The following is a 72,089-nucleotide window of genomic DNA, read 5'->3' as shown; positions in this document are numbered from 1 at the left end:
TTTTCCGTAGGAAACTTCACTATGTGTTTTATTTTGATATGCAACTTTGTGTGCTCAAAATTTTAAAATTACCATGGAACAGAAAGATGGCATTTTTTACCATTGTGAGTCATGAAACATGAAGATATTAATTGCTGGTTTATTCTCAGACACAAAACTGATCTGAGTTTCAGGAATGAGAAAGTTGCAGGCAGGACACTGATAAATTTTTGATATTCCACCTTACAGCAGCAGAGAAAGATAAATTGCTGCATTATCCTGGAGATTTCTAATATAAAAAAAGCATAAACAACAACAGTTTGAAATCCCAGAGCAACTTTACCTTCTTCAGCACATGAGATAGTCTCCATTTCATAAGATTTCCACCATAATTTCTGTAATATTGCTAAATTTTCCCCACTGGGACAGTAAAAGACTGGATTAGCATTTGGGCTTTGGGCTGTGGTCTAGATTACCACATTAGGGATGTTAAAATGGAAAGTATTTCCTGCTACACCAAAACCTTTTTTTTTTTTCCTCTTTGGTTGGCTTGGTTCTAGAAAGGTAACTTGAACACAAACCCAGATGGAATATATTCTCAAATGGAAAAATTTAACTTCACTATAATCCTAGTTAGAGCAGCTCTCAGACTGAGCATCCGATGGGAACAATAAGAAGCTATATGGCAATGCATATTCCTCAGCCTACAGAGGGAAAGAGAAATCAGAAATGTGTACTCTTTAAAGGTAATATCCACAGAGAGAAGTACTAGCATTTACATTATTCTAGTGCCCTTTAGTTGAGATCCAAATTTGTCTTACTAAATTACCATCTTTAGGCAATCTGTTCTCTCTGCAAGCCAGAAAGTGCCATTTTTTATGCCCAATACAATGTTGTTTAGTCATTAATGTTCATGACAATGTCAAGTGATGACATGGTTGTTATTTGACACAATCTTAATTGTCTTGCTCTCAAAGTTGGAGTCACACTGGGAAAATTGGAATGGCACTTAGGTGTTTTACTCAGCTTCCAAATGCCAAATAATAAACTTCATATAATGTCAACTTTACACAATTCAACTCAGCACAACTGGCTTTTGCAAAAATTTATTGAACACATTTTTTATTAACAATCTTCCTTCCAGACAAACATTGCATTAATAATATGTATCAACAATCAGTGTTACGACATACTACTCTAAATGTGGATTAACGTTTCAGTGCTCCAATGACTTTTGATTTGCCACTGAGGTATTGCCCCGACGGTGTGGATCTGGAGCCTTCCCTTTGGACAGGAGTTCCTGTGCTCCCACCCATCCATTACATTCACTCAGCTTTTGGTACAGCATTGCCCAAATGTGCCCACAAATAACTTGTCTGAGTGAATGGTGCCTGCACTTGAAAACTCAGGTAAAATTAGGTTATCCAGTGAAGTTGTAAACTGGAGTCATTAATTTAGTCACCACATTAGATCATGTTTTGCACTCTCTGAAATGAGGTTTCATATTGCTTTCTGCCTCAGAAGTTAGTGCTTATTTTAGCACTCTGGGTGCTCTACCAAGCTGACAATGGCAATGGATCATTCATACTCCATAAGCTTCACCTAAAACTACCTTGTTTCCTCAACTTGGTAGAGTCTAGTTGCTTCATTAAGTGTCTTTCAGTGTTCAAAACTAGATCTCATCATGGACCTAACTTTCCACCCCGTAAACTGGCCTGAGGACAAAGAGCCAATCACTCTTTGTGTATAAGCATTTTGTCTCTGAAATCCTATCCCAAAGAGATTGCCTTCTTATATTGTGTTATTAAAAGCAGCAAGGTGGTCTGGAGGTTGGCTTCCTCCAGCTACAGGGAAATCACCATGTCTAATGTCATAGATACAATTGATGTCTGCAAGAATTGAAGCCCCTGCTACCCACCATGTTGGATGAACAGACCAGCTCTGCTTCCCCGACCCTGGTGTGAAGCAGCCTGGCAAGCAGACACAGTCTCTCAGGTGGAGTTGAGGGGCTGCCTCTCACAGTCACCTTGGATGGCCAAAGGTTCTCTGGAAAGGCAGGCTAGTAACCAGGAAAGAGGTGCTATTGAAAAGTGTGTTTCTTCACAGCAGCAAGTGCTGCCTACTGCAAAGGCCAGTCTTGCTGCTGGCCCTCCTGTTGTATCATCTGAGTCCTATACAGTTTTCCTTTCCTTAGGCTCGGGTAGGTATAGAAGGAAATCAGAAAGGAGACTGCAGTGCAGCAGCATGGGGAAATGACAAGGACTAGCAGTGCATGCAGAGCTGGAGTCCAAGGGTAACAGGGACACAGGGCCTTTCAGTGTGCCTGACAGGTCCCCCATGCAAAAGAATGAAATCTCTCCCTATCTTTCCCCACCCTGAAAATAATAACCTTGCTCAGGAGGAAGCTTGCTGCATGTGCTTGAGAGACAGGAGACACAATATTACAATCACTTTCATTCTTTTATCTCTCCATGACTTGAATACATTTAAATCCCAAGTGATTAGAATGAAGAAGAGAAGGAAGGAAAGGTTGTTTGAGGTGACTTGAAAAAACCCAACAATATCTCCTAAATTCAGATACTGTGAAGAAAATTTTAAAAAAGTTACCCTTTCCACAGCCACAGTTCTCCTCCAGAGCTTGCTCACAGATTCACAGAATTGTAGTGGTTGGAAGGGACCTTTGGAGATCATCTAGCCCAACCCCCCCTGCCAAAGCAGGGTCACCTAGAGCAGGCTGGACAGGAACACATCCACACAGGTTTTGCATATTTCCAGAAAAGAAGACCCCACAACCTCTCTGGACAGCCTGTTCCAGTGCTTTGCCACCCTCAAAGTAAAGAAGTTTTTCCTCATGTTGAGATGGAATTTCCTGTGTTCAAGTTTGTGTCCATTGCCCTTGGTCCTGTCAGCTGTCACTGAGAAGAGTCTGACCCCATCCTCTTGACACCGGCTCTTTAGATATTTATGAGCATTGATAAGATCCCCTCTGTGGATCTTATTAATCATTTTGCTGGGAAAATTCATGTGGTAGCAGGAAGGTAACTACTGATTCATATGATCTTTCCACAGATTCAAAGCAGGAGGTCATAAACTGTTCCACTGATGCCCGTGTTAAATTTTATCCCAGTCTTTATTTCTATTTCATTACTCAGAATAAAAAATAACTGGCCATAACTCACATACCTTTTTATCTGGTTTCCATAACATGTCAATGCTTATTGATATGTTTCTTTCTCCTAGGACTAGAAAGCAGGTGGGATAGAAACAGTAGGTGAGGGATTAAAGTATACCTGAAATGATATGTGCAAGATTCAAAAGCATCTTCTGAATGTCCTTTTTTTTTAAAATTATAGACAAAAGAAGTTTTAAATGGACCTTCTCTCATCCACACCTCTCTCCATCTTATCAATGAAGACTGGAGAAAGGAAGAAGTAGTCTGAGGTCTATGGCCTCAGACCTGTTTTGAATACCTGGCTCTGAATAAGTCTCTTGGGATATGTCCGCAGTCTTTCATCAGAGAATCATTGTGCTCTGCTTTTTCATATTGCATACAAGCTTTTTCACTCCCTGGTTGACAGTTAGACTGAGTCAATTTGTTTCCTTCAGAAGAAGGGTAGGGTGCAACTGGTAGGATCATTTCCTTCACGTCCTTTCCTATTAGAAAGATTGGACATGAGCCAGAACAGGTTTGGTTTCCTTCTCCAGCACCCGCCCTGTAGGTATGTGTGGTCTCACATATGCCCTGCCATACATCAGGATACACAACACACCTTTAGCTTGCTGTGAAGAGAACCTGTTGTTGGATACATCACCTCCTTTTAATCACTTTGGACACAGGACTGAGAGCTTACGTGCATACAAGGCCAACAGAGACAAACAAACAGAGGGAGAATGCAGATCAAGGCTTAGGCAGCATGCACATAACCAGTGTTCTCTAGAGGCTGTGAGCTGCTACTCTTCAACAGCTTGGGCATAAACCAATCTGGTGTTGCTTTAGGGGCTGTGGTTGTCCTTGCCAATGGAGTGGGGGAGAGAGGGTGCAGTTTGGTGAGGGTCCTTTTTCTGTGAAGTTGGTTCAGCTCTCCTGAAGAAAAAAGTCGTGGTTGGTCTGGGAGTGAATTCATAAGCCAAAGCCGTGCAACAGAAGAAAGGCTGGAACAAAGACAGACATGGAATTCAGTCAGTTATAGTCACCCAAAGACTTAAGACAAAAACATCAAAAAGAAAGTCTATAAAACCCCAGGAAAATACAAGCAGTGAGTCAGAAGATGACAATTTAGCAGGACCAAGGATTAGACTGTTCTATAGAACAATGAATAAAGGCAAACACTTCCCTCTTCCCCACTGACTTCTGCCTGCCTAGCAGACTTGTGAGGGCGAGGGAGGGATGTTGCATCTCTCTTAGGCTGCTCAACAATTATCATTCACCTCAAAAAATATTCAGGAGGTTGTATGGTGGTGGCCCATGTCTATATAAGAGAGACTATTAAAACCTGGACTGCTGACATCATCACGTGGGATTATGCACAATCGGTGGTTTTGATACTGTCTTCCATATTTGTTGGAATATGTTTGTCCTCAGTTGTGGAGGGCTTGAACAGCAGGGCTCCTTAATATTCCTTCCCTTGATTTAGCTCAGAAGGTCTTTTCATATCTCATTCACACATTGATTCCCTTTGCATATAGATAGACCGGACTATGAATCACAATTTCCATTCCAAAGGAATTGCTGATATATTTTTTTTTAATAATATTTTGGAAAGTTGACATATTTTGTTTTAACATTTTTGACTGAAATGAATAGTGTTGATGTTCCCAAATTAGACTGTTTGGTTTGCTGAAGTCAGCTGAAACTTTATTTGAAGTCAATTCAAAATGAACATACCTCTGCCAATGGTACTTCAGGTCCCTGGCTTGCCACTTGCTTTGAGATGAAACTGCAGTGACCTAGGGCAAATACAGGGTTGGATAAAGGAGCGAGGCCTGTCATGGAGCATGAGAAATAAGTCACATGAATTCTGACATAATAGGATTCAAAGTGTTCAAGTAGAACATATTGCTGAATAGATGATTTTGCCCTATAGTCATTCTGTCTGGGCAACTGGATCCGCTGGCATGACAGGGGCAAAGGGATGGCATGTTCCCACCCAGAGAGGAACAGCGCTGAATCTCTAACAGTGAAACTTGCTGTTTCACTGTCGGCATAGTTCCAAAAGGCATCCATAGCCAACTTTAAGGAAGAAAAGACAAGTTCATGGTGTGCAAGAAAAAAAGAAAAGAAAAGAAAAACAATGCTACAAATAGCATTGATAGTGGGCCAGCTGTTCAATGTCTGTTATCAGTTCTGAGGGAAAAAAAGACTTACAGACAGTAGGAGAGTAGCTGATTAGCTGGCTGCTTCTCCCAGGTCCTTCTTCTCCAGCTACTGAATGTATTGATTCATTCTACCTATGCATTGAGTAGGATACAGAAGCATAAACTGCCTCTTTCTCTCTCTCCTTCCATCTGATTTGGTTACTATAATCCTATGTAGGAACTGCAAAGATTTATTAGTACATTTATGATGCTGCTGCAAGCATATGAGAGAAAATATTTCAGCTAATAAGGTAGGTTAGCAGCTTATTTTATAATTATTTCCATTAAATTGATCAGTGAGGTCTGTCTTTATTTTCTCTGTACACCAGAATGAAACTGTAGTGCCATTTGCCACATATTAAAAACAGATATGTGCCCAGCATATAAGGAGTGTGTACAGTAGAAGCACACCTTGCATTATGTTTAATTACATTATATAGAGACAGAGCGATGTAGGAAAAAAGGTTGAGGCATGCTGGTTGGCCACCTCTGTTACATAAAAAAAACCTTAAAAAAGCAACCAATCCAACCCTCCACCTAAGCAACTTAAGACTTTTTTTAAGATTTAAATCGACTTTAAGACCTAAGATAGTTTTTTCTCACTCAACGTATTTGAGAGGAGAAGGGGAGGGGGAAAATGCAATAACTTTATGTAAAGTAGAGGGGTTAAGGGATGTAACAGCTTGCTCTTGAGCACTGATACTGTTGCAGGGTTCTGTATTTGCTTTGATGGGGCTACTCAATGTGCATGACCTTGATTAATAACTCATCCAGAGTTGTGTCAAAGATTCACTATCCTATGAAACATTCAGACTATTTTTCTCCCATTCCAAAGGGAAAAATGGTTTCTGAAAGTTCCTATAGGCATGTTCATGGCACTAGCACAATACTTATTTTTTAAATTTTTAAAAGTAAGCTGAGCCAGGGATTTCATGCTGTGAAGTTCCTTCCTTGGCCACAACCCTTAGGGCATCTAAGTTGCCTAGCACCCAGTCCAAAAGTTTATCTATGATGATACATCATAAGTTTTGTTCATGGGGTGGTTCAGAGTATTAAGCCAGAAAGAAACAACTCTAATGGATTCTTCGTAACAGAAACTAAAAGTAATTGCAAATCTATTTATGTTTAAATTAGAGCATACCTCCAAAAAAAATTCCAATCCTGTCAAGCAAACTGTGCATAGATCATTTGTAAAAATATTGGGTGACAGCACCTCCCTGTGCAGATTGTAACTAGTTTGTCAGTAAGCCTGGAGTATGTCAAATGCATTGCCAAAAAAGAAATATAAGGGATAACTGCTGGCATGTTTTGCATCAAAAAAACTCACCCCAAAACCAAAAATCCCAGAAACTAACTCCAAATTTGCTACACATATTTTGATGAGAAAATCCCTTGTCTCTGCGCTTCTCCTTGCGCTCAGCATGGAACTCCAAGTATTCACTTCATTGAACACCAGAGATGGTTTGCCTGCAAGACGAAGTAGCCATCAAGCTAAAGGGTACAGTTCCTAAACTCTGTTCTTCAAGCATCACACAGTGAAGTTCAAGCCTGTGGGAAGCCTGCCTTGTGATGGCATGGATATAGGTCCTCTGAAGGCTGGGAAAGGAAGCAATGGGAGGAGAACAGGAAGTTAGGGGAGAAGGTAGGTTTCTCTAAGACAACTAGCCAGGGTAAATCAACTAATTATGAGCAAAATAAAGTAATGGACTTCTACAAAGTAAGTTAATTTGCTGTATTAGTGTCATACGCAGAAAGCATTAGGATTTTTCGCGTGCACTGTATAGTTATCATAAGAAAAGTGTGCCATCTTGTGGGAAAATGCAGAAAATATCAAACCATGCCTTCGTATATATTTTGCATACATTGTGCAAAATGAAGGGCAGGTGTCTCTATGAACAAATATTTGAGGGAATATTTAGGAGGTCACTATCCAAAGGAAAGTCTCCAGCTTGAACACTGAAGGCCCAAAACCTTCAATAGATAAGTCCGACTTTCTGATTGAAAGACTTACATGGGCTTTGTAGTTCTAAGATTGAGAAAATACACTCAACCAGGAGATTTATTACTGACAATGCCAGACTAGCAAACTTCTTGCAGCCAACTGGGGACTTGACAGCAAGCTAACTCTTACCCAAAATTAATCAGCATAGCCCAGCTAACTCATACCATCCTAATATGAGATCATTTTAAGGAAAGAATATGCAGGTTGATTAGAAGAGATGGAAATGAAAATTAAGGGAAAAGGAGAAAATCAGAACTTGCAGAACAAAACTTGTATCACCAAGGCCTCAGTCTCTGTGATTCTTGGCAAAGACCAAGTCAGCAAGACTTCATATCCAAGAGAATCCAGTTATATTAGGAATACAAAATGAAAACTAGACAATAGCAACAAATGTCTTGGTCAAAGATCAAATGCTTTACAGCTAATCCTTGGCTTATTTATATAGTTTGTGTGTGAACTGATGCAGGCAAGGCACAGGAACAACTGTGAAACCATGGATGAAAGGCCAAGAACAAGTTTAATCTCAATACCTCACAAATCGGAGAGTCTGTGAAGCGACACCTGGGCAGAGGTGTGCAAGCAGGGGATGCAGGCACCGCGCAATGAGTGAGGGTCCTGATTAGTGAGAGTCCTTGTTAGCCAGATTCCATGTTAGCCAGGGTCCCTGTTAGCCAGAGCATGAGAGAGTGAGGGAGAGCAGACTCCCTGCTCTTGCTGGTATTTCAAGGGTTCGAACAGGCATAGTTTTCCCACTGTACTTTGATATTCTTCAACAACAGGGCAGGAATCTCAAGTGGCTAGATAAGGTGTCCCTGAGTCCATCACAGACTTACGTTATCTAAGTGCAGATGTTCTACTCACAAGCACACAAGACTGAACAACAACTTGTGTGATATATGTGTTTCCCAGCACCCCGGGTGTGAGTAACTTGAGCGTATTTACATCCTCCTTGCCAATCTTCTGTTACTTTCCCACAGTTTGGAAGAGCGATGCTTTTCAACCAGGCATTTGGGCATGAGTATTACTGGGCTGCTGTTGCTCAGGTGTCCTGCTGCAATAGGCATCATGAGGCAAAGATGAGAAAAGAGCAACATGCATCTCTGGGAGTCAGGGCATAGAAACAGAGAAGAAAGGTGGGGGAAGTTGTCCTCTACCAAAGAAAAGAATAGGTAGTAGGAGTTTATGGGGGAAAAAAAGGACTGTGCTGCATTCTTTCCCTCCCCAGCAGCTGGAGTGAGTGCGATCTCCTCTGACAGAGCCTGCTCAAAGCCACCTCTTAGCCCCCCTGCTCACAGCTGGTTCAATAACTGTGGGACACTACTTCTAAAGTACGAGGTTAATGAGCTCTTTACAGCCAAAGCTGCTCAAGCTTCACAGCTGGGCTTACCCTTTGACAGGAAGAAGTGTCAGATGTGTCTCATTAGCTGCTCTGCTTTCCCATAGTCATTGAAATAACACAAAATATGGAAGAAAACTGTACTGACTGGAATACAAAAAAAAAAAAGAAAACACAGGTTAGGACAAGATGCCTTGCCATAGAATCATATTTGGGACACACATGTTTTAAATTTAAAAATGACTGAGAGATGCTAGACAGTGGAAGGAAAAAGGATATTAATAAAAAACAAAATGACTGTCGGAAGTCTTAATAAGCAACAAAAAAGGAAGTCCGAAAACTTTTTGGTCTTTTCTGCTTGAAAACCTTCTTTTGTTATAAACAGTTCCTTCAAATATAACAGTGTCCAATGTAGCGGGGTGATAATTTTTAGTCTGGTTTGTTATTTTTACATTAAGAATGTTAGTTACAAAATAAGGAGAAGGTCAAGCATCAAAACAAACAGCAAGTTCATGTGATACATCCAGAGTGTTGGCAGAACATATTTTGAGTGAGCATAGATCCATGGAGTGGGGCAAGATTCACAACACTGAACCAGAAGCTCAGATGCCAAAGTATGGAGCTTGATTGCATTCTGTTTCCTGGAAGTCCATAAAGAGAGAGGGACTGCAGAGAGAGAAGTTAAGGACGTCTGTTCAAAGTCTGAAGTTTGACAGGTTGAATCAGGACTCTGCTGTGGCCATATTCACTTTAGAGGTATTTGGTTCAGGACACCAGACTGTATCTAGTCCAAAGTAAAATTGCATGTAGTATTGTTAGAGTGCCCCCAGCAACATATTCTTTAACCTATTGATCTGCCTTGATTGAGCCAAACTGTTGCTCATGTAAACATTAGCGTGTGTTTGCTGATGCAGCACTCAGCAGAGAAAATTAGCCTGGACAGAGAGCTGAGCAGACATAGTTATGTTGTCCCCAGGCTAACTTATGTAGAGATAGCTCAGAAAGTATTTTTTGCAGAGGTTCCCTCTTTCCCGGGATTGCTAGGAAGAGCAGGGAATGCCAAACATCAGTCACAATGTCCCCTCAACTTAACTAAATCATTTGTCCAACACCCTGCCTTGTGGCATGCAGGCTCACCCACTGGCTGACATGCAGGAAAAGCAGGGCCAGTGCTGGCAACAAGGCAACACACAGCTGCAGCCTTAATATTCAGGGTACTGTGAAGGCTGTTGCTTTTCCTGGCGCAGGAGAATGTCAGCTTCTAGTGGCAAAAAGTCCTTTGCAGCAGAATGTAGCAGGGCTTTGTTAAAGATGATGGAAGGGACAATGAGGCACAAAGGTGGAATCTGGCCTTGATATTAAGAAGAGAGAGAGAGTAGTAGTAAGGAGTCAACATCAGGTTCCTGTAGGCTTTTTTCCATATAAAGATGGATTATGTAAACATATGCTGATTGCATCATTCATTGGTGAGCTTCACTTTGGAAGGCTCAGGCTTTAAATTGTATTAATTGGGGCTTCCTATGATGACAGCACCAAGTCCAGTGAAGGAAAGGGGACTGTATTTGAATAAAGGTCTAATCAGGCCAGTAGCAACTTCATATTCCCACTGCTGAATGGCCTCTTTGTCAATTCAGCGCAGATGTTTGATTGTAACCTGCTCCCTTGGTTTCTTTTTTTATGCACAGCCGAACTGGTGTCATAAAAAAACTTGCAATAACATTCTTGCGTATTTACTCTGAATTTCTCCCAGTTGGTTTTAACCTTTCTAAAAATATAACTTACATATTTGTTTTGACTAAAGAATTATTAATTCCTGTAGTCCCTGACTAGAATAGGACATTGTGATCATTCACTGAACTTAGGGAGCCTGTGACAAGTTCTGGCAGTGCTAGGGAGCAGACAGAAAGCTCTTTGGAGGAAAAAGGATATTTGCAGGGTGGAAACCCATCCTTCCTTCCATTGACAGAAGCTGTCATGGACCAGTTCATGATGTGCACTGGCTACACCACGTACCTTTTGTTCTTCTTTGTTTCTACTGGAAGTAGACATTCTACTGGCCCCTTTCCCATCCAAGCTATTCAACTTGATACAGCTCCAAACCACAAAATTGGTTCCAATTTTAATTTCTCAAAGTTTGGGATAGGGTTTTCATCCCATATCTAGTTAGAAGGTTGTTTCTCATAACAAAATAATTTATTTCAAATATCTAGAATATACAAAATGTTTACAACTCCGCATATGACATTATTTCAATGATTTTTCTTTGTTTTTTTCAGTCTAGCCCAGACTCCCAAGAAGAACTGATGTATAACTCCACTCATACTTGCTTCCTCTGATTTTCAGCTGGATTTATTGCTTGATTTCCTCAGGAGCCGTGGAAACTCCCAGCCATCTGATTTTTAACAGGCTCACTTCTAAGGCAGATCATTTCTCCTCCCTGACCCATCTCTCTAGGAAATCTCTCCTCTACTCTTTCTAGTGACAAGTTCTGCCTGCATATTAGGTTGCTTAAAAAAAGCCGAAAACAACTGCAACTGTTTTACATGGGATGTACTGTATTTTCCTCCTTGCATACCCATGCAATGAGGTGGAAGAGGATGGATATGAAGCCTTCCCCATAGCCTTGCTCACAGTGCAGGGGAGCCAATTAAAGTCCCAGAAAGGGGGTAAAGGTGTGTTACTAATTGCCATGGGCCAGAATGAGCCTAGAGCAGCCACCAGCAGATGAAGGAAAGAAGTTATGGTTTAAAACCAGTCCCTGGAGGTTTTAAGTCAGAAGTCCAAAAACCTGACTGGCAATTTTTTGTCATTTTTATTATTTGCCAGGAAGAAAAAGTAGGTGACCTTATTTCAGCACCTAAAGATTTTAGCAAAGCACAGCACATTGTGTAAGAAAGCTTTTCCTTGCTCTGCACTGGTGACGGCATCTGTTTTCTGAACCTGGATCTAGTTGGTGCTAGGCTGTGTTATGGATGAATTTCACAGGCAGTTTTCTGTCTCTGTCCTTAAAACCACGTAATTTTTAAGAAGTAGCCCACAGTATTTTTTTTGGCTGGAGCTTGCCAGACTGTCTTGAGATTTTAGTTTTGCCAGATATTGCTATCATGATCAGTGAAATTTTTCACTGCGCTTATTTGCCTCTGTGAAGAAAGCAAGATCAGGGTCTGTCCATTTCTAAAGACTGAATGTTATGTAAGATTTGTGCTAAAAAATCTACTCTGGATTTATATGTCATATGGACATATAAAGTGTCATATGGAAACTTTTATGATGCCACATATCCACACTTAAACATTTGTGCTATTTAGTGCTGTTCTGTGCCATTCCCCAGACCTCCTCAGAGACCATAAATTATAGTATTTCCTTTATGTTCTCCTATCAAGAAATATACTCTCTGCTGACCTTTTCCTTATGGGTCCATGTTTCTTCCACATGATGGTTCTTTGAGCCATATCCATCTATAGATGAGCAGAGGAAAGAAAAAAGGCTGTACAGCAGTGCTGCAACTGTTCCCCTACAAGGCCATAAGACAACTAAAGCTAGAGGGAGAGCATTGTCCCCCTTTGTCTCAAGACTCCAGTGAATGTGGATGCTCTCAAGTTTCCTCTTTACATTTCCATAACTCTTGTTAGAGACTGAGGTTTGGCCAGGAGCTGGCATCTCAGGTACGGTTGAACTCTGAGCCTCTTTGAGGGAGCCAGCAAAGATGCTGGAGAGCCAAGAAGCTGCTATTAAAGGCATTGCTCTGAAGCACAAGCTGCGAAGCTCTAGTACATAGGGGCACAAACAGCGAAATCCTGTGACCAGACCTTTAGCAGGGTCACTGATGGACAACTGTTCTTCAAAAGCAGCCCAGTCCCATTATAGCTCCTCCTTCTTCTCCCATGCTTCCTGAGTGTTCAGGTCAGTCTGACTTATAAGAATAAATGCATTCAGCTGTGTCTTTGGTACCACATATTCAGGAAGGAGAGAAGAAGTGTCTTAAAAATCCTCTTGCTAACTAATGACAAGAGTCAGAATGACTGAACCTTAACAGCCTCCAGATCATGAGCTGAGTAAGGGATGAATCTGACAGAAACCTGCAAATAAGCTACTTGTTTAAACTAAAACTGATTTCAGTGGGAATTTGGCCTAAAGAAAAACTTCTGGATTTGGCCCAAGCAATTTAAATAATGCAAGAGAGCTTGGTCAGCTCTTGTATCTGTCACTGCTTTGAGCAGGTTGAACTAACTGATCTCCAAGGATCTCCAACCTTATTTTTTCTGCAATTCTGTGAATCTAGTGTTACAAGAAGACTCCAGCACACCATTAGTCGTTCTTTAAGTATTATTCACAAATTTTAAAAGATGACTACTACACCATTTCAGAGCCTGTTCCAGGCTTCCGTACTTGTGTGACTTCAGGAATTTCTGGAGAATGACCAAGTACATGATATACCTGCTCAAACTTCAGTGGGATGAAAGAATAGGCCAAGTGTATAGGATAGTAAATACTAGTTTCACATAACCGTTTTTAATTTAACTAACATGGTCATATATAAAGCATGTGGTTTAAAGTATATGGTCATATTTAAATGCCTTTTTGAGGCTTGCCTGGCTTCAGCTCTTCTGTGTGCTTTATTAGTTGTGAGAAACAGATGCTAATAATAATAATAATTTCCCTGTTGCTTATTGACTTGACTCACTGTCCCTTTCACCAAAAATGAGACAAGCATTGATAAAAATTATTTTTTTCACACAGATATGACATTATATCTTCTCACCTTAAGACACCCCTAATCAAGTGTCCTGATCTTATAGATGTTTCTTAATGTTTTTGCATGTATAATTCCCCAATTTCAGTTGCAATGCTCATGTGCTGGATGTTCAGTCTGCAGGATCAAAGACTTGTGACAGTCATGAGTTGCATGACAAATCAGAAAGAGTGTCAAAACTGTTTACATGACTTCAGGCTGAACTTACTAAGTTATTTAGATATGTAAACATGCAGAGGAAGACCAAAGATAATTTTTGAAAGACCCTCCATTGGCTAGGAACAAGAAACCAAGTTTTTATAGGTTCAAGCCTGCAAAAAGCTCTTGCCATGTAAAGTGAAATTTAGGTACCTGAGTTCAAAACTTATGACCGGATCATCTTCTACCTGCTTGAAGAAGCTCCAACAGAGTTTCCTGACAAATAGGTGTTAAGGTACCTGCAGCACAGTAGATTTAGTCAGTTCTTTGTGTCAAAGGTGTGATTTTGCTTGGAATAACTGAACTATCTCACGACTAGAGAAAGACAGCAAATATTATTCCCCCATTGAGTTAAAGGGAACAAAGTGAATCCACTGAGGAAAAAATCAGATTTCCTGTCTAAAAGAGTGAATGCTTGAATCCTTTTGGTTACTTTATAAAGGAATAACTAACTCATCAGATTTGCCTTAGGATCAGTGTGAAAATATAAGCATGATGGGCCTTTGCACCCAGGCTCGGGAAAAGTGCCCAGCTCATACGCAAGGGAGCTGACTCTTCCCAGAAACATTACTCTTGGACATGCATGCAATAAAACAGCAGTCCGCATGTTGAGGTTTTATTTATGAAAATGTTAACAAGCATATTTTTATTAAGTTTGCAGTTAATTATTTATTGGTTTTCTGTTTGGTTCCTGAGGGAGGGAAGTTGTTTATTTTCTCACGACTTAGTGTCACTGAGAAATTGCTGTTGTTGAAAACCTTACTAAAAGTCTTTTCATATCTTTCTGTCTTTGTTTATAACAACACTAACTGTAACAGTTAATGAGCCAATACCTAATTAATGTTAAGGGCTGCTTTTTATTGTTGCTTCTTAAGCTACAGCCAGGTTAGCCATCCACATTTAATATCCAGTCTCTGTTGTCCTGATTTCAGTAGGCTGAGAGAGTGAGAAACACCTGCCTTGGAGAACAGATGTCTTTCACCTTATTTACAGCCTTACACAGACTTGGTAATGAGCAGTTGTAACGGTGAGGGGAAATTTGGTGTTTTTTCAGTAATTCTTGTTGAGGTGCTATAAAGAAAGGAGCAAGGGCTTTTTATCAGTGAGCATTCACAACATAGGCTTCTGAGAAATGTGTGTGGGTTGGGAATTTTTTGTTTGTTTTTAAGAGGAAGCGGATGCAAAGTTCAGATATTAATTTCCAGCCTAATCCATGCCTGGCAGAGAGGTTTCAGGCTCCTGGCCTGGCTTATTGCCCTGCTAGATGAAACCTCACTGCTGCTCCTATTCCTGGGAAAAGTAGGGTGGTGCTGCCGTCCTGCATGGCCAACAGCACAGTAACTGGCACCGAATGTGGCAGCTCCAGAACAGGGAACTCTTGGGACAGGGGTCCTTGGAGGTGGCACATTAAATCCTGTTAATGCTGCTTCTTGAGGAGCAGAGCGAGCTAAGCTCTCCTGTCTTGCTGCAGTTTAGATCCACTGCAGGTGGGAGGGATGCTTTTGTAATCACGTGAAAACCCAACAGTAGGAAGGGAAAATGTGACAAAGAATAATCCTCTGCTAAGGAGCTTGCAATTTAAATACAGGCACATTGTTTCAGGATTTAAAAAGATTAGTGCAATGTAACTCGGACACTGGGCTGGCTAACTCTGGCCTTCCCAGCTCACCCTTCCCAGCCACTGCCTCACTTAAATGACCATGGGTGGAGGGATGGCATCACAATTTTCTTTTCCTCTCTGACAGGTCTGTGCATTGCAGTCCTTGCATTATCACCTGCAGTTATCTCAGAAAGTCCAGCACAGGCTGAGCAATGCATTTCTCTTCCCTCCAACAGCACTGAGGGAGATTTTCAGTAGGCAAATGGCTTCCCCAAACCAAAATGTTCAGAAGGAATCCCTTCAAACTAGTCAGTCTATATGCTTAGCTGACACGTGAGGACTTGCACTTTCTTGCTTTTTGGAGAACTCAGCCTTTTCAGGCTACCTCTGGGTCACAACAGACCACTGCAAATCCTGTACCCTCCTCACCCTCTCAGCAAGACTCCTCAGCTTCATGGCCTTTTTGATGACTGATTTCAGTACTGGTAGAGCAGACGTCTCACTGTGGTTTGGTACCTGAAAACGGACTATCATCCTGCCATTATACAAACACTCCCTTCACCAAGTTGCTGGGAGAGAATTTTTCCATAGCATCACATTTTTCCAGCTTATGCCTTTGTCATCCTCCATTAAGGCAGAACGGCATATTCACACAAAAGTCTTTCAGTCTATTATAACTTTATCAACCAAAACTGATGTACAGTATTAAAAATTGTCACACTTGAGTTACTCCATAGTGACTCCATGTCTATCGCAGTAAAAGTAGATATTTTTGCGTTTATAAATAGATCGCATCAGTCTGTTGTCTACAAATATTGTCTTATTTAGGGGGTGGCTCTGCTTAGGTAAGAGCTTCAGCCACTCATACTATTCAAGAAGCTGTTCTTATGTGAAGCATCAAGTACCATTTCTATGTGAAGCATTAAAGTATTCATTTCAGGATGTGAAAATGAGAATATTTATGTTTTTAGTTACTTTTACAACTCTATGGAAAAAATAAAATCTTGCAAGAGTCATTCTGTTCTCCTCTCCCCTCAATGTACATGTACATACTAATATTTTGTATCTTTTTATATGAAGCAGTTACAGCTTATGTTGTCACAGCTGATTGGCTCAGCCAAAATAAATAATGTCTTTCCAGCATTCTTTTCCAGGACCGGGCTTACAGAGTTTGTTTTCTCTGTAACAGGTGGAGTCAGTGCTCTGTAGTTAGTTCCCCTAAAATTAATTAGTTTCGGTTGGAGTGACCACCCAGGAAAATACAGCATTTTTTATTAACAGTGCTTTAATTAAAAGAGCGACTAGGTTCACTACTTGATGAGTTTTTGTAACTTAATTACTAACGTGTATCAGCAGCACTTCAATGTCAGCTCACATCCTCAAGCAGGTGAGCAAGTCCCAGGAATAAGCCCCTCTGAGCTCAGGTCCCCACCTGAGGTTCAGCACAAATTAATATTGCAGCAAAGACAAGTTCTCCATGAGACACCAGTGCAATGAAGCTTGTCCAGCCCTTTAATTTCTGTGTCAGACAAGGCACTGATTATGACCTAATAAAAAAATTACTAAATGACTAAGTGTATATATGTGTAGCACGAACTTTTGCAATACATTAATGACAAATATATAGCAAGGGAGCAATTTATGTAACATCTAATACAGTGAATTACTTCGATATGTATAAAATACATTGCTAAGTATTAAAAGGTAACAACAGAGATTAGGCTTCATTTCTTTCATGGACAGAATGGAGATGTTATATCTAGTTTCATGTAAAAGGCTCACGTTGTGTAAAAGTCCAAAGGTCCAAAAAGCTCCCAGTGTAAAAGTCAAAAGATAATTGCAGAGTAACACTGTATGTATGTTTGTATAATTACTTGAAATCAAGGACCTGGAAAGAACACAGTTATTTCCAGCTTCATACTGCCTTCATTTTCAGTGCTGTTTGAAGAGGAGAGGCACAACATGTAAACATTTTGTTAGCCACTTCAAGATCACAAGAAGAGGTGCCCTATACTATTATTGCAGTGGGGCTTATGGATGCTTGACAGCACATAGCAGATATTATATCTTCTTTCATTTCATTTCATTGCTTCATTTACTCAAACGAGTTTTATGAGAATTTGATATTGTTGTAATTGACCTTTTCTCCTGAAAACATTTATTATCACATTCACTATCACTATGCCTTTCAGTGGCACCTATGTATAAGGAAAAATAAATCTTTTATTTATGCTCTTTATATACCAATCTTTTTTTTTCCTGTTATATTTGGAATTAATAAAAGGTTCTTTAAAATGAGCAGTAAACCATGGTTGTGAAATTTACCATCTGGGAGCAGAAGCAGACCTGGAATGAAGATGAGCCTTAATAGAGTGGAAAAAAAATTGAATATTTTACAAAACAGGCCAAAAAAACCAACCAAACAAAAAAGATATTTTGTTTTGAATCATGTTTTTTCATTCTACCACATCAAATATGAAAACAGCAGGCCTGGGGCAAGGGTAGCTGCCTTCCATTAAATGACAGAAAGGAGGGAAAACTGGAGAATACACTACAATAATGAAAGACATATAGCCACCTTCTTACCACAAGAACAAAATTTTCAGATTATGTGCCATACTGCATCTGTATTTTGTTCTAAATTTGTTGTGGAGTTTGTGTGAGCAAAATTTTCCTACTAAGATAGCTCTTTAAGACAACATTATCTAGGGACTTGAATCACTTCAAGAAGAAATAAGATGTTTTTTAACAAATGGTTTACAGGCTAAAATAAGAGTTTTGGGTATAAAATTACACTTAATGCTAAACCAACCTAATGACTTCCTACCACTGAGATGGGGAGCTCTCCCTTCCCTTCCACTGCTTCCTAAGCTACACCCTCCAATCTCAGCTGCTTACTCTCAACCCCAGGCCACACCAGGGAGGTTTGCATGCCTGATGGCCATGCAGAGGACCAGAGCTGGACCTCATTTGGCTCAGCAAAGGGTCCAGTAGGTGCCAGAAGTGGTGGAAGAAGGGGAGCAAAGTCACTCATTCAGAAGCAGCGGTAGCAGGAGTTGGTCCTCTCCTCATTTCAGCCTGGAGTGAACTGTTGAACTGACACAGTTATTCATACTGTGTAATTTATGCTCGGGGTTATGATGCAGGAAATACTTAACCCTGCTGTGATCCAAGGTTCATATGAAAACAAGCAAACACTCTGGTTCAAGAAGAAATAAATCACTTTAATCCCAGGCTACTAACAGTAGCAGTGATGGGAACATTCTCTTTTTGTTTCTGCATTTATGATGTTTCTTTTACATCACTGTAAAAGAAACATTAGGCTATCAACATGACAGTATGTGATAGGCAACAAAAACAATCTTGGAACATCATAGAATCATCAAATTGCCTAGGTTGGAAGGGACCTTTCAGATCATCTATTTCAACCAAAGCATTGTAGGAAAAAATGGCCCCACTGGCTATTACATACTGGTTTTCTGTCCAATTCTGCGGCATCTGAGACACCCCTTAAGAGCGTCCACACTTAAAGCTTTATCATAACCTAGTCCTATTACATCCTGAAAACTCTGAAAATGCTCTTTGCCCTTATGTGTTCAGCAAATACTGCTATCGCTAAAAGGCAGCCATCCCTGACATGAAACACTGAAGCCACTTTGTGCCACAAAAAAAAGCATCTGCAGAGTGGTTGGAAGGGACAGTAAAGGTTTGCTGTCATGTAATAGTCCTATGCAGTGCAGTTATCCCAGGAATGATTGTAATTAAAAGCTACTGATTTACCCTGTGAAAAATTATTAAAAACTTTTGTGCTTACCATTGGCCTTATAAATGTTGTCGTACACTGTCATGAGGAGAGTGCTCATGAGATTTCCTGGGCATCTCTTCCAGTACTGCACAATCATTGGGAGAAAACCTTTTTCCTCATTTCCTACCAGAACTTCCCTTGCTGCAATTTGTGTCTATGGCCACTTTGTGACCTCTCTCTGAGCATCTCTTATAAGAGGTTGGCTCCATCTTCCCACTAGCCGCCTTCTAGGTGGGGGAAGACCCATTTAGGTTTCTCTAGGTCCCCATTTAGGTTTCTCTTCTGCAGGCTGAACAGTTTTCTCAACCTTTCCTCATATCTTATGTCCTTCAGCCCCCCGGCCCTCCTCTGGATTCTCTGCAGTTTACTGCTTTCTGTTGTACTGGTGTGCCCTGAAATTGGACACACATTAGATGTGGCCCCACTGATACTGAGAAAGAAAGAACCACTTCCTTCTATTTGCTAGCTACTCTTCTGCTAATGCAGACCAATGTATCTCTTGTTTTTCTTTCAAACCATCTGAATTGGAGATTTCTTATTTGTGTTGAAGGCTGGTAATTCAGGCTTCTTTACACTGCCATGAAGGCTGCAGAAATGGTGTGAATTGATTTCATTTTATTTTCACATTAAGGGAAGCTGGATTCTCAGGAGAACATTAGACCCTGGCAGCTGGTGGATTAGGGGAAGGCATTAAACATCTCAGATAAAACTGTAGGAGCTGGCACCAAGAAACATCTGCTGCTGTAGGCCTTGTAAAAGGGAAAAATAAAACGCACCTTGGGAGGAAAGTGAAGTTATATATGTGGTTTGAAAGGTGTCATTCAGCCACTGGGGAGGCCATTTGATCCAAAACAATATTCGCCCCTAGAATGCTGGCCAGACAAGCTGTTCCATGCAGGGGTGAGTATGTCTCTGGATCCTGACATAACCCCCCTTGCTGGGAAACCAAAGAACTCTTCACCCATTCTTTGGCCCCTAAGTGATGTTTCCTTTACTGGGAACTGCATCAAAGTGCCAGTACTCACCAGGAAGAATGAAATAGCAAATGGAAAGTATACTATGAACCTTGGTCTTCAGCCCAGCATAACACAAGCTCTTCTCATCAATACAATGTCCCATTTTCCTAGCTCAGAAGTGAACCATCTCATTTTTTACACAGGCAGGTTTACTGCTGCTTATGAAGTATTTCAGAGCCTCTAAGGCAGTAATAATGCAATTTAGTTTCACAATGACTCTTATGATGCAAATCAGTACTGGAGCATCTGTTCAACTGAGGCACAAAAGGATGAATTCTTGTCCTGCTCTTACCTATGAGTATGTCACCTTTTCCATGCTCTAGCATACCTGCAGATCTTCATGCCAAGGTGGTTTTCCATAGTGGTTGTACCTCTATGCTGTGACTGTATTCATCCTGTCTTGCTGAAGAGTCCCAGGATAATGATGTATTAATGTCAGGGCAATGTTATGTCTATGGTCCCAGCCCAGATCACCATAAAATAACTATTCTTCCCCTAACTTGATAGGTAACCTCAGCACAGTTTATCTGTGTTAAATGTACACTTTCTTCACTGAGAATAGATTGCTACTAAGTTTCCTTAGCAAAATTTTTGACTTTCAGTTAAACTTTTTACTCACTGCAAAACACAACCTAATTGCCACCAAAGTCCTAGTACACCAGAAACACATGGTAAATTCTCTCTGTTTAAATGGCGTTAGTAATTACAATGCAATAAGTAAAAAGAAAATGCAGGCTTTTTTGTGTGTATGCTACCCAATTATAAGAGTCGTTAATCAGCTTCAGAGATTAAACATAAAGCATTTACTAATTAAACAGTGTATGTGGAAAAGGCTAAAAGCACCAAGAGGCTTGCTGCCATTTCTGTACTGAACCATTTCTACTTTTAACTTGCCTGTATTTGGGTCAGCAATCAAAGCAGGCATTAAAACACTCCATAGCCTAAATCATCTAATGAACCAACATGAATTCAACCTTTTGCACATCTATAGGACCTTGTCATTAAGACAAACTCTATAAGAGTTTCTTCCTGGAACAGCCCTGGGAGTCTTCATTTAGACATCCATTTTCTAGGAAACCTTAGTAATCTTGGGTTAAAGATAGTGGACAAAAGTTGAGAATGGTCTTTTTAAAAAAGTATGTCATTTTTTACCATTTTATTCTTTCCTGGGTGGCTTCATATTAAAGCACTTCAATCTTGATAATGAGACACATTTTTATGAGGTGAATTAATCTCAGCTGCACCATCTGAAAGTACAGTAGTTGTGGTTATGGTTTGGTTTGCTTTGCATAGCCATAAAAAGAGTACAAAGCTGGTGTAAGATATTATTAATATGCAGTGGCAGAGCCAAAGACACAGAGTATGAACTCCTGTGAACTCAGCAGGTTTTGTGGTATTGAGCTCATTCATTCACTGTACTACTGTGAAGAGTACCTTACCTGCGCCCATTTGCTCATATGTTCTGTGTCTTGGTGTCTCCGGACTTTCATTTTAAAATTGACACCGATAGGGCTATGTAAGCTCCATTTAAGCAGTGACTTTCCTCATTTTCAGAAAGGTTGAAAGCTTTGAAATGGTGACACCTGTTTGGATTGTACGAGATTCAACATGGCTAGAGATACTCTGGTAGATGATATGTTCCTGTTATCTTTAGAGCTGATTCATTTTGGCAAGAACTTCTAGTTACCTGGAGGATATACAGGGCTGCTGTAACAATGAGGACAGTGAACTTTGGAACAAATTTAGAAAAGACATGGCAAATTCACCATAAATTTGCACAATTTTACCAAGACAGGACAGCTTTCTAAAGGTGTAAGTCAACGTTTGCTCAATGGAGCAAACATGGAAATGACTGGACCCATATTTGTGGGTGATGCTTTGCCATAGCTCAGTTTTCATTACTTTCACAGTCCCTTTTGGTGTTTTCATAGAACGATTAAATTCCAGCATGAAGATGACCATTGTAACACTTTTACTTCTGGTCTCCATCTGAAGCTGTCTTCTCCTGCCATTCAGTAGTTTGTCAGCATCTGTGGGGAGGTACAGCAGTAATGTTGTGTGAATATGTCACAAGTGTTTGCATGCTGACATTTCATACAGCAGGCTATACCTAGAATACCCAATACTTGGTTGCACAGCAGTGTGAAGGGCATCCTAGAATATTTAGCTTTGCAGCAAGGGATATGTTTGATCCAATTGCAAAGTGCCAGAGTCAGCTGGAAACAAAATGCTAGTCAATTAAGAATGGAAACAATTGAGTATTATTTAAAGTTCAGTTTTGTTTGTAATGACTTACTTTTTAGCTAGTTATTAGATGATGTTTATTATTTCCTTTTATTTCAGAACACATTAAAGCTTTAAAAGCCTTAACAAATTTCATTTGTAGCCAAATCTGCACTTCTTTTTTTTTCTGTTTTCATCTGACCACAAGGAATGTAGAGTAATTTTCTGTCTCCTTGAAGTGTTTATAAAAGAAACCATACAAATACGCAAAGTTAGCAGAACAGATTTTTTGTGGTCCAAATGTCCAGAATATGGATCATGTTTCATGACTGAGAAGGTATTTCAGCTTAAGTAATTTAACATTTTAATTACAGTATTTATTAGAAATACTATCTGTAAAGCTTTTTTGTGTTTTCAGAAAGCATGCTTATGGTGGTATCCAAAAGAATAATTCAAATTGCTTTTCTTCTTTGCTCTTTTTTCTTTCACCATGGCTTCAAATCGGTGACTTAAAGCTTACATAAAATTTGAAAGAAGAGAAGCACAACTTGTTCCTCCTATTTCAAGAAAAAGCTAGAAAAAGTCTTGGGGCAAAAACTCAAACAAACTTTAAGGAAGTCCTAAAGTCCGGCACTACCAGAAGGTGGGAAATGCAACACTCAAATGAAACGTTAACCCCAGGCTTACCATCTGTGCTTAAATTCAAAGTCCAGCCTCTTTCTTCAATTTCATCAGGCTTTAAAAATTTCAGAAAAAAAAGTGGACAAAATGTTCATGACTTTTTTCTCCATTTTTGGGTAATTGGAAAGCAGATCTCTTTCTGGCAATGCAGAGATTTCATTGACCAGACTCAGCTGTCCAGTGCTCCGTGGCCCTCAGCCCAGTGCTGGGTTGGTGGAGAAAGGAGCAGCCACAGACTGGTGGCCACCTGGCAGCCCCTAGGGCCAGCTGGTAGGTTTGCCCACCTGTGGGCAAGGTCCAGTCCCATGCCCTGTAACATTGCTTGGATACAGACAGCATAATCTCTAGGAGGGAGAGGAAGATGTTGCAAAGGCTGTGGGTTCCTGTGTGAGATTTCCTCCTCCTCTTGTGTCATGAGATTCAGATATCTACTGACCAAGGTCAGACCTGAAATCTTAGAAGCAGCTACTGAAGGTAGTACTTGGGTAGCAAAACCAGCATTTCACCCATTTTTGGGAGTAGCCATTCTTCCTAGTGAGGTATTCAGGAAATATTTTCCCAGTGCAGTGCCTGCTCACTTGACATACACTATTTTCTTTCAACAAAAAAATTTGGGATTTGCTTTTACAAATTTTTTGCAATGTTCATTAATTTCTTATTTTTTAACCTTTTTCATTGCTTCTCCAAATATTGATCTGTACTCAGCAAATATTTTCTTTTTTCTGATTATAGGTAGCCCTCACATATTTACAGAGACTGTTAGAAGGGCTTTTACCCTGTAGGCAGAATTTCAGTCTTGCAGTCATACGTTGAAATTTTTCTTTCAGAAAACAGAAATTCTTTGCCTGCAATTGTGGGGCAAGACATTTTAAATATGGGAGTAAATATTTATGTAAAAAAACCCCAACAACCGACACCCGGCTTAAAAATAGACCTCTCAAATGTATTACAGAGGTGGTTTCCTTGTCATGTCTTTGAACATGCTTTATAACCATCTACACAGAAATAGCTCCAGGCCCAGGTTAATGGTTATAAGTCTCTAAAGAATATGACATTAATTTTCTCAAGATGATTTAAACCAAGTACAATTCATATCAAACAGCAACATACCTTCCTAGCTAGCACAGACACCAAACATCAATGATCTAATTTTCTCACCACAAACTGCTGATTAAAAAAAAATATAAAATCTATGTAATGCTCCCTCATTAAGAACAAACAGTTCATTTTAAAAGGATTCATAGCTTTCAGGCCAAGTTTGAGATACCGAAAATTTAATTTTGGTGTGGGAGGAAGAGGTTTGCTTTTTTTTCCTTGCCTAAATACAAATTTTCTCAGTTTAAAAAAGGGGCCTCCAAACCACAGTGGAACTTCTTCCTGTGATGTCCCAGATGAGCTACCATGGTGACAGCGGGAACACGTGCCATGTGTCCCCTTTCCAGATACTACTGCAGCTTCAGAGCATCAGTGCAGAGCTAGCTTCTGCAGAGAGCTTCTCTTTCTCCCATACAGACTGTCACATACCTCAGTTGCACCAGCTGAGATGGGCCATGGTGTACCAGGACACAGCAAATGCTGAGCGGTTTGTTTTAACCCCTGGGTGTGCAATTCTGTGTTAGCCTACTGCAGGTGTCAGCACTCCTCAGCAGCGCCCATTGTCCTTATATATAAGAGACTCCGTGTCTCTTATAGGGAGGTGATCTAGACCGCTTTCCCAGCTGATTGCAGGAAAACTATTCTGCCCTTTGTGGGGACGGGAGTGGAAAGTGGACTGCTGGGAAAAGGCTGCAGATGTCCGTCTGCACTCGTATAGGTTGGTCTGCCCCCTCAGAACAAGGAGAAGGGATGCCAGCCCAAGCCCAAGCAGATCCCAGGATATGACCACCAGACATAGAAATCTGTTAATCCAGGTCGAAGGCTGCTCTATATCAGAGCCTGCTTTAACTGTGCAGAGAAGATTCAAGCTAAGACATAGCCACAAGCTAAATAAAACACATTTTTCCTTTCCCTGTCACAATGATGAAAACTAATTTTAAAAGTATGTGCTCATTATGAGCCTGACAAAGAGCCCATTGGGCGTCTTCGTAATTACTTGTGTCACCTTGGGTGGGGTCTTGGACGTTTTGATTACCTTTTTCTGCCAATGGGGTCAGCCACTTCCTCTGTGGTGATGTGTGTGTGCACGTGGGAAACAGATACAGCGTTGGGAAGGCATTGGCAGGTACATCTCTGCCTCTCCTGGAATTCCATTATGCCTCGGCAAACTATTTAGCAAGCCACAGGGAACCACAGAGAGTAGGCAACTGTGGGTGTTATAATTACAAGTGAACTAATAAGAACATTTGGACAAAGAGGGAGGCAGAGTAAACAATCACAGGTAAACTGCTCAAGGCCACAAACTCAGGGCATACAGCACTTGGCTCCCAACTCTCCTCTGCTCCTGCCGTTCCCCCTTCCCCAGGGGCTGCTATCAGGAGGAAGCAAGACACCGGGTCACTGTAAGAGGAGGCTGTGGGACAACGAGGTAGAGGGAGGTAAGAACAACAGGCAGAGGAACCATGGCTGCTGGAGAGAATGTAAATCCTCCCCGCTTTGTGGCTGCTAGTGGGTCAACACACTGAGGGGAGCTGTCTCTGCTTCAGCATCTGATCGTCCTATCTCCTTTCTGGCAGTCAAACACCAAACATAAAGTTCCTCCCCACTCATCTATCCATAATGACCTAACAGCTCTGTTGCAAATATTATTCTGTGATTAAAATGGGACTCCTGGCATATGTACGGGCCCTCGCCTGAGAGGGTGTTTTAGGACCAAGCCCTAGTTTACCAGGAGAAAATTAGAATAACGTCAGAGCTATTATCTCCCTGGGACATATGCTTGAATCCATTTATCTGCTAAGTTTCTTTCTGCTTTCCAACTAAAGACAGCAGGACATGCACATCCCCAGAGGGAGGGGGTGGAGGGAATAAAAGCGGTTGTTGTCACAGAGGCAGTAACCTGCAAAATCTGCAAAGCTGCTTCATCTTTTCCCTTTGCTGTCCAATGTTTCAGAAACTTAGCTCAGCTGCTGGTGATTTCCATTAGGCTTACTGTCAAAATAAAAATAAATAACAGAGATAGTGGCTGAAAGAGACGGGGGGAGGAGAAGAGAAGGGATCAACCATCTTTATTTTATGATTTCAAAAAGGATTATGTTAAATTCCTTTTTTTCCTACTTTCCCAGTTTGGTAACATTTACATTTAATCTCACTTTGATACTAACCGGCATCTGCTTCAGCATAATCTATCTCCTTCCCTTATTCTCCCATTTTGACCAAAATGTGGCATACCCCTTAGATCCAGCTCTTAAAGGTACAGGGTCACATTTTGCTTTTCCCTCAGTTATGCTTGCAATGGCCAGAATTATGTGAGGAGATACAGGGACATTTTAGAAGGGAAATGTACATAATTTTGGAACACTCCATGCATCTGGTCCTGTTGTTTTGGTGTAACGATCGAGAAGTTATACAGGTCACAAAAGGAGGTTACCTAATAATGACTTGAATAGTGATACAGACCCTGCATTCAGAGATTACGGGGACATAGAAGTGGTCTGAAGAGGACTGTGTCTGGATGTTTTTTCCTACTCTTTTCTTCAAGTGCTGTTTGGTCCCTAAACAACCTCATAGCATACCCATAGCATACACTATGCACAACACTGTTGTTATTACTCTAGTTATGCCCACTTGTTTTCAGACAAAATTTATTGCACATGCTTTCTGTATCCAACCAGCCCTGCACTCCCTTGTTAGCACAAGGCATGAGATCTTTTCTGGAGTGGAACCAGCTCCAGGTCAGTGAGGCCAAGCTGTTTCCAGCTGCACCAGCCTGACCAGTGAAATGGCCAGCAGTACAGACCAGTTAGTGCCTGGAGTTGTAAGGAGGCTACAGGATTGCATGAAGCCATGCTAGCTGGAGCAGAGGAGCTTGTCCTCATCCCCTAACATGGAGCACAGGCTTCCCCTGGTGTCTAGGAAGGATAGGGATGCTTGTGGCCCAGTAAACTCCTCAGTAAACCAACTCCTGTAATAATGGAAACATTAGGCTGGGAATGCCCAGTATCCTGAGGCTATAAAGCTCCTGAGTCACGTTGTGACTAAATACTCATAACATTGTAGTAAAAAGGATTTTTCTGTATTTTTTTTTTTCATCTCCAGCCATGCTCTGCAGTTTCACTCAAACCTTCACTTCCGTGCTATGACTGCACATGCATTTGTCAGGATGTTAACTCTTCCACATTTCTCCTTCTGTGCCTTCTTTTTCCTTTTATTGTCTACCCTGCAGCACTGCACCAGTGGGGTTATTCCTTATCTCCCATTACACTTCTGCATGCTCTCCTGACCACCTTATTTCTGCATGAGAGCGCTGTAAGAGCTTTCCAGCCTCTGCTGCATCAGTTCATTCCACCACACCAGTAGTGTTGCATTGCTGTCCTACTGTGGGCTCCTGCATCTGGGGACCTAGTACAAACAGTGGGATGGGTTTGGTATAGTTTTGCCCAGCTCCCATCATACCTTCCTCTGGCTCTGTTGATGGCACCTAGCCTCTTGCAGCCAGTAGGCAAGATGCATTTGTCTTCCCTGCACTCTGGATAGCAACAGTGATGCACCCTCTTGATGCTGAACTCTTCCAGGCAAATCCACATTAGTAGAGACATAAATTCTGCTTGGTGAAACCTAGTATCTGAAGCCTGGTTTTAAAGACAGGATGTCACAGCTGTATGAAAGAGAGATGGACAGATAGGCATCTTTCTTTGTATTGGGCATTTGCATATTTCTCCAAAGAGGATATTCATAAAACCTGTATCTGTAGATAAAACCCTACCACTGCTTTCTGTGGAGGCTGACATAATGATTTGGCTCCAAGAGAAGCCAAACTGGAAGCATTTCTTCAACTGTTTGCATAATCCTTTTGAGCTTTGTGGGTTCAACTAAAAGAAGTACTAAATCCAAACCATTCTTGGTTTGGATTTTAGTACCTAAACCTCACTTAATGAGGCTTATTAAGCCTAGTTCTGCTTATCGTATCTCTTGTTACAGGGCCACAATCAATGCTGAGTGGAAACCGGGCTTCCTGCCCTGCAAAAGTTTTTCCATTGTCAAAAATGTTCTGTCTGCGTTAAGACAAATCCAACACCTTTCAGAGAAAAAGGTTTGACTTCTCCTCTTCTTCTTAAAGTGATTTCACTTTGTGTAAGTAATTACTTGTTAAGAAGAAGAGTGAGGAAGGCTTTAACTGGGGTTATAAAATTCTCATGGGATGTGGAGGAGCCAACTTGCGATGCCTGACTCAGTTAATCTTGGTTTGCTTGAAGGAAATGGAGTGCTTACAATGGAGGAATCTGAAGGACTCTCTCCTCATGTAGTCAATAGACAGATAAGGCTCTTGTCTCAGACATGGGAGTTACAAGGGCTTCAATCCAAGTTTTCCATACCTTGTAGCAATGCACTGTAAGATTTCATTCATCCACTGAGGACTGAGTGCTCTCTCAATTTTGACGAACTGTTCCCTCTGGGGCTGAGAAATCTTTCCTCACAGAATTGGTACAAGCATTTTCCCATACCTCGGAAAATTCCAGTTTCATTTAACTGATGTTTTCCAAGAAGAAACTTAGCCATCATATAGCTCCCTACCACCTCTAGATTACTTGAATCTCATTGATTTTACTGTTTAGAAAAAGGACACAGTCTCTTGTTTTAGCCACAGGTGACATAAAAGAAATGGGGCCTCTGTTACAGTTGTTGCTGCTGTGTACGACACAAACAGTTGGGAACAACAGTGATGAGTGGTTCAAACTCCTCTGACCTAAAGCAACTTAGGAATGGTGAATTGTTCAGCTTACAGATACAAGCTAGGTCTCTCTCACTTGGTACTGTGGCCAGTACTATTATTTCACTGCCAGTCTGGTGAAAGTCTGGAGCTAATGAGACTTGTAGTCTCTTGGCACTAGATAGCACAATCCAGGATGCAAGGAGCAGCTGATACAGCTTCTGACGAATGACAAATGCAAGCATCAGAGAGGTAAGGGTGCTGCAGTACAAGCGATTCCATACTACCATGCTTCACAGATATGAAAGGCAGCTTTCCCTCTTGCTGAGGGAGCTGCTCTAAGCAGTATGCTCTTTCCCTCCATATGCATATATGCTTATACATATAGTTCTTCAAGGAAAAAAAAAGGAGGTGAGAATTTGCTGGTTTTTCCATTACATTTGCTTTCAAGCTTTTGTGCCAAGCTGAGGAAGGAAGAAAGCGAGAGCACTTCAGAAAGAAACCAGCCCACACCCTTCTCAGCAATGAGAAAGGTAATTTGGTTGTGTGGTCACCCATGCACTGTGCCACACACAATCAAGAAATCTTGGCAGATAATAAGAACACTACGCTATTAATTTTGGTGGTTTGTGGGTGTTAGGCACAAGAGAGGCAGCCTGTTCTGGAAGGGATCAGAGAAAAGTAGCAGGGAGCAGCACCACAAGCTAGATTTTCCCCTGAGGGAACGTCTGACACAATTGGCAGCTCATTTCTTCTGCCCTTGGATGTGAGCTTCTTCTGAATGCTTCTCTTGTGCTAGGGCTGGTACTGAGCTAAATCTGGGCCTGGTGCCAATGATTACAATTCCCATTAGCTGGAATATACATTAACTTGAGAGGTTGTGGACCTCTCCAGCAAGGGAATAGCCTGCTGTATGCATACATTATTTTTCTGGAGGAAAAGGAACTCTGTTGTATGCCTATTATTCACTCTTACAATCTGTTTGTTTGGTTTTCTTTATTTTTTTTTAGGACACTGGCATTATTGAAAACAGTTTTATACAGGCCCTGGGCCAGTTTCATCACCGCACTGTAGTGTTTTAGGTTGACAAGCAACGTGGCACTGGGCGGCTGCAGCCTGCTGAGGATGAGGACACAGCCCAGCCACAGGCAGATCCTCGAGCCCGGCAGGATGGCTGGAAGTTTGCGTCTTCCTTTGCCCTGCCATGTATGTAACACACAAGGCGAGAGGATGCCCTGCAAGCCTAAGCAGAGAGAGAGGCATCATAGCCGGGAAGAAAGTCTCTTGAAAGCTGCAATGGCTTAAAGCGGCTGTGAGAGATCTTTTGAATGCAGGGCATTACCCATGGTTTATGCTCACCTTTGTTCCTTTATCCTTAAATGCATCTGCCATCCTATATAGATTTTAGCTATAAGCATGACTTGTTAAATCAATGAGCCTTTTCTCCTCTTGAAGCCTAAGATACAGTCTAGGGCTTTAAGATGCTAATCACTTTATAGCTGTTTATCAAGAAAAATCCTGGTTCACAAGTGGGATAAGTTGTCTTCAACAATCATCCAACATTTCATGTGTTCAGGATATTGATTGCTACTTTAGTCTGTGCAGCTGAGGAGATTTAATTGGCTCTGACCTCCTTTTCATCTCCAACCTCTGTGTTATTTTCTGTGCTGTCAGTAAAACTGTGCGTCTCGGCTCTTATCATTATGATCAAGTTGCTGTTTCACAAAAGGGAGTTGAGGAAAGGCCTGGAGAAGTGAGGAGCTAGTATCTGCTGCTGCTCTTGGGTGTCCTTACAGTCTCCCACCACTGAAACAGGTGTCTTGATTTTAAACTTGGAGAAGTTGGTCATTTTCTCATCCCCTAAGGCTGCTAAACAAATCTCCATGCTAAATATCTCTGCTGGTTAGGCCATTTGGGAATGAATTAGGATGTGACCTGTTTGAATCAAATAAAGGGAAAATTCCTTTCTCTTTGTGGCTCACTACAATCAGAGGCACAGTATGGTGCATTAATTGGACCAGGGCCCCAGCAGAGGTGAAGGCTCATGTGTTCTTGGTACGGCACAGACAGTCTCTGGCCAAATGATTTTACAGTCTGAAGAGATAAGCAGATGAGGAACAAAGGCAGCATTGTCTTCCCTTTTCTGCACACAGGGAACCAAGGCAGAGAAAAGTCAATGGTTTACTCCAAGTTAGTCTTTTGGCTGAAGCCTGCATCACACAGAGAAAGGAATAGAAGGGTCCTTGAATTCCTCTTGAAGACCTTTGCCACAAAGTTAGTCTCATATTTGAAAACTTTGGTGCTTCAGAAAATGATTAATTGCTTCTCTGGAGGTCTGACAGCCAAGCATACCGGCTTGTTACTGTAAGTAACTCTTACATGTGTGAAGATCTGCACATTCTCAGTGGATCTGAGGTGTCAGGCACACATAAGGCCTCCCATATATTCTTGGAGGATGTTTTGAGTCCCTGCATCCTCTCTACCTGCAAAGTCATTTAAGGAGCTTATTTAGGCAACTAGAAACAAGAAACATTTCATTTTGCAATAAAAGTGCAATTGCTTTGTAATTTCTCAATGTAAAAAAGCTTGATGGGGTGGGGAATGCTCATTTTGCAGAGGTAAATGTTCAGTCTACAAACTATGGTATTTTAAGGTTCAGACTTTGCTTCGCAGGTCACCTGTTGCATCTCTCATTTCTTTGCCCACATGGCTGCTCAAGGAGAAAGGAAGAGCTGGACCACTCTTCTGCTTCCATCTGGAGGGAATGGGTTGAGTTGTCCTCTCATGTCACTCCTGTTTTAAATCAGCCGCACTCTCCTGAAGAGCCCCACCAGTGCTACACTGGACTAAACAAGTGGGAATGTCAGTGTGTTAACTGGCAGAAGCAATAGGTGGAAGTAGTTTTCAGAGCAGGAACAACTGGGATCTAACTTCCACATTGTGCTTCCCATTCACTTAAGTTTTATCTCAGGCCTTTTAAAAGAGTCCAGCTCTGTTCAGTTCCTGTGCCTCTATGCTGATGCCATAACCTAATCCGCATCAGGCACTCATTCTTAATTCCACCCCTCTTCTGTCATCCTCTTTGTATGGTCCAGCCTCATCCCACTCCCAGCTGACTCTTTATGTAATGCTACTGCATTACACCCCAGCTCTAATACTATCACCACATAATCCATCTTTACCATGTCTCTAGTCTCTTAGTTTTATAATTATTATCCAGAGCCTTTGCCTCCCTCTTCACCCCAGGACAATTTCCTTCAACAATTTCAACAAACTGATGAATCTAGGGTCATACTCTAAGCTAAAACATAAAACCTGTAGAAAGCTATGATCTGACTGTTCTTGGTAACGATTTGTGGTAATGAGCTTATGTTTATAATTTGGTGTTTCTCTTTGCTCCAGAGATGACATCAGTTATTCTTGGTTTTGTATTGTCAAGCTCTGATTTTGTTTTGTTTTGGATTTAATATTTCATGGCCATATTTACTGGAGAGTTCTTTTTTTTTCTGTCCTGAGGATTTAATAATAAAACTCACCCTGTGAATGTTCACTGCTGTCATTATTGACTTTCTAGACTGAAAGGCAGGAAATTCTCTGCATAGCTGACCTTCCTTTATGATATTAGCAGTGATTTGTGACAGAAAATTCTTGTCTGCTTCATTTCAGACCTCGTCCTACAGTAGCACTGTTAACAGTATTTTCTGTTGCTTAACTGCAAGTCATGGCCTTGGTGTTTGCATTGGCTTTGTGCCACTGGAGCTTACATTGGCTGCCAACAGGTTGCAAAAAAACAGGACTGATGGAATCTTTGAAAAGTTTAATTTTCCAAAAGGGTTATGCTGTATTACCAAGCAAGGACTACACACTTATAAGCTGGTATAAATCAGCACAGATTCTCTAAGATAGGTGTAGCTTTAGTGATTTACATCAGCAACTGCCCTAGCAGCCACAAGGGAAATTAACAGTCTGTATTTTATAAGGTGCAGCAAGAGAAAGAAGTCAGACTCCCATCAGTGACTTTCCAAGCTAGCTTCTGCTGACTACTGTATCTCCATGCTCCTTAATCTCTGGGCTGGTGTGAGTAGCACCACCTGGACTGATGCCTGAGGGACTGAACAAAAAACCCCTTGCATATTTTCTTGAAAATTTTGGGAAAAAAAGTGGCATCTTAAATGTATCCTTATATACAGCAATACGGATTTGACCAATGCAGCCTTACTAGCACGTTAGTTTTATAAAGTCTTAATTTAGGAGAGACCCTGCCTCAACATTGCTGGGCTTAACTGTGAACATGCTTAACTTCACTCTGAGCTGTACTCACAGCCCCTGTATCAGTATCTAGGCTATCTGTACAGTGCCTGGGGAGAAAGCCTGATGTCTGAGAATGATTCACATAATCCAGGCTGAAACACAGAGAATATCTAAGCTGGTCAAGAGGAAATACCAAGGAGAAAGGGGTATATTAAATTTTGTGTCTCTTTGGAGCTTAAAGCTAGTGGGAGCTATTTGTTTCTGCTCAGGTTTTTACTGTACACATGAATGCTCTCCTGACTTTTTTTATCTATAATAGGAGAGGGATGTCTTCTTAGTTAATTAGTTAGTGTATTCAACTAGGATCCAAAAACCTGGATTCAAATAACTCTTCTTCCTTGGGAAACTTGAACTTTCCTCTTTTATATGAGTCTGGTGAATAATGAAATATCAATGGAATGTATCCTGCTTCCAAAAAAAAACCCAAACAAAAAAATGATGGGTAGGTAGTAAGACCTGCATCTCATGTGAGTGCTGTGATCATGGAAAAAGAGTCATCCTCATATTCCTTTTCTCTACCACAACAAATATTTAATTACCTCCTGCAGATAGCAACAGATTCAGCAGCAGAGTTGAAAAACTCCATCCCAGAAGATCCTGTAATTCAGGTCTTAGAGCATCTCTTATGGTATGTATTCACATCTCCTCAGGCAGAGAAAGGATCTGAGCTAGGACACCTGATAAAGCAGGCGACTTCTCAAAAAATCAAGTCACAGACTAAAATAGGTGCTCCACTTGCTTCCTGATTATGTGGAAAAAAACTGAAAAGTGCAACATGGGACCTGAGAAGGGGCATCTGAAGTCATATATTTTTGTAATTATTAAGGCAAGTCTCAATATTTTGGTTGAAATATGAAATAGGATGTGAGCAGCTCAATGTTTTCAAGGTAGATACAGTGATACAAGCATTTATGGAGCCTCACAAGGGAAGCTTAGACACACAAGGAATTCCGATGTCTGCAAAGCTGCATAGGCAGAATTTGAATTTTGGTTATTTAAATGTGGATCTGTAAAGTATCAGCTCAGCATCTAAGTGCTTTTGTGAATGTGAGCTCTGGCAGCTAGATCAAGATAACAAGGGAGCTCTGGGGCAGAAGGACAAGTAAAAGATGCCTCAAAGACCCTTCCAACTTACAACTCTATTACACTGTGTGGATATGTAAGCTTCATCCTGCCTGCCACTGCTTTGAGGCTTGGTGAGATTCTGCCATCCAAACTGCTGCTTCAGAAAGCTGCAACCTCAGCTGAGGGGCCAGCAAGAGTTACTATGGATAATGAGGTTCAAATGCCAGTAGTCCAGTTTCAAAAGAACTTCTTTGCTTCTCCTGGGAGCTTGTGTACAGGTATTTTTTTCTCTCTTTGTGGTACTAGTTAAGAGAATATTGCTTGGCCTCTTGTGGAAGCTACTTACTTTTTTTTGTTGGTGGGACTGGTTCTGTATCACAGAATTGGGAGCTACTGCAGTGCCAGATTGGGGGCTTATATTTTGGGCAGTGGACTGGATCAGCTCTTGATTTCTAGCCCCAGCTCTACCATCGATTCATTCAGTGAGTGAGTCACTTTGTGTCTATGTCGCCATTTATCCATTTCTATGGTGGGAAGGAGACCAGCGTCGGTGTCATGCATCAATATTGTTCCACTGTGCTGGCACACTAGCAGGCAGATGTTGCATGGCCTATGGAGCAGGGCAGGGCTCTGGTTGCAGAACAGAGTTTCTGGTTCAGAGGATCTTCCTCCCCGCACATACTCCATTTTCAAATTGAAGCAGGGTGAAACTAAAAATATCTGTCTCTCTGATAGAAGATTTGCAAGGGACTCTCATGACAACTAAGGTGTCAGGGCAGACTGAAACCCCACCTTGGGTTTGGCAGAAGCTCATCAAAGCCAAAGCTGAACTGGCCTCATAAGCTGGTATTCTCCAGTGAAAAAGAGATTATTTTTCTTGGAAGACCCACAGGTTGTTGATCTTGGATCACCCATTGCCTTGTTTCCACTTCTATTCTCTTTTTAGATTGCAAATTATTTCCCACAATATTGAGCTACTAAAGAGGACATAGAAGCACCTCACCTGAAGCACTGGTCGCTCAGAGCATCCCCTGGGAAATACAGGGTTTCTACACTCCCAGCCTGCTGAAGTTGTCCTTTCACCATGATAGGATCTATAATGGGAAGGAAGGACAGCTTTGGAGTACCAGTACCAGCTCTCTGCTTTCACTGTGCATGGGCCACAAAAAGGCAGCTGGCAGCTTCCCTGTTCAGTCTCCACCCACTTCATTCCTCCCTGCCCTATTTCCAGGTTTCTTAAAAAGACTGTGTGGGAGTAGCGGTGTGTACAGACACTCACAGCATCAGGATGGAAGAATCAAGTGGAAAATCTGCTCCCTTGGTATCTAGTCACATTGCTGGGAGTTGCGTAAATGTCCATTTTCGCCTCAAACAATCTGCCAGAGGCAGCAGTCAGTCACACCTTTCCTGTGCTTCAAAGGTCTTGCAGATACTGGGAGCACTGGAGGACTTGCAGCTGCAACACCTAAATTTATAAGAATTGGCAAAACATGACTGTGACAGTGTCTAGCACTACACTGATTTAGGACCTGAATATTGACCAGCCTGCTGACCAACTCTCAGACTCCTTGCTTCAGCAACATGGTACCCTCTTCCCACCAGACGCATCTTCAGGATGAATTCTTCACCATTAAGCTCCTCTGCTTGATACTTCCAAAGCAGTCTAGGAGCATTTAATATTTATAAATAGTGAAAATTTCTACCCAGCTTCAGCATTCACTATAGTTTCAGTGATTCAAACCTCCAGCATAGGCAGAAACTGCCTTGAGCAGAAATTGAGCAACTACCTAATAAAATATAGTCATGAGATGAATAGAAGCTGTATATTTGAAGTGCCCTGAGCATGTTTGAAAGATTTATTTCCTGGACTCATCTGGAAGGTTTTTTAATAGGGAGGATATGACTTTCTGTGTATATACATCCATATGGGAGAGGAAAAGATCTACAGTTTTAAGGCGGAAAAGGGGCGTTTACACTTCTTGTGGAAATGCCAAAGGGAAAGCATTATTTATTTTACATGGGCCTGTTATATTTACCGCTGTATTTCCTGTAAGAAAACAGATGTGGGTGCATCATTCACAGTCTTAAAGTCAAATTTGCCCTACTGTTGTGGTACGCTCAGAGACTCAGTCAAAGCTGAATCGTCTGAAGACTGCACTGTGAGGCCTTGAAACACAATGGGAAGAGTTTGTATTTGAGCTCAGGTAAGGAAAAGGCTGCTAGAGAGGATTCTGTAGTCAGAGTCAGATCAAGGAGAAATAAATAATAATTAAAAAAATCACATATAATGTAGCTTCACAGCAACATCTCCAGGGTTTGAAAATGGAGAGTTCAGTAATCATCTCATGCCCTCATATCCCTTTGACCCGTGTGCCAGTCTTATCACACATCTTTTCCATATCTCAGAGGCTGCTCCTCTGTTGCTCCCAGGGTGCTTGCTCCAGAGGCTGGAGGTGGAGGGGAAGATTAGGGAAGGAAGTTCCTGGCTTTCTTCTCCTTTCCCTTTCTAGGCTGGATATATAATGCAGTGAAAATGAATGAGCGTCCTGTTGCTGGTAGCCAGGAGGCAGAGCCACCCTGAAGGGATCTTTCTGCACAATAGTTCCAATTATGGTTCACAGGGAGACAGAGCCTCCTTCATTCTCTCTTATCAGCTGCTATTTCTTTAGATGTAAACAATGAAATTACACAGTACCTCAGAAGATCTTCCACTACTGAAAATGTGTTCCTTTGTTACCCCACAGGATTTTAAGTTTTCTCATATTTTGCTTTCCCTTTTCCCGGAATTCACATCCTAAGTGCTGCTTCTCCTTTTTCTACCTCACTTAGAAACATCTTGTTCACAGACCCTGCTGACATTAAGCTTGTCATGCCAGGGTAGCTAGGCTGATACAGTTAAGTTAATGAAGCCATCTACATCCACTGTGTTCACTTGCTAGAGGGCTTTCACTAAGGTGGTTTACTAAATTAAAATGTACTTCCTCAAGACATACCTACTGGTTGAAGTCTCTCCAGTAGGAGTTATACCACAATGTTTTTTCCTCAGTGGTTGACAGATCATTGCTCCCTTACTATGGTGCAACTTGCATCTTCTTGATGCAAATCATCTTAATGCACATCTCAGAATTGGCCATGCTGTTGACTGGATCCACCTCCTCCAGAGAATGACTCATCCTAAGTGGCTTCTCTGAGCTAAGTAGGAATAATCATCTTCTTGTGGCATCTCTCTTTCTCTCTCCCCTTCTCCAGGGAATGTAAAAATAGTTTACTCCAGCTCCATAATTTCCAGACAGATACATATAAATGAGTCCACTTTCAGCTTTAACCTTGCATTCAGACCCATCCCTAATATGTTATGGTAACAAGAAGAGTATATAGTTAGCCACCCTCTGCTTGAATTATATCTTCTGTCATCTCCTTGGCATGTAAAATACTGTCTTACATTCATGTGCTGTTCACGTGGGAGTAACCTGAGGCAGTATGAACATAGGAAAATCTGTACGTGTAGGAAAAGAAGTGGAGTTGCCTTAAGCAAGACAACCTTATTTGACCCTCCTCCTTCCTTTACAGCTGGTATTACTCAAAGCTGGGACAGAAAAGAATGAGGGGACTGAGGCTAAGGCCAGACTTTGGCATGAGGCAGACAGGAGCTGAACAGGTTTTCTCCATGCCTTCCTGCCAGTGCCCATTAATCCTGAGCCACATTGCCCTCTGACATTCCAGCTCTCGGTCCTTTCTCTTAATTCTTCTATTTATACCTTCTGACCTGGAGTATCCTTTCTTATGTGCCAAGTTTTACACCAGTGTAAATTCAGGGATGTCTGTGGATTTGTTACTGGCTATAAAAGAAGAAAATTAGACAGATCACCTCTAGGCACCAAATGGAGTATATCCTATCCCTTGATTCTGCTAAATATTCATTCTGTTCCTATTTTTCATCATTCTGTGTCCAACACACAGCAACCTGCTGTTATTCCAGTGCTGTATTCCCACAAAGCATCCCCCAGTGGTCCCCAGCCTTGTCCTGACGCTGCTGCTGAAGTTGTGCCAGGGACAGTACATACCTGCAGTTTGCTCCATGTTGGGTTGCTCTGGGCTAAACGTTTCCAGTGTTGTCTTCCCTGGGGCCAGTGTCAGCAAGCAGATGCCAAGTAGTACCCTTTTTCTTTAACATCACCTCTCCACATCCAGCCTGGCAATTGTAGATTGTCTTTAGGATTGCTTAGTGTTCCCCATACTACCACTGAAGAGAGCCAGTTAAGGATTTGGACCTTCCTGTTCTCTGCACTGGCCAAACGGAGGAAAAGGCCAGGAGAACTGAAGTCTAAGCACGGCATTATATGTTCTTAATAAAGGAGTGATTATATGAATCACAGTAGCAAAATGTTCTTGCAGAGCACATGCCCCACTCCCTGACTTAAGCATCCAAGGGCAGCTGTACATCATTCCAGAGGAGGCTTTCGCCTTAGACATGGGTTAGCGTATAGTCCGCTGCATTACAGAGGAGTAGCTACAGAGCTGGGATTCAAGCATGTCTTTTAATGAAGTTACTTGTGGCTGTTTATTGGACAAAAATAAATTCCAATTGGCCCACATAACAAATGAAACTCAACTACAAAAATGTAATGATATTTATTCACACAGCTGCCAGCAAACTCACATGCACCATGAGTCATTCCAGATGTGGATAAAAACTAAGTCTGTCTGTGAAAGTAAGTTTCCTGATCCCGAGGAGACTTGGTTTAGGAGAGGAGCTGCACACTGACTTCAGCTGTACTCAGAAGAACAGACAGGTTCTCCTACAAAGGGGGAGGGGGAGAGGAAAAGCCATTTATTTATTCCTGAAAAGAAAGGAGGTAGGAAATAGAAAAGCTAGTATACAGCTAGACATACTTATTTTAAAGAGAAGGATGTTTTGGAAGACTTTGCCGCTGCTGCTGTTCTATTACAGTGCTCATGCCACTGTGACCAACAGATGGAGCAGAGGTAAGATTTAAACATGAAAAACTATTTAAGAGAAAACTTTGAGTTTGTAGATTTGCTCTGAAATTATTTTCCATTATACATATATATATAATTTGTCCCTCACAACTATGGAATTCTTTTTTTTCTGCATTAAACAGGAGGTCAGCTAAATAATTATATAGACTAATAGAAAAATAGATATGCATAAAGGTAAAATTATATATGTATTCTATTATAATAAAAATACATATATATAAAATATCCCAAGAAACAAAACCACATTCTTTTCTCACTTTTTCATTTCTCTCTCCTTCTGTTTTTTTCTTTCACATTAACAAAAATTACAGGTCATGAAACCTTAAAGCAAAAACATTTGCAGTCACAGGTGGCATATTTTTCTGCTCCACTAAGCAGATACCTGGTAATAGTAAACACAACAATGCCTGGATTGTGTAAGGTGCCTAGGAATGCCTACGACCCTACCCTGACAGATTAGTACATACAACATAGAGAAAGCTACCTGTGGTGTCATCGGGCATCAGCTGCAAATACGACCATACATAGTTGTGACATATTTTGTATTCAAGTGTGTGACAGTGACATATGAAATGGTTTGGGACTATCAGATTGCATAGGAGCTTCTTGCTTAAGAGCTAGTGATGATGTCCTTTCTCTTTTTTGTTTTATTCTCTCCTCCGGTATTTGGCACAAGATCAGCAGCTGCTGGAAGTGGAGAAAGGAAACACCTCCCAAAAGATTTCTTTGGTTCTGATATTGAAATTCACAGATATTTAAAGGAACTGGAGTCTTTTAAAACATCAAGCATTCAGATGCTTCCCTCCTCACACCAATCTCCCATGTCTTCCTCATTATAGCTGGTTCCTTTCTAATCTGCTATTTGGGTTTAGTTTTGGTGCTATAGGGAAGGCAATAGCTGAATGTAGCAATGAAGAGCTATGCAATTCTGCTAAGGCTGTATGAATGTTTACATAGAGTTAATATACATACAGTTACTGGGGGCTCACTGACAGGGCATTGACCTGTGACTCAGAATGGCAGATTCTTTCCCCAGCTTTTCCATCAGCCTCTTGGATGATGCTGGATGGAAATTATGCCTGCCTGTACCTTCCTTTTCTCTTACTTTGTAATAGAGGTAATGACATCAATTGTCATCATAAAATCGCTTAATTTAGTAGTAGATAAATGTTTGTTTTTCCAGGGGTGTCACATAAAAATGTGAGGAAATCAGTACTAGATCTGCATACATGAAAAAAAACAGCCCTACCTTCTGGAAGAATGAGGTCACCTTACCTATGAAATGGAAAAAAAGCAAAAAGAAAGGGGTTCATTTCCATGGAATAATCACTATGCAATTTAAGGATGTTCTTCATTTTTGCTAACATGATAATTTTAATTAAACAACAACACCACAACCCTAAAAGGAATCCATGCAAGTATTCTGCAGTATTCTCCTGGAGAAACTGGTTGTCCATGGCCTGGATGGGAGTACACTCCACTGGGTTAAAAACTGGCTGGAGGGTTGGGCCCAGAGAGTGGTGGTGAATAGAGTTAAATCCAGTTGGTGGCCGGTCATGAGTGGTGTCCCCCAGGGCTCAGTATTGGGGCCGGTTCTCTTTAACATCTTTATCAATGATCTGGACGAGGGGATTGAGTGCATCTTCAGTAAGTTTGCAGATGACACCAAGTTAGGTGGGAGTGTCGACCTGCTGGAGGGTAGAAAGGCTTTGCAGAGGGACCTGGACAGGCTGGATCAATGGGCCAAAGCCAATGGGGTGAGGTTCAACATGGCCAAGTGCCGGGTCCTGCACTTGGGTCAAAACAACCCCATGCAGCAATACAAGCTTGGGGAAGAGTGGCTGGAGAGCTGCCTGGCAGAAAAGGACTTGGGGGTTTTGGTTGACTGTCAGCTGAACATGAGCCAGCAGTGTGCCCAGGCGGCCAAGAAGGCCAAAGGCATCCTGGCCTGTATCAGGAACAGCGTGGTGAGTAGGACTCGGGAGGTGATTGTATCTGTGTACTTGGCACTGGTGAGGCCCCACCTCGAGTACTGTGTCCAGTTTTGGGTCCCTTACCACAAAAAAGACATTGAGGTGCTGGAGCGGGTCCAGAGAAGGGCAACGAAGCTGGTGAGGGGTCTGGAGAGTAAGTCTTATGAAGAGAAGCTGAGGGAGCTGGGGTTGTTCAGCCTAGAGGAAAGAAGGCTGAGGGGAGACCTTATGCCTCTCTGCAACTACCTGCAAGGAGGTTGTAGAGAGGCGGGGGTTGGTCTCTTCTCCCAAGTAACAAGTGATAGAACAAGAGGAAATGGCCTCAAGTTGCTCCAGGGGAGGTTCAGATTGGATATCGGGAAAAATTTTTACAGTGAAAGGGTTATTAAGCATTGGAAAGGGCTGCCCAGGGAAGTGGTTGAGTTGCCATCCCTGGAAGTATTTAAAAGATGGGTTGACATAGTCTTTAGTGACATGGTTTAGTGATGGTTTTTTTATCAGAGTTAGGTTGATGGTTGGACTCGATGATCTTAAAGGTCTCTTCCAACCTAGACAATTCTATGACTAAAGTCCAATTTTAACCACCATGAATGAAGGAAAACATCAGAACTCTATTGTGCCTTTTGGGAAAGCAGATTGTTTTCAAGCTGGAAGCTCTAGAGATTGTTTTTTGAGACTTCAAAGGGAAGATAAGATTCATTCTCTGTTGTGATAAGGAGTTCAGTTCTTACAAATATTGCATACAGACATCTGCTGAGGAGGAAACCAGATTTCTTCTCCACAGCTGCTGAGACTATTCAGCTCCAAATATGTTTTAGAGGCATGACTCCTTCAACAATAGCTACTTCAGAGAACCCCCACTCCCTTAAACTATCTATGTGTCAGCCCAACCAATCCCATCCTAATCTGCAGTATCTAGAGCGCCAAAGCACTGTTCTGATTTTGTAATTGGTTAGAAACCTAAGAGGAAATTTGAGTAGAGGCAGGACACACCCTTCTGCAGACTCAGAGCTCTTCCCTCCCGCCACAAACGACAACTGACTCGTCTGGGTTAAACCTCAGTGACTTAAGTCTTATCCAACTCCCAATCTGAATTTTGCAATGGAAAAGCAAAGACAGATCAGCATCTGGTCTGATGGAAGACAGATCTGCATATCATCTACATGTTGACTAGTAGACCAGATTGTTTACAAAACAGTAGGATAAAGGGTCCTGTTTTAATCACCAACAGTTGTTTGCAATAGAAATTAACAGCCAATATTGGATAAAACAAGGCCTAGCTTTACGTTTTTTTCCCTAGGGGACACTGGGGCATCCTTGAGTGCCCAGCCCTTGTAACCAAGTATTTAAGCTTTGGCTCAAAAAAAGTCAGATGTGAGGAAATATGAACATACTTGTGCTGACTGGTGAGTGGGAACTCCAGACTGCCACCTCCCTTTTCCCTTTGCTTTTTTTTTTGCTTTTACAAGCATCAGCAAATGGAAAAAAAAAAAAAAAAAAAAAAAGGAAGAAAAAAAAGCAGTTCTGACAGAAAAACTGAGTGCTTTTTTTGGTTTTGTTTTTTTTTTGCTCCCTCAGCCATTTGCATTAAAAATCTTACACACTCCTCAGCCTGCTTAGATCCAGCTGTGGACATTGGTCCAGAAGTCACGGGCAAATCTTGGTCCCTAGGATGGACATGTTCAGAATAATAAAGAAAAGATCCCTAACTGGTGACAAAATAATTTACTTGTCATCATCTCAGGTTTCCTTGAGGCTTAGTTGTTATGGTATTACCCTCTCAGGTTTTATGAAGCACCTGTCTAGGGAGAAAAGATAATGTTATGTCTCTACTGAGTGATATTCCCTATGTGATGGTAGAGGAGAGGTCGTATTAATTTCTGAAGATCCCAAATCAGAATTCCAGACCTTAAGAAATGTTTTTGCTGGAGAAACCAAGGAAAAAATCCCGTTCTTTGACAACAAAGATAAAAAAACCCAAACATGCAGCTGTGATAACCAGAGACAGTGTCACCACTTGCCCTTCAGTTGTTTTCATCAAACTGCTCTGACAAGTACCAATACATTGGAGAGCAGAAGTTCGCTTCAGATTTGCATTATAAGAATTGCCTGTTCCCTGAGGAAACCTTATTAGCTTGTTTCATCTCAGCCGGCTGTAGTTTATTTGCTGTAAGGGCTTCTTGATTCAAATAAATGGCACACAGACAGTGGCATGCTGGCTACGTGCTTGCTCAGGCAGTGAAGATGCAGTATGATTTCTTGTGGTTGTGGCTTCTTGGACAGTAGGGAAGCAGCTGCAATGGTAAGTTTGCCCCTCAGAGGAGGCTGGAAAAAGAGATGTTGGAAAAAGTTAAAACTCTTTTCACCCATCAGCAAGAAAAGGATGTATTAGCTATATTGGCACCATCAAAGTTTCATGCTTTTGGGGAATGGCTGTGCTGTGCCTTCCAGACCTCCAAAGCAGTATTATAGTCACATCCAGATCTATCTGGCCCACATGCATTATTTTGTACCCAGTCTCTAGTGCTCGGTGAAAATCAAATGGCTGTTCTATAACAGCAGGGGAACAGTTTGTTCTCCTTAGAGGCTTTCAGCAGAAGGAATTACTTGGGAGAACAGCAGGTCCATCCTCCTTGATTCCCCACAACAGTGCAAACTTTTAGTATTTGCTCTAGCGTTGTGGCAACTGAGTTGGTGAGTTTGATGGAGCAGCTGCTAAATGAGCAACTTTTGTGGGTTGCTTCTGCTTGTGGGCTTAGCTACAGCAGGCTGGCAGCTCTCCAGTGCCAGGAGAGGGAGGACTGTGTAGAAGAGAAAAAGACACTGGCTGTTGCTAGAAAGCCAGCTGGTCATTTTATAAGGAAGTAGTGTTTAACATATTCTATACTCTGCGATCATTTGCTACGTACCAGGTTGCTGGTGATCTTGCTGTGTGGGCAACGGATGAGATTAGGGCATGCACTGCACCCCCACACCTTTTGACCTTATCTGCCTCTTTCCCCCACCATCTCCTATTGCATCCTTATAGCCAGGCACTCCCTTCTCGAGCCACTTCTGGGATTCCACCACTGACAGTAATATTTGCTTGACATTTTTGGCTTGGACAGCACAAGAAAAGGGAATGTGGCTAAACGCAGCATGAAATTAGAACACAAATGGGCAAACATATATATGCCCAGCAGGCCTTATGTATACCAGGTTATAGTATACTTATTTAGGACATGCTGAGGTTTCCAAAGGTCTGATCCATGGGTAAAAAGAAATTAGACCAGCTGGACTGGCTACAAGAACTTTTTAAAGGAGAACCTTTCCTATGAAGACAGGCTGAGAGAGTTGGGGTTGTTCAGCCTGGAGAAGAGAAGGCTCTGGGGAAACCTTATAGTAGCCTTCAGTACTTAAAGGGGGCCTACGGGAAAGATGGGGAGGGACTTTTTATCAGGGAGTGTAGTGATAGGACGAGGAGTAAAAGTTCTGAACTGAAGGAGGGTGAATTTAGATAGGATATCAGGAAGAATTTTTTTGCTATGAGTGGTGAGGCACTGGGACAGGTTTCCAAGTGAAGTTGTTGAGACCCCATCCCTGGAAGTGTTCAAGACCAGGCTGGATGGGGCTTTGAGAAACCTGGCCTAGTGGGAGGTGTCACTGCCTGTGGCAGGGGCGTTGGAACCAGATGATCTTTAAGGTCCCTTCCAACCTAAACCATTCTATGATTCTATGAAACTGCAACATGTATTGAACTGCCATTAATTTCCATAAAGCTATCATTATCCAATTCTTAAAGTACATAGTGCACATAAAACAATGAAAGATATGAAATGTTATGAAGCAGAGCCAAGTCTGTCTAAGCTTGGCTGTCTAAAGAATGTTTCTTCTTATGGAGAAAATGCAAAATATAATTTCTCTGGCTGCCATGTGATCACTTGGAAAATTGCCTCAACTATCCAAACTTACCTGTTTGTTGGACTCATTCCAGCGTCCTCACTGGAGCTGCAAAAGGCTTGATCGATGTGCTGCAGGGGTTTTTCCCACTTACCCTGAGTCTGTTCAATAAGTCTGTACCAGTTCCTGGGAATGCAGGTTTGTAGGCTGGAGTTTCCTGGTCTGGGGGTTTATTTGCCTGGTGAAAATTATCACTCCATCAAATATCGCAACTGTACCAGTAAAGAGAGGGAGACACTGTCTGAAGGGCAGTCTGGGATTGAAATTCAGAGAAATGAGGTTTGCAGCTGGATGACCTGAAGAAGACAATTGATATATCTATGTTTTTACTTCCTGAATTCCTTTGCAAAGAGCTGTATAAGAAATGAGTATAAATGTAAGTCATAGACCTAAAAATAGATCCCTAAAAACCAAATTTTCCTACACTGTAAGTAGCAGGAAGGAGGCATTAGATGAATATTTTCTGCCTGTTAGGAAATTAGAAGAAAGCAAAAACCAAAATAGGTTTTCAAGCAGGTCTGGAATATATTTAAGAATTAATGAACTAAGGAGGCAATTAGAATATCTGCACAATGGGGTGTGGAGCAGAGATCACAGACGCAGAGCCGAGGCAAGCTGCCTGCCTTGCACATCACAGGACAGTGCAGGGACTGTAGCTGCTGTCCCAGCAGGGTGATAGTCATGTTCATGGCATGTGCCCAAGCCAGTGAGCTGTGCCCTTCAACAGGGATCACCTGGTTGGACCCAGGGCTACACTGATATGGCCACACTGCTTCTGGCTCTGACATCTCCACCCTATGCAATGCTGTGCGGCACAGACGTGGCTATCCCATTCCCTGTGGCAGATCCCTTGGGCATCAGCTGCAGTGTCAGTCTGAAGCTATTAAACAAAGTGCTATTGCAGGAATAGCAGGGAAAGGACTGAAGAAGGGGCGGAAAATGGGTTAGTTATTGGTATCCAGGAAAGATGCTCAGTGTTCTGAAAGATAGCTAGATTATAACAGTCTCTGAATGGATTTAACCTGCATAGGACAAATATCTAGTAGGGTAGGGCTGTGACTGTAATCAAAATCCTTTCTAGCATGTCCTGATTCCCCAGATGCTCCTTCAGGGGCAGACTTAATTAATTTAACCTGCATGGAGGATGATCCCTGAATCAGAATTCACAGTGGATATCTGAAACTGAAAGACATACAAAGGATGCTTAAAAAAATCAAAGTTTATAATCTCTTCTAGGGCAATAATGCTAAATTGTGATGAGATTGGAGGGAGGATAGATTATAGAAGCTTCCACATTTTAGTTTAGATCACAGATGGATATTGTACTCTATAAAAGCAGTCATACTGTTAGCAAAGAAGGGTCTAAGTGATTCTGAGGCTCTTTTCACCACAGGACATAGCCAAAAAATGGCTAAAGCTTACAGCTCACACAGCCATAAACTGGCTGGCAGAATCAAAAGTTAAAAAGAGAAAGGAGCTACACAATGTTGAGGAAATCTGGGTAAGCAACAAGAGGAAGACACATGACATAAAGCTGTTTTCTCTTTGATATGTGCCAGACTAAGTGAGAACTATGAGCTGAAAGTACTACCAGTAGAATTTTCTCACTGATCCCAGTTCTATCCAAGTACTGAGGACTGGCAACTCAGTAAGACATTTGCTGCTAATTTGGTCATTTTGGGGGGATTCCTGTATGCCGTAGTGTCCCATCTATCAGCCTTAGTCCCCGATATAGAACTGTCATGGGTTCCAGATCAGTTTGCACAAGGGTCCTCGTGTCCCAACCAAAGTCCAGCTCAGAAGCATCTCCTGCCATTCAGATCCTTCATTACACTTTCACATGGAAATAGTTCCCTTCACCTTACCTTTAACAACTGCCTCACTGCTCTTAATGCATGCTGTTAAGCCAAGGGAAGCAGCTCTGTTACAAATGAAATAACTCATGTACACATGTAAAGACAGTAGAGCATTCTGTGAGTCCCCCCCGATTACCTTGACTGCTGGGCCCAGGGACTCCACTGGTACCTGGCATTATGCAAACACACAGTTAAAAAAATTCTTTCCCTCTCCAAAGAACCTTCAGTGTAATTAAGGAGTGGAAAGATAAACATCCCTTTTAATTGTGGGGCAAAGAGTAATTAAAACACTTGCCCCAGGTCTCTTCAGGATGACTGTGTGCGTGTTGTCTTGTATGTTGTTAATAGTAGTGATTTTTTTATTTATTCTGTTTCTGAATCATAAAGTGCTTTTCTTGTTTTCTTGGGGTAGATCATGCCAAATTCTGCAAAAGCATTAGGACTTCTCAGGCAGAAAGAAATCCTCTCAGAAACGCTGAATAGTACAATGTCATTGAAAGGAAAGTCAGCAGGTCTTAATGAACATCATCAGGCTGAAGAGGCTCTGATCTCTTAAACGGTGACAGGCAAGATGTAAATTGCTGAGGTAAAGCACTGAGTAGTGAAGCAATTAACTTTGCACGCAATGCCTGTGCTGGGGTTCAAGGCAGGGCAGGACCCAAAGGGCCAGCCTAGGATGCTGGAGATGAACACTGGTGCTTGCCCGCGTACACAGCCTGCACCCATCCTGAACCGGGGCTTTGCAAAATCATCCATTCTCCCTCTGTACCCCAGTGGCTCTGCTGTAGGGAGCTGAGTCCATCCAAGACGCAGAGAAGCTAGCTGGGTACACGGACCTGGCTGCAGCAAAACAGGGAGCTGGGCAAGTGTCTTGGTTTGAAGCGGGCAAACCAGTCAGCTCCTTGCTTTAACTTTTAAAGCACTGAAATGTGAAAACCAGCACCGCTGAAGTCAGTGGGAGCTTTGCCCCTCTCCGGAGTGTGGTCACAATCTCATTTATTATGTGGAATTTGGTCTCCTGTAGTAACCCTGATTAAGAGCTTCCAGCCCAAATGCATTATTTGTCGGTTAAAGTGCTTTCAGCAAAATGATGCTGGCATGGGTGAAGCTCATGCAAGTCAGCTACATGGATAGCTGATGGTGGGAAGCAGAGGAGGAAACATATCAAAGCATTACAAAAATAAATTAAAAAAAAAAAAGGCAACTTGAGGACAAGCGGCAAATAACACTTGTAGGGAGACACATAGACAAAAGTCCCCAAAGGGACAGTCATCTATGAGGTTTTCTCTCCCACTGGAAGGAAAAAAAGCAGAGGAAGGGATCCTGTATGCTTCCATTGTCCCTGTGTCTCTCATTACCCTGAAACCCTGTTTTATTTGGCTATTGCTATGGTAGCTTTATGATATATCTCCCACAGCATACTTGCTAATACAGACACATTAAACTAGACTGAGTCTGCACCACAAGTCACAGGGCTCCCTTGCCTACTCAGTGGCTAACTCTTAGCTGGTAACTCTTTTTATCCCCCCTGAGGTGCTCCAGGCTGCAGCAATAACCTGGCTCCTCTTGTCTCATTATCATGGTGCTTGAGTCAGGGTGAACTCAGTGCTAGGGTTGCGACGAAGAAGAATGTGAGGAGGAGAGGAGCAGAGTTAAATATGCTCCACTATTTCCAGTTTCCACAAACATTCCTTTCTTCTGGTGAAAGCGTATGTGGGGCCTTTCCTGGCCCAGTTTGCCGGTTAGATTTGGCAGCTCCCCAGTTCCCCTGAGATCAGCATGCATACCACTCGTCCTCTGGAAATTCCTCTCCAGCCACAGGGAAACAGATCACCAGCCAAAAGGCGGGCTCCAAACTCGCTGAGTCTCTCTCCGCTTGGGAGGAGCCAGGTGGGTAGCTGAAAAAAAGTCACTGAGAAAGGGAAAAATAAGTTATTCAAAGCTCAGAGGATATTTGGGAGGAAATGAGACAGTGGAAGGGCAATGCTGAGCCGCAGTCTTGTGTTAGAGACCCAAATGCACAAGGTCTTCTGTGATGCCTGCATCACCCACCACCCCGGCACTGGGGAAGCAGAACACTTTGGTTAGGTTTTGCGTAAATGTGAAGAGAGTTAACTGCACCAGACTGGATGTGGATATCTGCTGCGAGCCAGAACACCAAGATTTCATCCTGTCCATCTATTTGGCAGGGGGTGGCATGCCCCAAGTGGAGCCGATGCTTTTAATCTCTTCTCTCTCTTGGAAAGAGTACAGACTTTCCAATCTACAGGGCTTATTTGAACCACAGAGAGGGAGATAAGAGGCAAAGGCAAAAGGCAGAGATGCTGAGAAAGAATAGAAAAAAGCTGCAGGTAAAAACGGCAAATGGAAGGGACTGGTATGAATGAGAGGAAAAGAGGAAGAGAAAGGAAAAGTGTGGAGAAAAGGTGATAAATGTGGATGGGAAAGTTTAAGCACACATATGTTTAAGATTAGGGTAGAATTCACTCCCTTGTCAGCATGGTATGCATTCCCATTTGAACCCACCCTTCAGAAGATGTCCATCTGTCACAGCTGGTCCTCATCTTATCTGTCTGTTTCTCAGGCTTATGGTTGCATTTCTCTGGCGCTGGCACTGCCTTTTTCTCATGTAAGCAGGACTCACGCTTGCCTCATCCCCACCAGTCTCTCAGCGCACCAGGATACTGAGATACACTAGTCTGGGCACTTCAGCACCAGTCACAGTATAAAAGCCAAAGTTACTGCTACTGAATCAGCAATATGTCGAGGTCTCTGCACATTTCTGTTTTGTTTTGGCTTTTGCCTCCCTTTGAGCTTTCTAAACTATGTATCTATGAAAAGTCTCTTCCCACTTCCCAAGAAACAGCCTGTTTCATTCCATGGAAGTGGCAAGAAATTTGCTCTTTTACAAGGCTATGAGCAAACGCTACAGCGTTTCCCATTAATACTATCAAGCTTTCCCATTAACACCAGTCATATTAGCAGTGCCACAGCTGTACAAGTACCTGTTTCTCCCTGTCAGTCCCTGGAGGAATGGACCAAGTTCTGCAAGCCCGCAGTTTCCTCCCTGGTTTTCATAATGCTCACAGCCATGACATTACATTTTTGTTTATGTCTGGCTCTGAAGAAACACAAAATAAATGTTTATTGAATTTATTTATTAAACACAGATTTTATGTCTGAAGGAATTGTCTGTGTCTTAAGCCCCCTCCTAAAATAAAAGACATTTAAGGCATGCTGCCTTTTTATTTACTGCAATTGTTCATGACTTGGCATTGAACAAACTCAATTTCCAGTTAAACACTACTTGCAGACATCCTAATATAGTATGACGTGTTAAGTGAAACCTTTCATTTGTCATAGTCATAGCAACTTCTGGTTTTCTGGATTGCCATGCCAGTTTGGCAGAAAGTTTTGGAAGGTAATAAGTCTAATGATAAAAACGTATATATGGCTTGTTTTGTTGCTTTCTACCACCAGAGTTTTTACTAAACAGAACTCAAAGGGGCTGGCCTACCTTGACTTGTATTTAGCAAATCTAAAGCTTGGTTGGGTACTCACAATGATGTAAGGATAGAAAAGTACCCAAAGATTTTTCCATACTGGGTTGTCCCATAACAGGAATTAGATACAATCAAAAAAATTCAGATACAGTTAAGCTCAAGTGGCAAAGGGCAGTGTATGACCGCCATGCTGGACTCCCCAGGAGAAGGAGGATGATGATGTGGCCCTGCTTCCACACAGGATGGCTGGGAGAAGCCAGGGTGAAACAAACAGGCAGCATGGTGTCTGAGCTTAGCTCAGAGGACCCCAGTTTTCATGAATGGACCACAGACACCAGGTATCCTCAGTCAAACATCAGTAACAGCCAAAACCTGCTTTCTGGCCCATGCTCAGGTTTTTTAGCTGCGTTATCTGACCTTCCTGCCTTCCTGTACCAGGTCCCTGGCTCGCACTGTGCCTCATCTCTCCCTAAAACCAGCCCTGCTGCACAGAGGGAAGACAGCTGCCACCTGGCTGAGGTCTGGGCAATGCTGCATGCTGTTGATTGAGGGAATTCTCCAGGAATGCGGAGAGCTGAGCGGGAGATTTAGATTTTTAGCAATGGCACTGAGAAAGATGAGGCAGTCACAAGCTGGCAGTCACACAGATTAGGGGCTTGTCTTGCCATGGTGCTATATTTCACAGCAGGGAAAGTGCTGTGGGCTGCAGCTGGTCTGTCTTTAAAGAATCTGCCTGGTAAATAGCTAAGTGTTAGGGATGCCATAAGAGATTGTCTTTCCCTAGAAAGACACTCCTTTTCTAGCCAGAAAGTCTATTTAGGGAGCGGGCTCTTGGACACTTGCTGGGAACTTCTGGATGCCCTTCAAACCCCGAAGACTAACTGTGTGTGCCACAGACCATCAACCCAGCATGCATCCGGTTATGTCAGCCTTAATCGCTGTGCATGCTGCTCACAGCCAGCATGGTCCAGCTGAGGTGAACTCCAAAGCTGAACAACATGTGCACACATATCCTCCAAAAGAACATATGGGGACTCATAAGTAAAATATCACCATCAAGGCAAAGAGCTCAGTTTCTAATTGCACAAATTTGTCAGTAAGGCAAATGTAACCAACTCATCACATGTCTTACATTCGTTATACCCCTCCCTCCTTTCTGTTTACATGATGAAAGATGGAAGTGTGTATAGTGTCCAGCTGGCTTTTCAGACCCATCTATGATGTCCCTCAGGAGCTTTTAACTCCTGGTTGAGTTCATGCTGCCAAACAAGACATAAACTGTTAAAGTAGCAAATGTATTTCCCCTAACTCCTCTGTATATGAATGCTGCTCAACCTTAGGGTGGACCTCAGCACCCCCTGAATGTCTGCCCACTGAGGTGGAAAAGAGTGCTAGTCCTTTTCACTGCAATTCAGCATGGAACAGCTACTTGAATATATTGTGGTTTACTTAGTTGTTTTCAAAGCCCAGAGCACTTCCTTGTAGGTGCTTTTGTTGACAAAGTAGTGCATGCACAATTTAAACAAAGTTATAAATCGCCTTCTGAGTGTCCCTTTCACAACAAACTGGAGCACTCAGGCCAACCTCTCTCTTTAACCCAATGCAATGCGTAACAACCACTAATCCAGTGTGTCTGGGGATCTAAAACATGACAAGCTAGTTTGCATTCTGATTAACCCTCAATATCTGCACACTGCTTAGAGATCAAAACAGAACTTAAGGATTACTGGGGCTAGCATTTAGAAGTATAAATAGGGTGACAAGTAGTCCCTGCCTAATTTTTCAGCCATGCTAAATGCCAATCTACCCCTGTAAATTATTAGTTTGTTGTATTAGCATGCTCCAGTATCTCAGACAATGATTACTTCTTACCTATAGGCCAAAGATAAGTAATAAAATTCCCCTAATATGACAAAAGGAAGTCATGTAAAGATGATGTAAGATGAATGTCAATCACATGTTCATAATCAGATGATCTCTATAAGCTTACCTGGGAGATCATCATCACTGCCAAGCTGAGGAAGACCTGTCATGCAGAATTATCACACAATGAAGTCTAGTTTTTGCAAGGAGTGCTTATCTAGGCACAAGACAACAGATGTCAGATTGACCAAAAAGATTTTTCATTAGCAGCCTATAATAACAACTCACGGACTGTATATATGCTGGTAAAAACTTTTCTAAATAAAAACTTTTCATTATGCAAGTTTCAGAGTGTTCGAATTAGTAAGAAGAAAGCTCAAATCCAGGAAAAGACAGGTCGAAGTTTACAATGTGAGTATCACAGCATCTTATCTAAAGTGCTTCTCCACAGAAATAATGTCTTCTTTACCAGTCCCCACTAACAGAGGAGTTAAATCAAAGAATAAACCCAGCTGGTTTCAGTCAGCAACGTGTTAGAGGTTTTCACTGGAAATCAAGTCTTCCTCCTTTTCTCCAAATTTATTCTTCCTAAGTTTAGAGCATGAGGTCATTAACATTTTTTCCTTAAATATTTACTTAGACTATTTTCCTGTAAGCCAGAATCTATTTTACAAGTTCAGCTCAAAGGACTCCAGAAGAAAATAATACATGGTAAGGAAGAATAGAATCATAGAATCATAGAATCGTCCAGGTTGGAAGAGACCCTTGGGATCATCGAGTCCAACCACCTACCCTACACTACAAAGTTTTCCCCTATATCATATCCCCCAACACCACATCTAAACGTCTCTTAAACACATCCAGGGATGGTGACTCAACCACCTCCCTGGGCAGCCTATTCCAATGCCCGACCACTCTTTCTGTGAAAAATTCTTTCCTAATGTTCAGTCTAAACCTACCCTGTTGGAGCTTGAAGCCATTCCCTCTTGTTCTGTCATTAGTTACCTGTGCGAAGAGACCAGCACCAACCTCTCTACAGTGTCCTTTCAAGTAGTTGAAGAGAGTGATGAGGTCTCCCCTCAGCCTCCTCTTCCTCATACTAAACAGTCCCAGCTCCTTCAACTGCTCTTCATATGATTTGTTTTCCAGGCCCTTCACCAGCTTCGTTGCCCTCCTCTGAACTCGCTCCAGCACCTCGATATCTCTTTTGTATTGAGGTGCCCAAAACTGGACACAATACTCGAGGTGTGGCCTCACCAGTGCTGAGTACAGGGGGACAATCACCTCCCTGCTTCTGCTGGTCACGCTATTTCTAATACAAGCCAGGATGCCATTAATAGCACTGAATCAAATACAAGAGGCAAATTGGCAGAGTCCTCTTGGACTGGGAGCCATTGAGAGATGGCATCTGTAGGAGTAAGAACTGCAGCAGTGAAAGATGTTGGGTTTTGAATTTCCATCAATTTCAAGAGCAACTGTCAGCATTTTGTGCTTTTCAGGTCCCACTTCTCAGAAAATGAGATATTTGGGTTATTTTGTTGGCTGTAAGATTTCAGTAAGCCTGAATCTAACCTTCTCCTCTTCCCTCTGATCCCAAGCGTGCCTTTCATAGCACAGGGCTCTCTGTGACCTAGCTGCCCGCAGAGCAGCACCATGGGGCTGGTGGTGCCAGCTCAGGTCATCTGAGGACTTCATCCACAGTGTCCAGCTGCCTTCAGCAATTTGCAATACTCAAGGTTCTGGCAGGGCTCTCTGTATTTAATGGTGAATCCAGTTGTATGCCAGTCTCAGCTTTATTTCAGCAGATTGTGAAACCTGAAAGACCTAGGAAGAGTCAGATTTTCGGAGAGCATGAAGGAACAGTGGAAAAATGACAGCTTTATAAAACGGAAATCCCATGTGTGTGTTTGTAGAGTGGGGAAGGCAGTTCTAAAAATAATCCATTTTGCATTCATCTTTCAGATTTCGTTGCTATCTTTCCAGCAATATCACGGAGATTGTCTTGGCCCATCATTGCATCTGCACACATTGAAATCCACCGATTAGACTTTGTAAGATACTTATATTTGAATTCCATTAGTTTTTCAGTATTATTTTCATGCAGATGCAGAAATTAACACAATGGGGCCCAGACATTCATGCAGGTGTGAACTTAACAGAACAGATGCCTTCTCGTGGTGACCCTCACTCACTGCTCCAGGAGAGAGATGTGGTTCCCATGCCTCTTACCCAGGGATACAGCACAGCTTTTCACCCTTCATGTTCTGCTCAGGTGGAAAAACAGCTGTACCAGTCCAGTTCAGAAACATAACTAAATCCGTCTTCAGCTCTGGGTTACTTTCTCAGACTTCTTGTCTTTATTGTCACTCCTAGAAAACATACAATGTTTTGAAAAGGCATTGTCTCCAGAAATAACTCATTTCCTCACAAATAGGACCAATATCCTCCTGCTTTTTGTTTATTGGGAAAGGCTGATTTATACTCTTTCTCCATCTAGAACATATTCATGTCATTAAGAAAAACAGCAGGTGCACTGACATTTGGAGCTCAATGAGCAGCTGGAAAGGCAGCTGGGGTTTCCCTGCTTTTGAAGAACAAGTGAAATCCCAGAACAGAGGAAGCAGAAAACTGAGATTTATATATTCTCCTCCTAACAATTTATTTCAACTCAGATAGGGATTTGAAGGAAAGTGGAAGACAATTCTGGTTATTTCTAATCTGAGGGAGAAGAAATAGTCAATATAATGTTTATTCTTCCTCAGTTTTAAGCTGCGATATTGATATGAATAATAAATAGTTTGTTATCAGTTCAATAACCGTTCCTAGATCCACCATCAAACACTTAAATTTACTTGCTAGCTGAAACTATTCAGAAATGGCTTAAGTGAATAATTCCAGGGTCCAGGGTGTTTTTTTTTTCACTTCAACTAACAGCTTCATGATCTCAGTGGAACAGTTCCTATAGGGTAATTTAGCACAGGAAAATTAATCAGCCATAACAAGAAACATTCATTATTTTCTTAATCTGCAGATTATATGGCTGTAGATTTTAAAGTCAGAATGGCTGCATATTTTTTCAATTTGGCCATCTGCACAGAATTTCATGTAGCGTCCCTTTCAACAAATCCAATGCATTGTGTTTCATTAGTGCATATTTTCTGAAAAGGCAGACAGATGGAACTGGAAGACATCATGAGATGGAAATCTGCTAATTCTTTTGTTAGTGTGTAGTAGGGCATTACCATTCTCTCAGCTAAAAAGGCAAGGTAATTTCAAAGAGAGCTTCAAAATCTACATAGTATTGCTTGTTTCTATAAAGTACATGATATTGTTCCTACTCTCTCAATATACCTTCTACAGAACTCATCAATTGCAAGTTAATACATGGACTGAAGAATTTAAGCTGTCATTCATGACAATGAAATAAAATTCACACCGCTCCTGCTGAGACCTTTGATTCCTTTCTCACCATCCAGTCTTGGAATAAACTATAGATATTCTTTGTGCCGGTTGAATTTTCCCTTTTAAAAGTTCAGAGAGATCTAAGCATAGAAGGGAAAGAAGTGTTTGGCAGCTAGTAGTCCTGCAACCAATCCTCACCTTTAGCAGGAGCAATGACTACACCAGTTGAGGTGGCCATACACCAAAAGGAGCCCATGAGCTTGATGGTTAGATCAAGGGTGTGCAGGCATGATGAAGGGCTTCTGCTTTTCCTAACCAGGGCTGACATCCATCCTTACATCATCTGAAAACTGGAATCACCACCAAATGTCCTAAAAGCAGTTGGACCACACTTGCATTTGGAATTTCTCACACGTAGAAACACTGCTGGTGTAGCAACTGTGATGGGGAGTGAGACAGCTAAAATCTACCACTTTTTTTGGTTTGCTTTTTCCCTTCATTCATGACCAGACAGATCCCTGGCTTGGCTCACTGTGTGGCCACACAAAGCGGTGTCATCACAAAGGGAAGGAGGGACTGGGGTCAGGTGCACTGGACTGTCCCTTGCAGCTGCATCTGTGTTTCACTCAGCCTCAGCAAAACCCTAGCTACTCAATTGCCTTTGCCTGTCAGGAAACCAAGGAAGCCTGACTGAAAAAGAAAGTACAACACAATGTAAAAAGGCCATTCTTAACTACTGGACACCTCTCCTCTGTGCTCAGTGCCTCAGCGTAAATACATACCTGGGATGTGTTGCAGGGCTTGAGCCCACCCCTCTGGGCTCCGTGATGTTAATATGAAAAAGGCAGAGAACTGAAGGGAGAGACTTGGTTTTGAAGAGCTTTCTTTTCAGAGCAGCAATAGCATGATGCTCTTGGAGATGCTGCAGCTCTGTCTTTTACCATGAAGCCAAGCACTGATTTCCATTGCTCTTGTTCCATTGTCCAAGAGGAGAGTCATCCACTTCACTCTGCTCCTAGGGTCCTTCGCCATGGCTCAGCACCAAAAGACCAACACCTGGCTGTATTTCTCCCCTCCCTCTTTCCTTCCTTTCTCTGCTCCTTCCTGAGAGAAATGGAAGTAGATTGGATCATCATTATATCCCTTCACTTGTTCATTTGTAAGCAACATTTTCAAATGTGTTTAATTAAGACTATTTTGTGTCTTCCCCTTGCATAAGGGCTGCTGTGAGCAACACAGAGAGGGAAGGAGAGGTGACCCTGCAATGAAGACAGGGGTATAAAGCACTGGTTCATTTCCCAACTCTGCTTGAAATTTCCTGTGGTTTTGCTTATTGCCTCTGCATTAAACCGGTGGAACAGGGTTGATACTTCCTTTCTTTATTGCTGCCCTTCACACGTATAGAGCCCACCATAGCCTATCCCCAATTCCTGGTAACATGGCAGCAAACTGAAGGATAACAACATATTTCACTCACTTCTTCCTTCCTTCAGTTTCTCTGTGTGCATTTTTTCCCTCTCCATGCCTTCTGCAGCATCTTTACTCCAGGATATAAAAGGCCTCTCTTGGATGATTGCGTCTTTTTTTGTGAGGATAAATAATTCCAGGTGCGGAGCCCCTCCTTATGACCAAGGGAAGAGTAAATAACATGGCATACTTTGTTCCAGGCTGGGAACAGGTGAAAATGCAGCATAATGGAAACTCCATCTGAGGGAATAAATTCTCAGTCCATTTTAGTTGGTTGATGCTAGTCATATCTGTGAAATCATTTTACCTAAATCATAAAAGAAAAAATATCCTCTGCTTCTCACAAACACAGGCTCAGATGCACCATTTCTTCCTCTAGCAATATCCATTTCTGTAAACATAAGGCTTTTTTGGTCCTTCTAATACATCTTTACATTTCTTACTCATGTCAAGTAGCTAGAAAGGCTATTACCACTCTAGTTTTTATATAGAAATTGTTGCATGTTAATCTAATCTAACACCTCTCAGGACATTTATGAAGCACAGAAGTCTAGGTTTGAGTGGGTTCTGTTTTATGGAACTCAGACACCCTTTCAAAATATGTGTGTTTCTTAAAAAGAAGGTAAATTAGTAAAAGGTAACTTTGAAAAAACTGATTATGTGATGAACTAAGAAATTGAATACAATTTGTTATTAACTCTAAGTGGTTTAAACTGATTTTTTTTCTAAGAACAATGTTGCTTGTTGACAGCTTTTGTAGGGAGATCTACTTCCTACATCCTTATTAACAAAACTTAGACTTTCAAGATGGAGCTTTTTTCTTTTAACCAGCCAACTGAGAGTTTATGGGTCAGGATTAAAATGAGGGTGGGGACAGAGGACATTACACTGTGGGTCTGCTACATGTCACCTAACCAGGAAGACCGAGGGGATGAGGATCTCTCTAGACAGATAGGAGTAGCCTCATGTTCACAAATCCTGCTCCTTATGGGGAACTTCAACCACCCCAATATCTGTTGCAGGGATAACATAGCAGAACATAAGCAATCCAGGAGGTTCCTGAAATGTGTTCATGATAACTTCCTTCTCCAAGTGATAGAGGAGCCAATGAGAAGAGGTGCCATGCTGGATCTTGTTATCGCTAACAAGGAGGGGTTGGTAGGGAATGTGAAGTTCAAGGGCAGCTTTGGCTGCAGTGACCATGAAATGGTGGATTTCAAGATTCTTGCAGCAGCAAGGAGAGTGCACAGTAAGCTCACTACCCTGGATTTCAGGAGAGCAGACTTTGGCCTCTTTCAGGGATCTGCCTGGTAGAGTACCAAGGGCTAAAGCCCTGGAGGAAAGAGGGGCCCAAGAAAGCCGATTAATATTGAAGGATCACCTCCTCCAAGCTCAGGAACGATGCATCCCAACAAAGAGGAAGTCAGGTAAAACCACCAGCAGGCCTGCATGGATGAACAAGAAGCTCCCGGACAAACTCAAACAGAAAAAGGAAGCCTACAGAGGGTGGAAGCAAGGACAGGTAGCCTGGGAGGAATGTAGAGAAATTGTCCTAGCAGCCAGGGGTCAGGTTAGGAAAGCTAAAGCCCAGAGAGAATTAAATCTGGCCAGGGACATCAAGGACAACAAGAAAAGTTTCTGCAGGTGCATCAGTGCTAAAAGGAAGACTAGGGAAATTGTGGGACCTCTCCAGAAGGAAACAGGAGACCTGGTTACCCTGGGTATAGAGAAGGCTGAGGTGCTCAACAACTTTTTTGCCTCAGTCTTCACTGGCAAGTGCTCTAGCCACACCACCCAAGTCACAGAAGGCAAAGGCAGGGACTGGCAGAATGAACAACCTTCCACTGTAGGAGAAGATCAGGTTTGAGACCATCTAAGGAACCTGAAGATGCACAAATCCATGGGACCTGATGAGATGCATCCATCGTTCCTGAGGGAACTGGCAGGTGAAGTTGCTAAGCCACTATCCATCATATTTGAGAAGTTGTGGCAGTCTGGTGAAGTTCCCACTGACTGGAAAAGGGGAAATATAAGCTCTATCTTTAAAAAGGGAAAAAAGGAAGATGTAGGGAATTACAAGCCAGTCAGTCTTTGCTCTGTGCCCAGTAAGATCATTGAGCAGATCCTCCTGGAAACTATGCTAAGGCATGGAAAATAAGGGGGTGATACATGACAGCCAACATGTCTTCACTGAGGGAAAATTGTGTCTGACAAATTTGGTGACCTTCTGTGATGGGGTTACAGTGTTGGTGGATAAGTGAAGAGCAACTGACATCATCTACCTGGACTTGTGCAAAACATTTGACACTGTCCCAGACGATATCCTTGTCTCTAAATTGGAGAGACATGGATTTGACAGGTGAATCACTCAGTGGATAAGGAATAGGCTGGATGGTTGCACTCAAAGAGTTGCAGCCAATGGCTCAATGTTCAAGTGGAAACAAGTGATGAGTGGCATTTCTCAGGGGTCAGTACTGGGACCAGGGCTGTTTGACATCTTTGTTGGAGACATGGACAGTGGGATTTAGTGCACCCTCAGCAAGTTTGCCAATGACACCAAGCTGTGTGTGCAGTCAACACGCTGGAGGGAAGGGATGCCATCTAAAGGGACCTGGACAGGCTTGAAAGGTGGGCCCATGTGAAACTCATGAAGTTCAACCATGCCAAGTGCAAGGTCCTGCACCTGTGCCACAGCAGTCCCAGCACAAATACAGGCTGGGTGGAGAATGGCTAGAAAGCAGCCCTGAGGAGAAGGACTTGTGGGTGTTGGTGGATGAGAAGCTTAACATGAGCCAGCAATGTGCACTGGTAGCCCAGAAAGCCAGCCGCATCCTAGGCTGCATCAAAAGAAGCGTGGCCAGCAGGTTGAGAGAGGTGATTCTACACCCCTACTCTGCTCTCCTGAGACCCCACCTGGAGTACTGCGTCCAACTCTGGGCCCCCAACATAAGAAGGACATGGAACTGTTGGAGTGAGTCCAGAGGAGGGCTACAAAGATGATCAGAGGGCTGGAGCACCTCTCCTATGAAGACAGGCTGAGAGAGTTGGGGTTGTTCAGCCTGGAGAAGAAAAGGCTCGGGGGAGACCTTATAGCAGCCTTCCAGTATTTAAAGGAGGCCTACAGGACAGATGGGGAGGGACTCTTTATCAGGGATTGTGGCAATAGAATGAGGGGTAATGGTTTTAAACTAAAAGAGGATAGATTTAGATTAGATATTATTAGATATATTATATGGAACTTTGAGTAATCTGGTCTAGTGGAAGTTGTCCCTACCCACAGCAGGGGATTCGGAACTACATGATCTTTAAGGTTCCTTCCAAACCGAACCATTCTATGGTTCTATGATTCTATTCTTTTTATAACTAAGGAAGAAACAAATATCTATTTTCACTTTTAACCAACAGGCAGGAATAAAGACAGACCATTGCCACTATTAATCTCAGTCTTACGAGCTAAGAGAGGAAGAATATGGAGCTGAAAGTAGAAAGAGGCAAATTCTCTTGGTAGCTGCTTTTAAAAATGTGTTAGTTCATGTTGGTTTGTAATTAAAATGTCTTCACCTTCTCACTGCTGTGTTCTTCTAAGGGGCATTGGGATTTAATATCCCAATAATGGAGATTTAAATGTATTAAAGTTGGAATGCACAAGCCTTTGCATTGCCCTTGTTGTCATGGGAGCTAACTGCAATTCCAGATACAAGTTTCAGAAGCTAGCCTATAGCACTGCAGTGGTTTTAATTTCTTTCTAGTTTGTGTGTGTGTGTGTTTACCTTATTTTATTTTTCTTATTTGTTCTCCAGCTTCCTGCTCTTTCCATTTCTCCTGTGCTAGGGCAAAGTGTTCAATCATTTCTAATATAGCAGTTGTGATACAGAAAAGCAAAAAGTCAGGAAGCATAGAGGAGCTATACCTGAGCACACTCCATTGCAGGGCTGTCCAGCCAAAGCTCAGGTTCTGCCCTGGCAGCTCTTGCAGGCCCAGGGCAGCATAAACACATTGCAGGTGGTGAACATGCATCTTTCTGGGGATGAGGCAAGTGCAGGACAAGAAGTAAAGAAGGGTGGAATTACTATGCATGAAACCTATTAATCACTTATTAATACTGCACTTTTTGTGATTTACGTTCCTACTTTCACTGCTAACACACACCTTTCATAGGTCAACATCACTTCACCCCAGAGGACGCAATGCTTCTGGTACCAAGATCTACTGCAAAGCAGGTAGTTGCTCAGGGCAGTAAAATATTTAGTGACTTCAGCTGCAGGTAAAGGTAAGGACAGGTCTTTCACAGTTAGCCTGAAGCAGTAAATTGGGGATAGTGAATTGTTACTCCAGTAGTGGAACAACTCAGTACAAGGATCCACCAAAGACATGTCTGACAAAAACAAAACTTTAGGTATAAAATATACTTCTGGTCTGATTGTAAACCCTCATGAGCAAGGTAATCAAAGAGGAATATGAAACAAAAAGCCTTTATCAAGGATATGCAAAATTTGAGACTTGTGTCTTCTTTTTTGCAGTGCATGATGAAGGAGAAGTGTAGAGTTTGAGTTCAAAACTATGCTTCCTGTATGCTGTTAAAGAAAATCCTCTTGTGAGCATTTCAGGCATTTGCCTTGAGATCCAAAGTAACAATGACTTCTAGGAACTTCCTAGCAGTCTTTGCAACAAAAGAGGTTCAGCCAGCCTAGATCAGTCATAATTTTTGCATGGCATTATAATGGTTGCTGTATCTGCCTATACAATCACCTCATGGACAATGCTGAGTTCAGTTGCTTTAAAAAATGCTTGAATTCATCTTGAAGAATCATCTTCATCTTTCAAAGAAGTCAGTGCTAGTGAGAAAATCTGTTTTCAAGTTGTCAACATATGTTTTCCCTTGACAGGAGCCTCTAGGTGTGCTGAGATCCATTTAGTGCAAATTCCAGGCAGGTTAGAGAAAAATGTCGTGACACAAGGAAAATTTCCAGCTCACCAGTGGAACCAGCATATGCTCCAAGCTGAATAACAGCAAGTTTAAAAGGGTTATGCATCTGGCCCAGGAGATGGCTTTTTTGACTGTTGCAGAAGCTGGCATAAAAAAAAAAAGGCTGAGCATGGGCACAAAAATTTTTTATTTGCTTTTCTATGCATATGATGTTTAGGCTAGGGAAAAACTCCACCACTGGAGTATAATTCAAATGTTCTGTTTCTCTGTGCTTGCTTTAGGACAGAATAAAACAACAATCGCCAATGAATTTATAAAAAAAAATGTTTTCCATACTTTACCATGCCCTCATGAACAATGACCTATAAAGTTTTACGTTTTCCTTTCCTTTCATTTCAGGAGCAATATACATATTTGTTTCCATGTACAAATGTACCCAGAGCACTGAACAACTGAAAAACATTTTTATTGCCTGCTTTACTAATAAGATAAAGCCAAATAGGGAGAAATTGCTGTCATCATAATTAGGGATGCATTAACTTCCTTCTATTGAGGTCCAGGAGTCCTGGCTTCAAAATCTTTGAGCAGGAAAGGGCAACTTTTGCTGTGAGGGATCAAGCTGGATGTACTGCTGATCTTGTAGCAGTTTCTCACTACTTAGGAGTGGTCGTGAGCTTGCAATAAAAAGATGGCTGTAGTGGTTTGAAAGGATATGATTTTGCAGAGCCCAATTAATCCCTGCTACAACTGCTGACAAATACATAAAGGAGTTCCAGAGATCGCTTTTCCTTTTTAGGTCCATGACTGAACAAGATCTCCTGCTACCTGTGCAACCGCTCCCTGCCTTACACTCCCAGAAGTAGGGGACTGGTCCCAGAAAGCCAGTGATACCCAAAGAAATTATTTTCATGAGTTTCTTTAGAGTCAGACCTTAGTAATCTAAGACAGGAGGACAAACTGGCAGCCTGCTGACCAAATTTGGCTTATAGGACAACTCCAGCTGGGCTACTGCTTTTCCCTACGCCGACAGACAACTCTCCTTTGCTTTGCTTGCAGGGAGTGAGGGGGTTTGGCCCACAAGTCCTTCTTGTTCCTCTGCTCCTCTTGACCTTCATGAAAGGGTCCCACTGAAGCAATGAGATAGCTCTTTTCCATGTCCCTGAAGTCAATAAAAATAATTCCTACTGAGTCATGACCCCAGTTTAACTGTGTTCATGTCCTGGAGACCCGGGGAGCTGTACGTGCTTTGGAGCGATGGCCTGCACAGGGCCTGATTCATGCTCTTGGCTTCATATCTTTTCGTAGAAGAAGAAAAGGGCATTGGTGATGCACAAATAATTGAGCACTCCTGCAGCTATGCTCTGTACTTATTGAGCAAGCACATCACAGGCAGCAACTGGGAATTCAAAAGCAGGAGTGTGGACTGGAAGGCAAAACCAAACATCTGTACCCTCACCAGTGAAACCACATGGAAAAGCTATGAGAGTATCACAAATACTTATCACGTGGCTAATGAGGTCCTCCAGAAAATTCTGGCACAGTTCTTAACAAAGATGAAAGCATCTTCAAAGTAAAGCTATTGTCAGCCTCAGATGTGACATGATGTTTAAACTGTAAAGAAATTTTTAAACTGTCGTGGACTAAATAGAAGCAGGCCAACAAATTGGCAAACACTGCTGCATCTTTAGTTTAAAACCCAAAGTAGTCCTTAAGGAGAAGTGGAGTTGAGTCAACAGAGCCATAGGAGACTGAATGGACTCCTGCAGTGAGAGGTGCAGAAAACAGGCACCCGACCACATTTTGATGGGTACTTTCAGCTAGTCTTAGTACTAGACTTGTTGGCTGCCCACCATCTTCAGGCACAAGCAGTGGTGCACTCCAGGGCACAGGATGAGGCTGTTCAGGGTCGGGCAGGGAGGCTGGGAGCAGGTGGCTCAACTAAGGCAGGTTTCTCCCATACACCTCCAGCCCTGAGGCCTCAGTGGACAGCAAGGTGGGGCAGATCAGGGAGCACTCCTAAGGCCCCTCTGAAGAAGGAATGTGTAAGAGGATGAGCCTGGTAGTACACAGATATATAATAGAAAATGTTTTTAGTAAAGATAATAAAAACCTTATTTTTCCTGCCTCATCTCTGTGGATCATAAACTTCTTGTTCTGTGACTGTTCAGCCCTTAGGACAGAAACACCCACATCTCCATTGGAGATGCCTTGACACATTTGTAAGAGAAGTAAAAACAATAAATCAATAGGAGTCTCCTCACTGACTTGAGAGATCACTAGATTGGACTTTCTCTGTCAATACTGGTTAGGGATCTTTGCTCCTCGGACATTCACGGCTACTGCCATTGAAATTAATTGGCTGCAACATCACCATAGAATGTGCACATTGCTCTGCATCTTACTGTGAAATAATTGCTTGATAGGTTTACAGAGAACTCCCTTGGGAAAGAAAATAATAATGAGATGTTAAGTCACAGCAATACTCCTCTGCTGTTCTTTGATACTGCCTAGCTAACTCATGTCAGAGATGGAAGTAAATGCAGGAAGAAGTAAAGTCAGCAGAAAAGTTTCAAGTGGAATTTGCTATCACTAAATGCAGAAACTGGATGCAAATTTCTCTCTACCTCAGGTTTTGTGTTTAACTTACATGTGTGTTAAGTCAGCGTAACGAAAATCAGAGAATGATTGCTCTGAATGCTCACACAATCTCAGAGGAACTCAGGAATTCATGGAGAGGACTGTGGAGGGAGTGACAGTGGGAGGATTTGAGTACTATGCAGGAAGAGAGAAAGGGAAGGACTGAAATAAAATGTGGACCAGGAAAATCAGATCACCATGACAAATACAAATGAGGTCTGAAAGAGTTTCTGAGTAGAGTCTCTACGAACTGTAACAAAGTTTGTTATGTTTTGAGAACAAGATAATGAGATCAGGGAATCAGTGCTAGCCTGGTCCCTACAGAACATGGCGTGTTTCTGGTATGCGTACAAATTTCTCACAATATAGCAGCTAAGGCTCTTGTCCCTTTGAATCTCCTAATCTATTCCCTGTCATCCTGGAAAGAGTTGGGTAGAAAAACCCAGCTGCTTTTTGAGCTGCTACCTGTGAGTCAACAAGTGGGTCAGTATTAAATTGATAATACAGCATTCATTTTTGTGTGAGCCTTTCATTGAGGCTTTTCTGGGTGAGTGGTGATGGGCTGAATCTGATGACTCCTAACTCCTAACTAATCCTAACAGATTCCTTGGTAGGAATCTGCACTTCGCCTGACAGCTAAAAGCAACCAGTGTGATGACAATAAGCATGACAGCACTGAAGCAAGATGTCATAGACACCTTTTCCATGGCTCAGGGAATATTTGAGATGTAAACCATCTGCATACGTAGAGGTAATCTGAACTCTGAGGCTGTTTCCACTGAAAGGGCATCTAAAAGAGATAAAAATGAATTGTCATCATTATCGACTGGATTTCTGCCAGCTGCTTAGTAATTAGAGTTTTAATTGCCCAGTAATAAAAGTTTTAATTACTCAGCAATTAGTGCTTGAAGTTTCAAGTGCTTCACATGAACTCAATTGCATTCTTGAATTGCCAAGAGCAAAAGATGGAATAGCTCCAGTGTGTCTCAGCAAAGCTCTGAGCAAGAGGGATGAATAACAAGTGATGGAGCAGCAGCAGAAAGTGGCTATAGCCTGGTTGCCAGTGGTCAGCCAGGCAAACACTCTTTCAGAGCAGAACCTGCAGGCAGCTTGTGACCTTTTCCAAATTCATCACCTCCTCAGCTAGGCCAGACAAGTTGCTCTGGTGGTAAAGACATCATGTTGGGGAAAGGCTACTGCAGAGATCATGTCCTTTTCAACACCTCTGGTCTTTTACTTGGTGCATTCATTCTTTCAGGCTTTTACTCACATACTCTGCAAGTACTATTTGGTTATTTAAACAACTTTTGATCTAAACTCACATAGATCCAATAGGAAGCACCTAGCTCTGAAGGTGGCTTACCAAAATACCTGAAACCCATCACTGCAGGATGTATTTACAGTTAGTAGAATCCAGCTGCACTATGTTTATTGCAATTCAACAAACTATTTTACCTATACTATATTCCCTAGCTAATTCAAGGCCCAAACACTCTTTGCTGGGTCAAACATGAATTACTTCATACCAGTATTATCCCAATTAATTTTCTTTATGGTAGACAGTAAAGGTACTAATTAACACAGTCTCCGAGGACCTGGTTTCTTTCTCCTTGCATTACTTGAACTTAAATATCATTAACAAAGTCAACAGTTGGCAAAGGCCTAGGAAACAGGACTGAATGTAGGCTACAGAGTCTATGCCCGGTGATTTGTTTTCCTTTTTGTAACTGGTTTCCAAATTTATCTATTGGTAAGCAACAGTTACAGTTGAGAAGTGAAGTTTATGATGAAAGGCACCAATAGTCACACAAACACAGCTTTTATAAAAAACTTCCTGTTCCTGTTTATTAGAAAAAGCCCAACAAGTCCAAACTATGGTTACCTAAACATCAACACCTAAATCATGTACACATAATATGAAACAAAACATGGATTTTCCCCTCTGCTCTGAAAGGAACCTACACCTTTTAATAGTACCTAGTTACCTGGGTAGTAACCTAGTTAGTAACTCAAAGTATTTAGGTGGTCTGTAATGTAGCATCAGATGTTTTCTATTCTCCAGACTGTACAGGTCATTGATTCCACAAATGCTCTTCCTCACTGGGGTGCCGAGTTCAGGGTCTACGCTTATGTTTTCTGTCTCATTTCCCTGAGTATCTGTAGTACACTTCACAGTGGCAAATAAATAAATACCTGATCATAGCACAGTTTGTTGTTTGTAGTTATCAGAGAATCATAGAATGGTTCAGGAAGGGACCTTAAAGATCACTGAGTTCAAACCCCCCCTGCCATGGGAAGGGACACCTCCCACTAGAGCATGTTGCTCAAAGACCCATCCAGCCTGGTCTTCAGCATTTCCAGGAATGGGGCATCCACAACTTCTCTGGGCAACATGTTCCAGTGTCTCACCACCCTCACAGTAAAGAATTTCTTCCTGATATCTAATCTAAATCTCCCCTCTTTCAGTTTAAAACTGTTACCTCTCATCCTATCGCTACACTCCCTGATAAAGGGTCCCTCCCCAAATAACACTGTGAAGTATTGAAGTCATAATAAATTCCGATTCACCTCATTGAACGTAGCTGTCTTGTCTAAGCTGGTAACAGGGTCAATGAATAGTCATAGACATCTCCAAAGGGTGAGTCACTCCTTCCAGACATATATGCCCAGGACAGATGAGGTGATCTACTCTCTGGAGCAGTTGTCTCTATCAACTAAGGAGAGATCAACTTTTAGACAGCCGAAACCAGGGGAAATGTAGGGTCTTAGATGTGTGTTAGTAGGAGAATGGCCTGAAAAAAGTAGGCTGTGTTGAGGGTCAGTATTGATTTCCCCTTGCACAGCCAGAAGAAGAACATGTATTTCAGACAATGTTGATGTTGCAGTTACCATTATTATTCCTTACACTGTGGCTGCACCTCAGAGTCCCAGGCTCGAATGATATACCATTCTGTGTTAGACACTCTATAGATACAGGACAAACAGCTAACCTCCATCCCTAGTAGATTATGGTCAAAGCAGTCCATGCTGCCCATTTTATTCACAGTGAGAAGTCATACTGTACACTAAGTCTTTGCAACAGGTAGTTTTTTGTTTGAATCTAGTATTGAAAAGTGCTTCCTCTGTTCAGTGTTTGCCACTCTATGGAACTTCTCTTTTCCCATTATTATTTTCCAGCTATGCTTTTCCCAGCTGCTCAGCGATTCAAGAGGTCCTCAGCTGTCTTCCTTAACCCAGTGCTACAAAACTCGCTGGAAGATGTGGTCCTGCTTTATGAGGTTCAGTATATGGGAGCAGATGGTACCTTAATCCCTAACCAAAACCGGGGTTACTGTCCATAGTGTGGCTATCCATTAGCTGTCTTTTAGTCATCCCAGCAGTAAATCCATTGGTGACTATGTAATAGCTCACCAGAAGGGAGGGAGCAGGCATATATATGACAAACTCAGCTTTTTCAGCACTTAAGCAGGTAGCAATTGCTTGCAGTAGCTCAAACATGGGTTCTAGCTCATTGACAGGCAAAGTGAAAACCAGAGCAAATGGCATTCCACTGAAAGCAACTTTCTTCCAGAACAGTTATGTATTAATAACACAATGTGTTTAAATTTTTTGATGCAAGTGTCAGCCCCAAATTATTTGTTCAAATCATTAAAGCCATGAGTATCAGTCATTGCAAAGTAATCCCAATGGCATGACTGTTTCACTTCAAAATTATTCCAGTCCTCTCTTTCCCAGCAGTGGAGACTGCAGATGTAATGCACAGCCTGGAACAGTGTCATATGGTTAGCTAAGGGAAAGTGGCTCACCTAAAGAAGTGCATGGGTCAAATCTACCTATCTATCCCACAACTTGAGAAACTGTGATTGGATGTCCAACCAGGGGAGGTGGGCTGGGAAGCCACTGTTGCACTCTCTCACACAGAGCTGGGCCACCACTACTATCTCTGGCAGGACAAGCGGCCTTTCCCAGCTGTGCTGCTGCCTCCACCTCTTTAATACCTATGTGGCACCAGCAGCAATCCATACCTGTTTTGGACAACAGAAGACTACCTGCTTTTCCCTTTGCCTCTCTCCTTTCCCCATAGCCTGTCTCTAATTTCCCAGGTAGGTAGCACAGGAGTCCAACATTCACATAGAGACTTCCTCGTCTGCCCCACCTCCAGCCAGTGCAATAAGAGTTTTTTCTCCATGTGACCTAAAGTAAACACCTAAGGACATGTTGTTAATTCACATTTGCTCTGCCTAGAGTCTCCTGGAGAAGATAAATAGCTTTCTGTGTTCTGATTTTGTACCAGTTTCTTTTAGCTGAGCTTGACATTGACAAAAGTCAGAGGATCTCCATCAAAGATGAGGAGCTCGCTTCACTGAGGAAGGCTGCTGAGTTTGACACCATCTGCAATGAGATCATCCCCAAGAGCATCACAGAGATCCGTAGGCTGAGTAGCAGGCTGTCTTCCTACCCAAGGGTCCTCAAGAAAGAAGACTTTGAAAGGACAGTGCTGACCATGGTCTACACGGCCTACAGGGCTGCTCAGTCCCAGGGGCACCAAAAAGACGCTTGGGCTGAATCCTTTGTCAGTCTTTACAAAGCCCTGAAGCATGACTTGATGTTCCCATACAACAAAGAGCCATCATAGTGGGAGACTTGATGCAACAGCAACTCAGCCACCTTTTCTGGTTGATAAGGGACACATGTAGCACGTCCTCCACTTTATTTTGTAAAGAGTTTAATAGCCTGCTTCATGACAGTTTATTGAGATTATTTGTTTTCTAGCTCCCTCTTGTGGAATCCACTTTATAGTTCCATGTTAAATGGGGAAAAATGTTATCTTCAGTCCTGGGAATTCAATTTTTGTGCTGGCTTGGAGGCACATTCTGTGACAGGCAAAGAAGGGAGTCTGGTGTACATCCCAGACAGACATGCCCTTGTTTCATCCTGTGGGTTTCCTATAAGCAATACATAAGTATATTATGCTTATGCTCACATACCTATGAGTGTTTGCTGAAGAAAGTTGCTTTTCTAGCTGGGGAATCAAGTTCATATTTTGCCCGGCCAGTAAAAGAATATAAATGATAAAGAGATGCAAAGGCCCTCTGTAAAAGAAAGTGGTTTCATAACTGTCAGCCTTCAGGAATTATGCCAAATATTATTCATTCCAAATATTCTTGTAAATAAGCACTGTCTGATTCACTTCATTTGGCTGAGCCAGATTTTAATTCCAATAACATTTGCAGAAGACAAAGGGCATTGTGAATATGAGCAGCAAACAATGCCTGTGAACATATTCACTGCTTACCTAGAGCCACCCTCCCAAGCTGTCTGCAATGATTCTTTCATTATTTGCACATGACTTTGCTTCTGCTCCTTGTTTTTTTTTGAAGGGAACATGTATTTGTCCTCAGCAGAGTCAAAGGCGAGACAAAGGCCCTGTTTAATTTAACAATGACACATTTTTTCCTGGTTCTGTCTCTTGAACATAGGTCATCAAAACCCATGCTTCAGAATCCCCATGAGGCAAGGGAGGAAGGTGCATTAAAACATACCTGGTGCTGAATTTAGCAGTGTTGCTCATTTTTGATGGTAAATTATATATTTCCTTGTGTATATGTGTGTGTATGTTCACGTGAGTGTGTGCACATAAGTGCTGAGTATATGGAAGAATCTTAAATTCTCCAGTCAGGGAACTATTGCATCTGACCACTTAGCAGAAAAGGCCATTCACCAATCCATTGGTGATGAATTTGGGAGCAGTGCAAAAGCAGTACTTGTTTACAGCTTTTTTTTTTTTTTTTTTTTTTTTTTTTTTTGTAGAAATAGTGCAACTGATTGTTATAAGCTGCAAAAATATCATGGACAGAAAATGGACAGAAAAAGGAGATCTATCTTGTCAAACAGATGGCTAGTAATGAAAAATCCAAACTCTTCTAAAGCAAATCCCCTAAATTTTGTAAGTCTCATGAACTCTGTTTCTCTATTGAGGTGCTTCTGCTTCCAGAGGATGGGAAAACAGGTGAAGATTTATTTAATCCTTTCATATCACCATTCTCTAACTCTCTATTTGCATAATATCTTGAGGAAGCAGGTCCAAATCACAAATCCCTGAGGCTGTAAAAGAGAACTGAAGATTCCAGCCCCAGTTCTGAATTATGTTTAACTGCTTTTGCATCACTTGAGCAAAAGGAATGAACTCTTCAGTGTCCCTTAACAGGGATACTCCAAGGATTGCAGCTGAAAAAATCCATCCAGCACCACCTAGTTACAGCAAACAGCAAATAGTGCAAGCAGTCAGAGCACACTGGGTTTGGCAGTCACCCACGGGAACGTGAAACCACAGCAGCCTTAGGGGCAGGCTGGCAATGGCATAAGCAGCTGGACAGAGGGCTTATAAAAGACAGTCAGTCCTGTTTCTCTCAGCAGTTTCTGTATGTGTATGCATGAGTGTGCATGTTTGCATTTAGATGTGCATATGTGTAGGTGCACTTTTATACCTGAAGATCTTTGTTGGCCATCTTCAAAGCCTGGCTGGCATATAGCTAAGGAAACTGAAAACCTCAGCCACAAAGCTATGAGCCACAAGTATCTCCGTCTCCTCTACTTGCACACACAGCTCAGCGACCACAAAGCAGACTCGTGCTACAGTACACATACCCTCTAAGCCTTCAGCATAAACACTGACAACCTGTTTTTGTTTTCTTCCCACACTATGCTTTATAAACACATGGAGGGGAAATGCCACGGAGCACAATCCTGCTTTTCCAGCTCTGCTTCTTCTTGGCTCCCTGAAGCACCACTTGCCGGAAGAACCTGGAACCAGGGCAACTCATAAATCCCTTACAGCCAGTGACTCGAAGTTTGCAAAGATAACAAGAAAGAGCACCACAGCAAGTATTAGTAGCAGTCACTGTCCAGACAAATACCTCCCAGACACTCTTCTCAACCCACAACAGGACTGTCCAGAAGTCAGACTTTACTCAACAGTAAGCATCCCATGGAAAAGAATTACAGATACTTTTGAATATCCAATCATTGCCTACGGCATACATACTTTCCTGTACCTTAAAAATTGGTAATTGAAATCTTTCCTTCCCCAATAGAAAAGAAAGTCTTTTTGAGTTTCTTTCCTTCCTCCTGTTACTATGTATAGTGTAGGAAAAGAGATTTGTTCTTTGGAAATGTGCTTGGACTGCCGAGGTTAATTTAACAGAGACTGTCAATGTAAGAATAAAAATATTCTACATAAAACTAATTGCAGTGTATTGATTTCAGCAGCAGATTTACTATTCAGCAAGTTGCAGCATGGATTATTGGTTATCTCACTCTGCAAAACTCTTCATGGTAGCAACAGTACAAGAGAGAAGGGGAAACAACCCTTCCCTGTAACAGGCAAGAGG

The 72,089-nt window shown here is 42.0% G+C and overlaps 1 protein-coding gene across 1 annotated transcript; it reads left to right on the top strand.

The window, feature by feature from the left end:
* Positions 1–39,040: 39,040 nt before the first annotated feature.
* Positions 39,041–69,334, top strand: FAM180A (family with sequence similarity 180 member A). The gene is made up of 3 exons (XM_074144273.1): positions 39,041–39,116; positions 67,876–67,976; positions 68,993–69,334. The coding sequence occupies exons 1-3, from the start codon at positions 39,041–39,043 to the stop codon at positions 69,332–69,334; spliced, it is 519 nt and encodes a 172-aa protein (XP_074000374.1).
* The last annotated feature ends 2,755 nt before the right edge of the window (positions 69,335–72,089 follow it).

Source organism: Numenius arquata, chromosome 2 (assembly GCF_964106895.1).
Source record: "Numenius arquata chromosome 2, bNumArq3.hap1.1, whole genome shotgun sequence".
Taxonomy (NCBI): domain Eukaryota; kingdom Metazoa; phylum Chordata; class Aves; order Charadriiformes; family Scolopacidae; genus Numenius; species Numenius arquata.
The sequence above is the reverse complement of the archived record's forward strand: the minus strand, read 5'-3'. Positions and strand labels throughout refer to the sequence as shown.

Excerpts from the sequence above, each read along its gene's own strand:
- FAM180A (XM_074144273.1), top strand. The coding sequence starts at position 39,041 with ATGTTTTGGAAGACTTTGCCGCTGCTGCTGTTCTATTACAGTGCTCAT. Across the intron at positions 39,117-67,875 it reads GACCAACAGATGGAGCAGAG|CTATGCTTTTCCCAGCTGCT; the intron begins GTAAGATTTAAA and ends ATTATTTTCCAG. Across the intron at positions 67,977-68,992 it reads ATGTGGTCCTGCTTTATGAG|TTTCTTTTAGCTGAGCTTGA; the intron begins GTTCAGTATATG and ends ATTTTGTACCAG.